The sequence below is a fragment of the Rhinichthys klamathensis genome, unplaced genomic scaffold (genome assembly GCF_029890125.1).
Source record: "Rhinichthys klamathensis goyatoka isolate OS25496 unplaced genomic scaffold, OSU_Roscu_1.1 h1tg000005l_1, whole genome shotgun sequence".
NCBI classification, from domain to species: Eukaryota; Metazoa; Chordata; class Actinopteri; order Cypriniformes; family Leuciscidae; genus Rhinichthys; species Rhinichthys klamathensis.
In genome coordinates, this window is record NW_026606558.1 from 5,480,571 (window position 1) to 5,552,659 (window position 72,089).

The following is a 72,089-nucleotide window of genomic DNA, read 5'->3' on the forward strand; positions in this document are numbered from 1 at the left end:
GTGTATAGAGTATGGAGTATGGAGTGTATAGAGTATAGAGTATGGAGTGTATAGGTATAGAGTATAGAGTATGCAGTATGGAGTGTATACAGTATGGAGTGTATAGAGTATGGAGTGTATAGGTATAGAGTATAGAGTATGCAGTATGGAGTGTATACAGTATGGAGTGTATAGAGTATAGAGTATGGAGTGTATAGGTATAGAGTATGGAGTATGGGGTGGACTATTAGGGAGGGGGTCTAGTTTCCTGTCGGTTTCTACATGTTGTGACCATGTTGGACATTGTTGGACATTCTGCTATAGCGTGCAGTTTTATGGGGTGGTGACAGATGGGATCTTTTAGCTGTGAATAATAATAAACAGAGTACAAAAAAGGCTTCTGCTCTCAGTTTGTTCAATTTTACTTTCTTTCTTCTAGCCTCCTGGGACCCAAGAATAGACTTTTGTCCACTGTAGTGGACATTATATTTTAGTGAATTTCTCTGACATCATACATGTCACATGACACAACCTGGGTGTCCTGTAAAGAGCACATTCAGGACTTTTCAGAGATACCAAATGTTTGGAGGTTTCACCATGAAAACAACTTCTCCTTGGTCTTTAAAAATGTTGGACATTAATTTAGTGATCAAATGTAGCATTCTTATGGAAATATGATAATATATTGTAATTATATTTAAATTGGACTACTTTTTCAAATTGTATTTCATAAAACAACATCTCAGGAAAATGTTAAGGGGTTTCAAATAAAAAAAATACTTTCTGTTACAGAACAGGGCATTGATTTCAAACGTGTCCACTGTAGAGGACATCAGGACTAAAACCATGTTTATCAGGCATTCTGGGAGACACAACAAGTGAATATGGAGATAAATTATACATCAATATTCCTATGAAATATTAGATGATATTATTAAAATGTTGCCAATAATTACTCCAATTGTTACACTTCTTTTTTCATTAAATGTTGCTCCAAGAACACATTAATGTGCAAATTAGATACAGTGTATAGATACATTGCATTGAATGGGAATATTAATTTATGGCCATTTTACCCACATATTGCAAAAAGTAAAATGGTGTATCAATTCATTCCATTATTTCTTTCATAACATAGTTGAGAATAATCTTTATACAAATTTTGGTTGAAAAAATCCTGAAACCCCAAAATTTATTGGTGATTGAAAAAAAATCCCATTGTTTTTGCCTATACATATAATTTCATGTCATTTTATTTTTTAAACAACTTAGTCCTGGCGTCCACTACAGAGGACATAGCATAACTTATGAATAAAATATTATTTTATATATGTGTTTTTTTACCATTTGTTTATTGTGCTCTAAACAGTGTGATGACATGGAAAAAAACTAAATTCAAAAAACTTTTTTTTTCTGGGTCTCAGGAGGCTAGGGAAAACAAAAGGAGACATTTTCAGAGCTTTCAAACACTTAAAATGATCAAGACCATGAGTGTGAATGAATCATTAGTTTGTGAACTGGATCAACTGATTCATTGAAAAAGAACTAACTCAAAGATTCTATTCATTCTTCTCTCATGAACTCTCAAGTACGTTCCGAGAGCTACTGCAAATATTAAGATTTCCAACTAATAATGATTTCATTTTCGTTTGTCTTCAGTCTTTCAGGATTGGAACCACAAGAAGATTCTGTCATAATTTACTCGTCTTCATGTTGAGGTGAATTATCCCTTTTCAGGGATGGCTGTGTGGTGGAATGTCTCATGTCCTTTCTTAAGAAAACACAGAGGACTGAAGTACCCTTACTGCCCCCCCCCCCCCCCCCCATACCCCACCCCCCACCAGCCATAGACCTCCTCCCTACTTGAGCAGCTCAAATCACCAGAGAGCTGACATTTCAATTACATGCAGACGACACATGCACACACACACACACACACACACACACACACAAACACACACACACACACACACACAAAGAGGCGTCTCCTCATGCTCAGAGATGTCTCAGAGATGGACTGTCACATGTCACAGGACCAATATAGTTAAACAACACAGACACCAAAGAGTGCCAAAGGCCAAGGTGCCAAAGGAAGATGCCAAAGAGGCACCATCACTTTGAAGAAATTGTGAGTGTGTACCACCTTACACACTATTCCAGTAATTGACAAATTATTCGCATTTCCCAAACCAGGTTTTTTTTCTCCAAGTCAATTTCTTAAAAATAAAACATCCAAATGGGGGTTTCCGCAGCGATGCCATTGAAGACCAATTTTGGGTTCCCCAAAGAACATTCACTTAACAGTTCTTAAAAAAAATAGTTCTAAAAAAGTCGGCATTGAATGGAAATTTATCACATCTTTTTTTTTTGTGATAGGTCTAATTGTGAAAAATTCCTCCATCCAACAGTTAATTTTGTTCCCTCTTAATGTAAATTTAATCAAAATGTAATCACTGGATCGTCCAGCGAAAAAGATCTGTTGCTACAGTAGTTTCATCGCGACTTTAAAATACTTTTTTTCTTAGAGTGAAGAACATGTCAATAATCTGAAGAACCTTTTTTCAATATAAAGAACCTTTTGTGCAAAGGAAACCTTTATTTTTAAGTAGCACAAGTTGATCTAAAAAGCATTGAACATTTCCACCATTATTGGCCCGGGAAAAAAAATCCAGGTAAATGCTGACCTTTTGTGACAACATGACCCAATAGTGGGGCAAGTTGGAACATGCCCTGAAAACATAGGCGATATATTTATATATAGCCTTCCATCGTGGCATACACTTTAGAGGGGGTTCTGTTATGACAGAGGTTGTGGTCTAGATGTGAATTGCGGTGGGATATCATGTATGCCACAGGGAATGTCAGAGTCACGACCTTTGAGGGCATGTAGACAAAGGGATCGTGATACTTTTCTTATCTGACTCGCCATCTGTGGTGGTGTTGAGGGGGGCCATGGAAGTGAAAACAATTTGACCATTAAATCTCCGCCCACGAGTAGAAAGAGCAAAGCGCTAAATTGGTGTTCTGGGAGGAGTTCGAGAGAATCCTTGAATGTACCAACGCAATGTATAATTTCTAATAGCATATCTATTGATTAACAGCAGCAGAACGCTAATAGAGTGAAATAAGTAAACTGGGCGTTGAAGTTGTAGTAGTAGAAAGAGTCCCTCCCTCCAGGCTGAACTGTATAGGCTCCTGCGCGCGAGAGGGACGCGAGATTAGGGCAGCAGCAGTTTGGGGGTCTCTGGAATTTATTAGCTGACGCTTGAAGCTCGTTGTTTTTTTCCTGGATTCGGAGCAGATCTACAGGTCCACCAGTTTTTCAGTCGGCATTCATTCACGCAGACTTACAACCATCATATTTGACCTCGTTTCTTCTCTGGAGAGCTCAGGACAGCGAAGAAGGACGCGTGTTGTTCCGGATTTTGAGGTGAGATTCTTGGTAAACTGAACTCCGCTGGTGTTTACATGACTGCAAACTTATAATGGCTGGTCACTGAGATACGAAGCCCTCTTTAGAGATTCATTTAATTCAAATCAACTAGAAAACATTCATGTTTCATTTATGTGCCATATATGGTGATCTCTTAAGCAGGGCAGATCCAAACAGATAAACACTAAAATGTTTCAATTTGATATTTAGATGCGAGGGTTCACTCTTTGTGCGCGGTGTAAATTTTAATTTTAGTGTGGCCCAACTACTGTTTTGACAGGCTTGAAGGGAGAAAACACTCAGAATTGAAAAAGAAAATGTATTTTTATGTATTCCACATAGCGCTTCTCTTACCCACAAACAAATAGTTTGCTCGCGTTGCTCACTCGTATTACACCGATGACGGCGCGTGTCACTATCCGGCGGTTTCTGTTAAATCTAACCGGGTGAGTAAAGCTCGGGGGAAGTCTGGGTGGGATGATGAGGCATCAGGCTGGCGGTTTTCCCACGGGGTGTGACAGCAGGCAGCGTGTGTTGTCCAGGAGGTCCCGTCATAACTGTAGTGTATCCCCCCAGATGGAGGTCAGCAGTCCTGCCGACGGGCATGAGTTCAGTGCCAGTCTAAATCAATCAAACCGAGAATCTTATCTTATGTCTTCAGTTTGTGAAAGAGAGATAACATGTTCATGTCTTCATTTTGTGAATGATTCTATCTATCTATCTATCTATCTATCTATCTATCTATCTATCTATCTATCTATCTATCTATCTATCTATCTATCTATCTATCTATCTGTCTGTCTGTCTCTCTCAGTTCAGCAGCTCAGATATAATAATTTAAAGGGTTAGTTCACCCAAAAATGTGCTAGGTGTATGTCTTTCTTCTTTCAGCCAAACACAATCTGAGTTAGGCTATATTCAAAAAATATCCTGGCTCTTCCAAGCTTTATAATGGGAGTGAATGGTACCATAGATTTTGAAGCACAAAACTGAACTACCCGTTTAACCATTGACATTCCTTTTAACAAAACTCCCTATGCTTTGAAACAATGCTTGTGTTAGACATGAATTATGGGGAGTTTCCTTTAAACTAAAAGATGTATGAGTGTTACCTTTGGCCATTTTCCAGAAGAAGAAAAAAAACATTGCCGGGTTAGGTTAATCTACAATATAGCTGAATTCTTTTAACCGTTAAATGCACTTTAACCACCAGTGTTAATTTTTGATGTACCTTCAGAAGATTGTTTTTTTTTTCAGCCCACATGCTCTTAAAAAGAAGAAGACAGGACTTCACAGCCTGTCAAACTACATCAAATATGGAGATATGCCATGCAATCAAATCTCATCTAATCACGAGTCATTGAGAAGAACTTGAAAATCTTTTGAATACATTCTTATTCTTGAAACAGAAATTCATGATCTCTTTGAGATAGAGGATATTCTTTCAAACAAAGTCCTGCCATATATTATCAAGTGGCTATTGAAAGATTTGCAAGTGCACAGGCCTTAAATCTTACATTCCAACTGTCTAACTTCATGTGCACTGTAACTTTATATCCATTAGAGGGTTTCTGTGAATTTGTCCACCTATTTCTGGACCCTATTTTTGTAGACTGACATAAGTGTTTGCACTTGTTCCTCAAAGCAAATCAGACCAGTTTTCAATTAGTCAAGCACTTGTGCGTGAAGATATTGGCTCTGAGGGATCCATTAATGCCGGCCTTAGTTGTGGGTTTGTAGTTTAGCTAAATGCTGATGTCAGAACTCAGACTTCACTCACACATACACACACACACACACACACAACTCAACACGGGCTCAGAGGTAAGAATAGAGCCTATTAACCTTTACATTCCTCTGAGCTATTGCGAGACATTTTAAAAAAAAAAGTTTAAAATGTGGACATTAGAGGCCTAGAAATGATAGATTGACAGATCAAACACCTAATTTGCCCACTATTTAAATACTATTTTTTACATATTCATGGTGTATTGATAAAGAAATGAATAACAATTATTCATTTTTGGACGAATAATTTATAGTCACTATTGTGGTGTTTGGTAATTAATTATCCAATGAAAATTAATTTTACAGACATAAAATGAACCTTTTTTATTGATTATTTGAATGTGTATCAAACTAACCTACACTGAAAAAATCTGGTGTAGTATTTACTTTGAAAACCATTTTCACTCAGAAATTGCTTGTACATTTCACAAACAATTAGTAATGGCAAGTTGCACATTGAATTAAATGTGAAATTTTGAAGTAGAAAGACTGAAAAAGTATTTTCTTGTAAAACATACTCCAATAAAATGGTGTAGTGAGTGAACTAAAGTGCTTGACTGATGCAGATATGGAAGAGGGCGACTGTTTTGTTCTGCTTGAGCAGACACAGAATCGTTCAGTCACTAAGGCATTAAGCTCCTGGAAATGAATATTTGGTTCTTCGTGGTGGGAAGTCCCCGTTGAGAGCAAGAGGCTCGTCTCCAGGCTGTTATATTAATATCAGTTGACATGGCGGCAAATGAACTGGTCGTCAGGGCTGGTTTGATCTCAACCGCAGTTGCTAGATCTCTAATCGGTGCAGGTGATTCATTCCACCCTGTGCTCTTATCCAGCCTCCAGTGAAATGCCCTTATTGACAGCAGAGCTAAGGCCCTGGGAGAAAAGGAGGTCAAGTCATCACTTTCTTCCAAGTTTCAGGCATCAGAGCTACACGAGCTGGCAGTTTGTAGTCTGCAGAGGATCTGGAATGAGATAGAGTATCTATTGCCTTGAAAAGAAAATTGCTTTTCCCCACCATTTGCTGGAGGACTCTCATCTAATGCGTGTGACATGGGGTGATTCACCCAGTAATGGGTTTTGGGGCCTTGTTGCCTCTGAGACATATGAAATTTGCAAAGGAGCTGTGTAGATTAATTACCATGAAGAATATGTGTTCTGTGCTCATAGATACTTAAAAAAATGAGAGGCTTGTCAAGTATGACCTGCAGAACTTTGAACAAGAACAATTATGAATGCATAGATCTTTTCCTTATGATTTCGTCCTGTAGACAGCTTTGAGAAACTTTAAAGGATGCAGCTGAGAGCTCCAAAGTTCATTCAAGACAGGGATGTCCAGTGACCCTGGTAAATAACAGGACCTCTTTATCTGGAGGAAACAGACCGCTTGTTTGTGCTTGGCATAAGTAGAACTAATTCTTATCTATTATTCAGGAAATTTCCTTCAATATTGGTGTGTCCGAGTGAAAGTATGCATATTACAAGCTGGGTCCTACAGATAGCGGAGGGTCTCACAGTCATTATTTAATCTTTATCCACAATAAAATGCAGATTTGAGATGTATACCTTGATTTCTTCTTGAAATGTAGGTTGTATATAGAAGAAGCCCATGTTGCTGGTGTCTATTTAAAATGTTTAATTTTAGTTACAGAAATAAAAAGGTACAATGATTAAGCAGAAAATTAAAAATAGGAATAGGGAAGTTTGGAATCGAAACCTCCTTAAGCTGCTTATTAAATTTAGAGATTAAGGTGGCTTACTTTTATTTGAAGAGTCTGTATAATGTAGTGAAAGCAGTAGATGTTGGTAGTGGGCTTAATTTTTGGTTCGAGTATTTGAGAGGATTGAGGAATTACATCTTTTTTCAACTCGCAAACAACTTGCATGCTTACTCGCTGTTAATTCTTGCTGATAATTCAGCAGAAATCCTGTTAAATTTGGCACCCCATTGCCAGAAACCCACATGGTGACAACGTATAGGACATTATGGGATGTCTTTTTGTGCCTTGGTCTATATATTGACCAGGCAATATTTATAGTGCTGCTGGATAGATTACTTGCAAATTGTAGTCAGTTACTGATTCCAAATTACATGACAAAAATTGTAGTTATTAATGCTTGTAATCCATTGTATATTTAAGGTAATGTAATCTGACTACTTTTTGATTACATTTAGAATCATGACAACTTATAAAAGAACTACAAAAGCACTGTACTGTATTGTTTTGTTGAGTACAAAACAGATTTTTACCATAAATGTTATGGTAATTCATACTTGCAAAACCAATTTTTACAATACGGTACAGTAAAATTACATGTATGGTTCTGTTAGATGTAATACTATTTTTCACTCAATAAGGTAAGGGAATTTACAGTTAACTGATTACTTTCCAGTTTTTACTGTAGCATAAAATGAATTACATTAAAATTATGAACATTTTTACTGTGATAATAACACTGCATTTTACTGATAATTAAGGTTTTGGTTCAATTTCTCAAAACCATAGCCTGTTTATAATAGCGGCACACACAGTTACCCTTGTGTATCCTGAACTACTGAGTTAAAGGGCTCTGTTTATTCGAGTTGCTCTTTTTACGGCATTTTTGTGGCTTAAACAGAGACAGTTGTTTCTCTCTGTATGGGCTCACATTGTCTGTGTAGCAAAGGCCTGATTTCAGTTTCTCCCTTTGACACAGTTAAACTCCTCACTCCTGACTCAGGCATATTTGGTGTGCTTCTGATCTCACTCTTTTTTTTCTCTCTCATTCCAGTAGAAGTTTATTCTCCAGATTTTCCCCCTGTACTCCCCACCTCTGTTTTCCCCATCCTCTGGGTTTTTGGTTTTGGTAACAGTTCTGCGGTCACTCCTGTGTATTCAAGTGCACATAGCAAACTCAGAAGCCATTACTCTGCAGACAGACATTCCTTGGTGGAAAGCGCTTGGTAGGTTTTAGTCTTTCTCTGTGTTCAGAGGTGTTCACTACAGTTTTTTGTTCTTTTGAAATGATCAAGAAACACGTTGTTTTGTCTTTGAATACCACCCACACATACAAGGACTTAAGCATGCATTCACACAAACACACACTCGCATCAGAGTGGAATGAGCACAGCTGGATCAAGTCCATTTGCTCAGTGTGTTTAAGGTATTTGCTCTCTGTTACAATTTTAATTTAGGATCTTGAATTTTGGATCTTCTGAAAGAAGCTTACAGGTTCAATGTTTCCATAAAGTGTGGCTGTATTTGGAGATGATGATTTAATAGAAGTTTTTTGTGCTAAAATCACACAAAAAAGTTGTTTTCCCCTCAATATGCTGAGATATGCTATATGCTTACAATACAAACATGATGATGAGCGCTACAGTATGAACCATTTAGACATAAATGGGTTATATACTGTTTTCCCCTAGATTCTATCACCATTATGCATTTTAATGCATTATGCATTAGTGCATCATAATATTATGCCTCTGCATAATCAAAATGTTTCTGCATTAGAATTTATTCATGTTTGTTGTAATCATGTTTTCCTCTAATTTCACAAAACATTAGGTTGATGCAAAAAACAGCTAACAATACAAGCCTAATAGAAAAGGTTAAACAGACTGCTGAGTGCATTTTATATACATGTACACATCACCAATCAAATGTCTGGACACTCAAACTTATTCTTTCTTATGTTTCGTTTAGTTTATTTATTTATATTGCATATTTAAAACAAAAGGAACTGCGACTGGATGAGGTCCGGTTCTGCTAAAATGACCTTCTCCATGTTGCCGTCAACACTCGCGTGCGCTCCACTTACTGACTTCACTCCTATTGGTTGTCGCCCCCGAAAGTCGCTCTTCATTTGCATAAAGTTAAATAACGTCACTGGACACGCCCACATCCTCTTGCCAACGGTCACTGTCGCCCCTGTCACCAGAAATCGGCAGCTGAAAAAAAATGTGTCCAAACTTATGACTATTAGTGTGTACAAATACATTCCTGTGAACTAGACAAAGAACCACAATGCTTTCAATTAAACTGACAAATTCACAATTTGTACATTTGTATGTCAGTGTTCATGTCAGTTACAAAATACATACCCGGCGATCCTCAAGAACATTTCCCCAGTCTCCTCATAATGTATTTGACAACTTCCTCCTACAAGTCTCAGTCTGCCACATCAGATGCCACTTTAGGCCTGGTGTTTAACAACAGATTAAGTTGACATGTTCTGTACTTTTTACAGTACTTTTCCTCATGATTTTTTTATGAGCTGCTATAAATTTTTCAGACAGGCTTCTTTACTCATATGTGGCTTTCAACAGATTTGGTGGGTCACTAACGTTAAAGTCATCTTGTGGCTTTTAGGGGCGTGTTGTGAAGCCCCAGGCATCATCCTTGCAAGACAGCAGTTGTCAGTCAGCTTCAGTTCAATGCGGGACCATGAAGAAAACTGTCCTCTTTAATCATGAGATAACGTGATCACAGGAAGGTGCTGCATTGTCACATTGTGTGGTCAATAAGAGGAAACTGCACGTTTCTACATTCAAGCTGCTGAGGAAATATTTAGGGCAATGATATCATTCCCCACTGATTAGGCTGGAGAATGGATGAAATAGACCATGAAGTCTAATCTCTTCCTTTCCTAATCTCTGCTCGTATTTGAAAACTGCCGGAGGAAAAGACTGAGCACTCTTCAAAGGTAGTAAATGCTTTGTGTGAGCATCATTTGCATGTTACTGATTATTTTAACATAAATTGAATGTGCCAGCTTGCGTTTTTGAGGATGGAGAGAACAGGATCGTTCGAGACTGAGGGTTACAAGGTGCTTGTCTTGAATTGGTGCTGAATTTTGGGCTATGATTGGCAACTTAAATCCTCATGCAGGTCAAAGACAGGGAGCTTCAGGAAATAATAAACCTGGGCTTATGTCCCAATAATTAGTCACATGTTCTTCTGCCAGCGAGTGGCCACATTGCACTGACTTAATTACAACCACCTGTGTGAGACGGCAAGACTGAAAACATCAGACCCTGCAGTTGAGGCAAGTCTCCAGCTGTTTGCGCTTTTGTGATAATCTTTTGATTGGCAAGTTGTGATGTTTTTCTTGGGTCCTGCGAGACCATGGCATCTGAGATGGTGTAAATCAACCGAAAAAGGATATTTTAGTGCTGTGCTTCTATAGACTTGCCAGCCAACATCTCTTTGAGTTGGAGATGTGCCCTCAGAAATACACAGGCCTCAAATAAGCTCCATTAAAATAGAACAATAGAAACGGAACTCAGTGGCTTCATTGTTTGTCTAACATTTGGAAAAATGAAGAGGAAATAAACAGTTGTAATTAATATTTGGGAAAGTAAACGATTTCTGTTTGCTGTTTGCTAAATGGTTGATTTTTTTTTTTTTTTTTTGGGAAAAATGCATCCATCATTATCTTGAAGAATGGTCTGATTGTTTAGCTGTGAAAACTTTTATTTATTTAACTGAAAAGCATTTAATAATGTTTTTCATTCAAATATTGTCTTTCTCTTTCAATGCATGTCAGGACGTGATGAGCCTAAACCTACAATATGGTTTCGTCCCCTACAACATTTTTATTCTCATACTGTCTGTCTTTCTTTATACAGTGTTTTCTTCTATTATTTAGTACATATCCTTGTATGACCCTAATGATCAAACACATTCATCAAAATTGTATTTAGAAATCATTTTAGTTTATTTATTTAATAATCATTCTAGTACTGAGAAGGTTATGCATAAAACAGCTCACTCATATCTTATTATTCACTCATATCTTTTTCACACCACGCTGATCAAAGCTCAATTTTATAGTTTGAAGATGCTGGAATGATAAAGACCCTTTTCAGTTCTGTTCCATAAGCCCTTAAATATTGTACCCGAATAACTTACCTGGCCTTTGAAGATTGAACAAATTCAGTGTCTTTTAAAATACCTTATGAAATGTGATTTGCAGCATTTAAAATTGCAATGAAAATCATCTTGCCTGCTCAACCTCATTGTGAAGAATATCCAGTAACACTTTCTTTTAATGATCCATTTTAAACATTCTACTAACTAAGTAACTTTGCAACTACATGCAATTAAATCTCATTAGAGTATTAGTCTGTCTGCTTAAAATCTGCTAACACTTAATTTTAAAGCTCCCAACAAACATTCTACTGACTATAAGGAACTTTGCAACTGATTCTACTAACCCGAACCCTAACACCTAACCCTAACCTAACAGTCTACTAATACTCTAATGAGAGTTAGTTGACATAGTTTCAAAGTTTCTTATAGTTAGTAGAATGTCTAAAATGGACCATCAAAATAAAGTGTAACCGAATATCCTGCTGAATATCCTATTTTCCTTAAATGGCATTGTCTTTCTTTCACATTCCAAAGCTTAATAAAACATGTAGATGAGTAAATTATGAGAGATCTTTAATTTTTTGGGTAACTACTAAACCTTTTAAAGATTTTATGTTTGAGCATTAATCCGTTTTTATACAACTATGCAAATTTGGAGAGTATGAAACATTAAAGATTTGTTCCTTTCTTTTTCCCACCATCCAGATCATTGAGCTCAATGAGAAGTGTCAGTCAGCAGAATGCAGTCCAAAAAGATATTTGGACTGAGTCAAAATGAGTCAGATAATCTGTGTGGCCCTATTAATGCTTTTGGAGAGCAGAAACTGAATTTCGAGAATTGGCTAGAGGCTTTCAGAGGCAATTGAAGACATATGGAACAAGCATCAGCCTACAAGATCAGTTGTAAACAGCATTTTCTTAATGAACAACTGCAGTAGCGTAACACCCACAATTACACTACAATAGAAAATCCATGTGATCCTTTGCATATTAAATGCAGACAAAAATAAGATTATAAATTAATGGACTGTGTAATGTCCTCTTGGTTTCAAGGTACAACTCTGGAATCCTGTTTAAATTTTTTTGACCTCTTTCATCTAGATAAAGTTTGATTAATTAATTTGATACCCGTCTAAATACAGAAACTGATATTTTGGAATTACGGATGCCATTATTTCCTTAAAAGCAAAGAGTAATGTGTGTTGTGAGACAGTATGTGTGAGTCTGACTCTGAGATGTGTTCTCTTAACTTTCTCAGCACATTCATTTGTTGTCCCGCTGCTGATCCATCATTTCTTGGGGTGAAAACCAATTGACTTGTGTTCCTATTGAGACCTCTTATTGGATGCCCTCCAAATGATCTCATGTTCCATAGTTTCTCTGGCTCTTCCTTATGTGCCATAAATCATTGTGATGTAATCTTTCTCACTGCCGTTCCCACAGCTGGTGAGCTGAAGTGCTTTTTCTCCAAGAGAGTGTTGCGTAGTGACCAGTTAACCTCGGGTTTTACATCCCAGAACAGAAATGACCTCTCATATGCCTCAGATGTGCACACACTGTCTTTATTTCTGAAATTTCCATTTATTCCGCCTGGGGTCTTTAAAGTTATGGACTGTTTTTGCAGTGTTTATCCAGGCGAATAAGACTGAACACATTTTGAGAATCGTAAAATCTCTCAGAGTGTTTATGTCTGGTATTTGCATTTTGGCCTGAAGATTCCATCTGATTTTTTGAGAGTATTTGTGTTTGTGTTGTTGAGTGTGATCCCTCCTGACGTCTCTGCGCTTGTGCTCCCATGGCCAGGGGGAGGAATGTTTCTAAAAGCCCTGAGAGATTTTTTTACGAGACCTTACTGTGGAAAAATGTCTGGTCGTTTTGCCACCTACTCCTCCCGGATAGCCTCCTCCTGAGATCCTGTAAAAAGCAGGATATCTGTACCCTAGGATGTCTTGTTCTTTGCATCCTGAGGGTAATGGGATTTTGGGAAATTGCAAAGCAGAAACATTTTATGAACATATTATAGGAAAAATACAGGTTTTATTGATGTTTAAAGAGCCCCAGTGAATCCCATTTAGCCCGTAGTTCATCATCTCGTATCAAAGGCTTTGCTTTGAACGGCTAAGTATGTCATTTCCTGTGAAATTAGATAAGTTAAATAGGTGGAAATAATGTCTTGAATTGCTTGATTTATTATAAAGATGGAAAAGCTACGTTTGTTCAGCTTTTGGATTCAGGCATAGCTTTAGAAAACCACACAGAGGTGTAGGGGTTAAACAAAATGTGCCTGTTTACGAGGAGGTCCCACTGTTGAGCTTCTGCCTGATGAGGCAAACGATCCTGTTCTAAGGGTTGATGTGCTTATATCCCAGCACGGCTTCTGCTCTCTTTGCTCCTCCGGTCGTGCCCGTGAAATCGGCGCAGTGCAGCATTACCATTCAAGCCTCCAGCTGTGTCAAATCTCAGTCTAGATCAATTATAACATCCAGCTTCTCTTCCAAATCTCTGTCTGACAGATGCTGCGGTTTTATTCGCATGTATCAAAATCTCATATTCATACACGTGAAATCCACTGATTAGGTGTCTTGAGAGGAGGATGTGGGCGGAGAGGGGATTGCGTTGCGGCCTGGTGTTTTTGTCATTTTTGGTGTATGTTGAGGTGGAAAAATAGATACTGTACATACTCTACCATTTAAACTTTTCAGGTCTGTACGTTTAAAAAAAAAAGAGATATTAATACTAATCAGAAAAAGATCCATTTAGTTGATCAAAAGTGACAGTAAAGACATTGTTTCAAAATAAATGCTCTTCTTTTGAACTTTCTATTCATCAAAGAATCCTTAAAAAATGGTCATGGTTTCTTCAAAAATATTAAGCAGCACAACTGTTTTCAACATTGATAATAATAAGAAATGTTTCTTGAGCACCAAACAAGCATATTAGAATGATTTCTGAAGGATTGTGTGATACGTTTCGAATAATGTAATTCTTACAACCATTGTTGTAAGATAAAGACACACCAAGTAACACTATATATGGTTCAAACGGGTGCCACCTTATCAGTGCAGTGAAAAACAGTAACACTGTTAAAAGTTTAACCATGTTTAATGTGATCTTTAGCAAATCTCAACATGAATATCCATTTTTCATTCTGTAGATTAGAATGTTTGATTCCTAAATTTACTTGTGCCTATTAAATTGATTGATTGAACTAAAATGTGTTGATTTTAAGTCAAGTTACAAAGGGAACCGTCAACCCATGATTTAAATTGGTATCTTGTTGACCCTTTTTGGTCATATCCCACACTCATTCTGTTGTCGTGAACTGCCGTGCTGTTTTCCCATGGTGAATGGGATTACACTGACAGCAGAGAATGTTTGGTGTTGACACAGCATGCATCTTGGTTAGTCCTCCAAATCCCCTGCTGTTCCTGAGACCAAACAGCAAAATCTGCTCATTTTTCAGACCAATTGCTCTGGGAATATGAACTGGCTAGAGGAAAGTCCTGTATTTGTGTAAGGAACTAATAGTTCTTCCTCTGGTTTTAATTAAGAAAGACTCGGGAACCAAGTGCTTCCTGTCCAACAGATTGTGCTTTGAATTTTTACGACAGGTTCTTTCAGCACAACAAAATAAACAATGTACACCCTGTAAGGATAAAACAAGAAAGGGGTTAACACTGGACTACATCTTCTCACCAAAGTCGCATACTGCTGCTTTTGACTATTAACATGTATTATTTTAATTTATAATTAAAGAAGGTGGAATAAAGGGACAGAAGTAGCAACATCCTCAATAATGTTGGCACTTCTTTTTAACAAAGACCTAAAATTGACAACAGATGTATGCACATATTTAAGAAGCTTGTCCGATGCAGAGCTGAATAGGGTGGACCGGGATTCAAATATTTGTTTGCTTATTAACAGGCTGCAGTTCAGGAGGATTAAATGAATAAATTAATTATATCGCTAACCAAAGGTGTTCTATATGAGGCAGGAGCTTATTTGATGATAAAAGGTCATAGGTAATCAATAAGTAATTGATATTGGATTGTTTCTTGGCTGTCCTGTGTTGTTGAGGACTAGTCTCGCATAACCAGAGTTTTCATTGGCCAAGGACCAACCAAGAGGCCATCTTACCGACGTAAAGCAACCAATCATGTTTAGGGGTGTGAAAATGTAATATCGATGTCCCTAAAATAACAGACCGGTGAACAATTCATTCAAGAATGTCATGCATGTTTACTGCAACAATGGTACTGTGAACTTCACATACTTCACATAAACTCATCGTAAAAAATAGGGGTGTAATAAAATATAGATACAGGTGAATATCGCGATATGTTTGGCAATACTGTATCGATTCTCAAAAACATTGCATCGATATTTATTTGTTAACATCCAAGATTTGTGCAGTGGTTTCGTGTTTCGATTTAAACCCTATATTTGATCATCTTTATCCAGAATTCCAGCTATGATATTAATTTTATTACAATTGATGCAGGAAATTGGTAGGAGTGTGAATCGTCACTGGTCTCACGATTCGATTCAATTCGATATCACTGTAACAAACTTGGCTTGCAACTTAAGTAAACCAGTTGTCACTTAAGAGTTCAGGGCACACACAAGGCATGGATGAATAAAGGGAAAAACTGTATCAATGCTTGAAATCAGACAAAGAAAGGCATAAACAGATTACCCAACAAAGTATATTGATAACACAGCAATCAAATCAAGAAAAATAACACTTATCCCAAAGTCCTTGATCATATTGTCCATGTGTGAGGAGTATTGTCCGGGTGTATGAATCCTTAGTCCTTGCGCCCCAGAAATGAACCACAAATATCCAGCAAAAAAGATAATAATCCTCCAAATGTGATGCACAGGCAAAAATACCAAAAACAACCCAAGTCTTCTCTTTAACCTTGATGGGTCATTAATCCATAAATGTCCCCCAAGGAGAAGGCTAAAAAAACACCCATATCTTTGGTTCAAAACATGTATATTCCCCTTCTCTCCCTAAATGGCTTGCCCTCTCTACCAAATGGCTTCCACTTACAAGGTGCCCTCCTATAAAAATAAAAGTCAATTTTGCCAACTACAGGATGTTTCTGCACCAAACATAAAAGTCCCACATACAAAAGACAGAACTTCAACTAGGGCCTGAAATCACTTAAATCATACCTTTACTTATTTTACAATGCTTTATCCACCTTCACATTTGAAAATAAAGTATTACTAAAATAGTGTATTTTTCTTAGCCCTAATATAGAAGTGTCACATCAAAATGCATCATGATGCGTTGCATCCTCAGGCCATCCTTAAAAATATTTTGGTTTGCAGTAACAGCAAAAAAAAAAAAAAAAAAGGGTCGGTAGGTAGGTCTATATATTTTTTTTTCAAGATTCAATGTAAAAAAAAAAGGATAATTTTGGTCATGGTGATTAGGTCGGTATGAATTTAAACAAATTTGCATATCGTGACGTCACTGACTGGGTCTTCAACCCCCATGCCTTCGGGCGCACCATTGCGAACCTCATTCTGATACAGGTTATAGACCACAAACAATTTGAAATCTTTGTAAAAAAAAAAACATATTTATTGCATTAATTCCAGCTGCATTCATTTGGAAAAAAATAGGCAGAATCAAAAGAAAAAAAGGAGCCACTAGATTTCAATGAAAGTGGATTTTCAGAGGGAAACAAATAAATTAAAATGACTAATCTCACCAGCGCCGCGCCGACCAATAAAACAGCGCGTTTGGCACCATTCGTTTACATTTGACCCATACTGTTACAAGCCCCCTTTCTGGTCTAGGGGCAGGAAAGGAGGGTAACAAAAAGTTGCAGGGAGAGAGTGAGAGATTTGACCCATAAACATCTGCTATTATTAACGGAAATCAGTGTGGTCAAATAGCTAGGCGCATTGTAGGAAACTATAGGCCGATTAAGTAGTCCTGACATATTATGGAATGGTCGATTTTCTTTTGTGCAATTTAGTACATTTCGGTATGGGATGTGCTGTTTTATTGGTCAGCGCGGCGCTGGTGAGATTAGTTCCCGCCGCTCTGACCATTGGCTGGCGCAAGCAAACACTTCTCCTGCGCTGTCGAGTCTGTCGCGCTCGCGCGTCTCGGTCCATTGAGCCACGCAGATTACAAGTCAGCGCAGCGCGAACTCTGTAAAGCCTTGTTTATACTCGACGCGTCCGCACGAGCGCGAGTCTCCGCTGACTGCGCGCGGACCTCTCCATATGGACGAGGCGTTTATACTTGACGCGCTCGCCGTTGTGCTATTCTGTGAAACGACAGGGGGCGACTCGGAGTAATTCTCCTCTAAACCACCAGGAATCAGCAGTGAAGAAGTAGTTTGCCATTTATTAGTAGTTTATTAATTTCTGATTCATATAAAAAGAGTAATAAATGCAGTAGGTTTATTGTACTTTCACTGCATGTAAACTAGTAAACAACTGAAGCCTTATTGAAGAGTGTTTAAACCTTAATTTCATCAGCAGGGCTTACTTCTGCTATTGTAGGCTTATTTTGTAAATATAAGCAGTTACTTTAGAGTGCAAACTGGGTGCTTAATGTAAATGTGTTCCTATTCAAAAAATGAGAGGCTTTTATGGTCGCCCATCAATGCAAATGTCTCTGTGTATAGAAGGATCATAAACATGCTGATACAGACGCACCAGTTCGGCCAGATTCGGCTCGAAGTCGTTCATCTTCGGATGCGGCGCCGCGCGCGATGTTACAAAAAGTGCCGTGCACACCGCCAGGCGAAATGGGGTCTTGCGCACCCAACGCGCACGACCGCCCACACCGCAATGACGTAATTTTTGCCGCGCGCACTTCGCGCTCTTGCGGACGCGTCGAGTATAAACAAGGCTTAACACACCGCGCCGTTTCGTCCCCCTTTCGGTGTGTTTGGCTTCCCACACTTATGTGTGTTTGTTTGTCAGAGCCTGCAGTTGCTGTGTGACGCGCGTTCGCGGTGGGCATGTCATGACGAGCTGGACGGGCTCCGAGAAAAGGCCGTTAACATCGATTCCCTATTTGACCATTAAGAATTTCGAATAATGAGCGACTAAATGTAGGCTCATACAGACGTATTTCACAAGCAGCCGCGCCGCAGCCATCATCACCGAGCGCGAACCATTGACAGTGAATGAAACGAAGCGAACGCACAGGCCATAGTGTGACATGCGTAAACCAATGGTGTAAACATAATCATAATAGATGACGCCACGGGTTTTTATTTAAAAGAAAGAACGTAGCCTACGCAATTTATATTCACAATACTTACTATAATAAATGTATATTATTTTATTGCATTTGTATTAGTTGTTTGAAGAGTAAAAAAAAAATCGGTCGGTCTTAATGCAAGTTTACAACCGGCAAGTCGGTCGGACTAAAAGGGGAAAAAAATAAATAATTGGGTCGGTCCTAATTTGACAGGGTCGGTCGGGTTACGGCAAACAAGAATATTTTTAAGCATGGCCTCACTTTTCAATATTACTGCACATGCCGGTAACACTTTACTTGAAGGGGTGTACACATCAAATATAACTTAAGTCTGAACACAGCAGATGACAGTACCATTTTGAACATTAGTAAAAACGCATGAAACTGTCAACTGTACTTAAGTTACAATAACGCACACACACACTCGCATGCACACACATGCAGCCTCACGCACACATATACTCGCATGCACAGCACACGCTCGTACGCACGCGCACACACGCGCATGCACACACTCGAGCTAGCCTAACATGCTGTACATTTTTAAATAGTGGGTGCATTATTGCTATTATCGATTACTGCATCAATTGCGAATTGTCCACGTCCACATTGCGATGCATCGATGCAACAATTCATTTCAACACCCCTAGAAATAGTCAAATTTGTAACAGTGCTGTGTCTTTATGGTTATTTTACACTGATTCAAAATCAAATTGACAAATTAAAAAAATGTCATCAATCATTAACTCTTTATTGACATGATTAGATCATTTATCCTGTTTGAATGCTGTTTGGATAACCCTTTCTGAGTGAAAACAGAGGTTCACGGACCTCTTAGCTTGCATGTTAACAACCTTTCTTGTGCCTAATTGGAGAACCCGACTCCCCCACACCTTTAAGCCCTTTTGGCCCATACCAACAGGTCTCCCCCCTTTTAGTCGCGCGGCTTCAAAGGCTTGTTTTGATGCCCTGAACCTCGTCTCTCCCCAGAGACTGAGGTCTGCTTGGCCTTGCTTGGGGCCTGGAAAGGGCGAGAGAAGTTTTAATGAAAGACAAGAACAGACTGCGTAGAGAAAACACTAAGAAAGTGTGTACAGAGCTGGTCATTATCACAGCACTGAGTGTTGTGCCAGGAGTTGTACCATATGACTCTCTCAACACTTTGACAGCCTCCTTTTTCTCAAGGGATCGTGCTTGCCCCTGTCAGACACCTGCCGCAAGGTCAGAGGACACCTGGATGAGGGAAATACTGCAACGTCTCAATCAAATGTATTGATCAGTTGTCTGAAGCAAAGAAGTGGGTTAAATCTGTGTTGAGTTGATACCTGATTGGTTTTTATCAGTATAATTCAGAGTATTTGGGGCTCAGTCCAGACATCTGTGAATGCCCATCGTTTGATGAAATATTGGAATATAAGTGTTGAAATATTATATCTGCTGTGTGTCATTGTTTTTGAAGTAAATCTCTCAATATTACTGGAGCTAAACCTAAAAAGACCCCACTAACCTTAGTCTCAGCCTCAGGCATTGGCAAAAATCAGGAATCGCATTTGTATTTGTCAAACTATGTTTTTTTGATATAGTCCGATACGCACTTTACACTCTTTTGTCTTTGACTCCCCAAGTGTTTTTAAGTTTGTTTAAATGTGCAATGAGTGCTTCTGAAAAACATTAGTCAAATTTACGGCAAATGTTTGACACTGTAACATTTAGATGGAGAGAACTGACCACAAAGTCAACAAACAGGTTTCATTTCTGTGGTGAATAAGATTTAGGATCAAAAAGTTTGGGATCAGAAAGTTTTTTGTTTTAAAGAAACTAATACTTTTATTCAGCAAGGGAAAAAAATTAAGCAGCACAACTGTTTTCAACATTGATAAGAATAATAAATGTTTCTTGAGCAGCAAATCAGCATATTAGAAAGATTTCTGAAGGATCATGTGACACTGAAGACTGGAGTAATGATGCTGAAAATTCATTGAATATAATTACAGTTCAAATTGAATGTAATAGCCAATTAATAGACCAATAATAACAGACATAACAACTCAGTGTTTATAAACAATGGTTTGATTATCATTTTTTTATTTTGATGAGCTGGACACACCTCTATTAGAGGAAGAACTTGGCATATGCCTCCAATGACTGGACCAGCCTGTTCTCACGTAAATGCGTCTCTATACCACACATTGTGTATTATCGTGCAATTTATACGCGAAAATGAATTTTTACGTGCATATGATACGCAGTTTTCGCTTGCATTTGATACGCAGTTGATTTGCGTGTAATACACACGCACCCCACACCACTAATTCTACCCAAACGTATAATACACACGCACCCCACACCACTACTAAACCTACCCTAACCAACCCATGCGTATATGCACGTAAAAACTCATTTTCGCGTATAAATTACACGATAAACAAACCCACTGCGTGCTATAGAGACGCATTTAGTGTGATCGGGTTGACTGGACAGTTGATGAGCCTGGACATCACATCCTTCCAGAAGGATGGATGTCCTGTAGGATGTGTCACTCATCGTGTATGTGAATAATGTAGCATGATCATAAACTGAGAGGAGAAGAGGTAGGGAGTGTATAATGACAAATAACATGCATATCCTTAATTGCCCACCCCTTTATGATTGTCTATTAGCATTGAACTTTACGTCATCCTGCATTGTTCAAATGTTCTTCAGACTGAGAAGGGACCTTTAGCTTGGAGGCACATAAGCATAATGCAGATGCCCTTTGAGATCTATTGTTTAAACCCCTTGTTGATTCTAGATGGAGGAAACAATGTTTGCAAGTGTAGAGAACACAATCAAAGAGCCAACGGTCCCTTCAGACTTTAAGGTCAGAAGAAACAAATGAATTTACCAGGGAATGGCCAATCAATGTATTCTGTGGTCGATATTAAATGCCATTGAATGCCATTGATTTGGGAGTAAAAGAGGTTTGTGTAAAGGAAGCCTCTAGAGTAGATGCAAATGACATGCATTGTTTTTGAAGTATTTTTTAAATGTTTTTTTTTTATAGATTAAAAACCAAGGCAACCAGCTTTGAGATTATTTCTCAGACGGTTGAAAAAAAGACAAAGGTGCAAAATATTTTAAAGAGGGAACACTAACTCGTCTCATGAAGCATTGAGAATGACGTAATCGAAGAAGCAACAACAAGAGAATATAGAAATATGAAGTATAATTCATTGTATAGAAGTATAGAAGATGATATATTAGAAGTGTATTGCAGAATATTCAAATGTATACCAATATAAAAGTTGTATGAGAGTGATGAGCTACTGATTCATTCAAAAGACTGGGGTCGGTAAGATTTTTTAATGTTTTTAAAGGAAGTCTCTTATGCTCACAAAGGCTACATTCATTTGGTATAGTAAAACAGTAATATTGTTAAATATTGTTTCAATTTAAATTGAAAATTATTTCAACTTTTATTTTTAATTCACCCTAACTAAATTTTATTTTTATTTTTTAAATATCACTGACCCCAGAACTTTGAAAGGTAGTGAGTGCACTTTTATTTGCTGTGCAATCTTTGTAAGTGCAATCTCGTTTCAGGATTGTGAGTATTTTATAGTTAAATTCATTTATCTGGTGCACTTTGAGAGTTCAAATTGAAGAGCTCCACCCCATGTTTAGTGTGCAAATCGATCAAAGAAAAAAGTTGCTGAATTGACTTGGACTTGAACTTTGAAAAAGGGTAAACCTCTTTTTAGTTGTTATATATACTATAGACTCAGTCTACATTACATTTACACTGGTGTTTTAAAAAGCCACATAAATAGTATATAATAATAATAATAATAAATTTTTATATTATTATTATCCATATGACAGTAACTACCGTTTCTGTGAAAACAGGTTTACAAACGTCTTTATTATGCAAAAGTTGAAAATAATGCGTAACTGGTGCCCACTACGTTTTCCAAATGCACGCTAGTAATGGAGTTCACTGCATTCATTCACTGTAAACTGAGCCTTTCTGAGATGCAAACAGACTAAAAAGAAATCTTATGTCGAAATGTTTTCTACCTTTCACATGAGGGTGTCCTCCTGTCGAGCTGTGGCCACAGTCTTGGTAATTAATGGGAAACACTGTGGCGGTTGCATTGTTTTATGGCTTTACTTTCTCCTTCTGTGTGTCTAGAAACTGAACAGTAATGGATGTTCTTACCGCAACAATGTTTGTATGAACTAAATATATTCTAAAACATTTTTTTAAGGGAGGCTGTTAGTGGTGGTTGGAGAACAAGGGAATTCTGGTCATAGTGGAACCACACAGAATTTGTCTACAAAACACTTGCCTTCTTAAAATTAGATAAAACATGACCATCCTGGATTTTATTATGTCTCTTTTATGTCATCTTTAGTTTCTCCCTACATTCATCTATCCTTATTTAGGAGAAATCTGCTTGAGTTTTTGCAAAGCTTTCAGTGGTACTATGTATAATGCTTTTGTGGCTATGCCAGGAACATCACTGTTTTAATTGGCTAGAAGCTTATTGCAGTTGGGAGACACTTGTGGCAAAACAAAATGAATAGCAGGAAGTTAAAGCATTTAGGCCTGTTAGCTGCACACGGTTGGTGATCGTCTCCAACAGTGAGAATCAGCTACAGGTAATTAGCCAGGAATGCTGTTTCTAATAAATTATTCATGACCTCAGACACTAATCAAGATTAGTAGCACCGAGCATAAGAGGCAAAATGCAATCAGTTTGGCGTCGAACAATAAAGAGCAATTTACCAAGCAACAAATCTGATAAGTTACAACAGCCATTAATATTTCACCTGCTTCAGTAGTGGGTTTAGTTTGATTAAAGCTAGTGTGATGCTCATTCTGTCCCAGTTCATTTCTTTACTGAAGCTGCAAAGTGAAAAATTCACGCACATGCTGTTTCAGAGTAGTGCACCACAGGGAATGCCATCAATAATGAATCCTCAATCTCGTCGCACTCCAAGATTCGTACTTACAACTTGCCCTGTGCCAAGCTCTCCTCTGAGTCTTCAGTGTGGAGGAGTGCTGCTTTTTCTCTGTCTTACATGTTTTATTATGCTTTTGTGGATATGGATTTGCTTAGCTGTTTGTTTGGTGCCTTTAAATATGTGCCATGACCTCTGGTTGTGTTTCTTTTCACAGCTAATAATAACAGACGGAAAGAGAGAGCATAGACGCAATATCGTTTGACCTGAATCCTGAACTACATCAAAGAACTCATGGTAGGTGCTTTTGCTTATTAACATAGACAGTCTGTGTGTTCTTAAAGGGATAGTTCAACAAAATGAAAATCCTGTCATTATTTACTCACCCTCATCCGGTTCTAAACTCATAAACCATGTTTACGTCGTGATACATTATACACATTTGTGTCCTCATAAACCCTATGTACAAGTGCACACACACACACACACACACACAAAGTACCATAAATGCTGTCCATAGAGATGTGGAATGATTTCAGAAGACGTGTCATTTAGTGCACAAGTTCTGTGTAAAGGAAAGACTGAAATTTAGCTTATAATTCACTGAAAATATTTCCAGTTTTCTACAACTCTTAGATTTCACTCTCTGTATATTCAAACACAATGGTATTTGGTGTCAAAGAAATTTTTTAAGTGAATGACAACTTGTTCTTCACACACATGTGACATATGACTTCAAAAGACTCTTACGAACTATATTTATGGTTCTTTTATGTTGTTTTTTTAATCATTTTTTGAGTTTGACAGATATTGCCAAATTGTTAGGAAAATGTGAATAATGATTCTTCAGAATTTCTTGTTCCTTTTAACTATTTCTTTTAACCTTGCCTCCAAATGCAAATTTAGTTTGTGTATTCTGCATTATGTACATACTTTCTTTGTGCTTAGGAATGTCTTTCTCTTCACCACTATGATAATCATAATCGATACCTCTGGCGTTTTACCTGTATAGATGAGATTTGGCCATGCATATTAATTGCTTTGTAAATTCATCAGTCAATACAACATGAATCCAGTCCATGCACATGCAAGTCATTTTGCAGCCTTATCCACACAGTACAGTTTTCGTACAGCATATCCAGCAGATAGCTTCATTAAAAAAAAAATGCTTCGCAAAAATGGAGTGGAAATGCAGTGAAATCATCTTGTTGACAGGGTTGTTTGGCTGGCGGATGGCTGTTGGTGCACAAAGCCATTGTGACACTGTCAGCAGCAGGGAGGTGATTGTCTTCTACTGAAGCAGAATCTATTATTTCTCTCTGTCATGGCTGGGAGCCGGTCTTTGTGGGGAACTGATTTGCATAAAAATTCAGTGCATTAAGATTCCACACACATACCAGCAACACACATACGCGGTGCTCAAAGTTAAAGGTCCCGCTGACAGAGATGCATCAACCGCTCCGTTCACCCCATGAAAGCCCACCCTCAAATGCCAAATAAGCAAAATGTTGATGAAGATTTGTGGTTTGACTTTTATTTATGCAGTTTAAGTTGCTTTGGTAAAGAAAGCATCTGCAAAGATGGAAATGAATATCGGCTATCTTGTGCTACTGCAATTTGCAGATGCTACAAACACAGTTTCTCAAGTTAAACTGATGGTGCTTTACCAGATGTTTTTTTTACTCTCCATAATAATCATCTGCACACCATCCATCTATAACAATGCTTTCTGGAGATTGGATCTCTCAAGTGGCCACTTCAAGCACAGAGTCTGATGCTGTGTAATGGCGCCTGTAATTTATGAATTTGCGCATCAATATTTTCACTTTAATCATGTGTTCACTTTATACATTAGACTGGAGGAGCTCAATATACATTTAATTCTGTTCATTTATGATTCTCTGAGATGTGTCAGGGGAAAAGCAAGGGGAAGTTATGCTGTATATTATAGGCACTGCGTGGTATGACTCGGCATGGCTCGACTCGCTTTACTTTGGCTCGGTTTGCTTTTCCACTGCAGTTTTAGTACCGCTTCAAAGTGGGTGGGATTTAGGGATGGAACGATTACCGGTTTCACGATAAACCACGATAAAATATACTGACGGTTAGTATTATCGTTTAAAATGTAATTATCATTAAAACCGTGTTTGATTATCGCGATTTTATTAACTCACTGTAAATCCTGTCAAGCTAGCAACAGTCTGACGCAGGCGCAGCGCGCAATGTTTTTTTTTATTATTCGAGAAGGAATGGCGGAAGGCAGTGAGATTTTTCGTGTTCGGGAGATTTTTCAGCCTTTTAAGAGGACGAAATCTGAGGTATGGTCATATTTTGGCTTTTACAAAAGTCCTGAGGGAAACTTGATCGAGGATGGTCACCCTGTCTGCCGAACAAAAAGTCGCTGCAATAGAAACACTTCAAATCTGCTGAGTCGTCTTGTGTGATCATCACCCAGTGTTGTATAGCGAACGCAAGGCAAGTTAACTTTGACCTCAATACCAAAACTACGTCTGGGAAATAATTGGGCACGAAATGTTGTTTTGAGTTGAAGTATTTTATGTCACCCACTTAAAATAGACGTGAAGCTTCTGCGAAGAAAAGTTCGCAGCAAGTGGCTTTGAGCCAAAGACGAACGAACAACTTCAAGCAAGACTATTATTAAGAGTGACATTTTAAGGGATAGTAATGTATAGTTTCATTGTACACTTGTTACACCGATTTTATTTTTACCACATAATTACGGGGACATATTGAATTGAGATTAATGTTTTAAATCTTACTCGTTTATAAATCCATTTTGTACAGCGTACAAAACAATCGTCCAGACAAGATGATCACAACAATATTTTCAAACTCTGTAAACAATAAATCAACTCCGATAAAACGGGAGACGCAAGACGGCAAGTTGTATTTGAATGAAACAAGAGCGCGCGTACGTTGTGATACATGGATGTGCGCCGTGTAATAATGCGTTGCTATTGACGACGGTCATTATAAAGAAGGAAATGCCACAGAATAGAATCTTGCTTAAAAAACTGCATAGAGCTGCTTGTTTTATTTGTTGTTTGTTGATTTTCAAATATAAAACTTGTTGAAATGTTTTCAGTGTGAGCATCAGTTCTTTTTGAACACTTTCATCTAATTTTAACAAAACCGTGATAATATTGATAATCACGATAATTTTGGACACTATAATCGTGATATGAAATTTTCATACCGTCCCATCCCTAGTGGGATTATAGACTGATCATTACAGTTGCGCCCCCACCTCCTCTACTGACCACGATACAGCCATTTCTTTTTTCAAGTTGTGCGAACAAATGATGATACTGCCGTGGCTGTTGCTGACTATTTATATCTAGCAGGTTTGGTGTCTCGTGTCGCAATGGCGCTGGTAGTGATGATTCTCTCTGACCAATCAGTGATCTGCAGCGTTTACACGTCACATTTTAGTATCCGTACGGCTCGCTTGGAACCTCAACCGAGGTGGTACTTAAAAAAGTAGCAGGTACTAGGTACTGGACACAGTGGAAAACCCCCCAAAAGTGAGCCGTACTGAACCGTACCATGCAGTGGAAAAGCAGCATATGTATGTTCAAGAGGAAAATTAGCTTTAATGATGTCAGTGGATTAAAAACCGAATAAGACATTTTATCCTTTATATTGTGTAATGGGTGTACACTGGAGATTCTGGGAGCTTTTTCCTATTTAGAACATCATACAGTAAGTCTGTATGATGAAAAGTCTTTTCTGTGAGCTCTTTGTCTCTTGAGAAGCACATGATTTGAGTTAATATGTTTATTGTGGCACAAATGCTTCAAAAATGTAATGTTTCTTAAAGGAATGCTTCCTCCTAATAGAGTAATTGTGCATTACCATACCATAATGCATACCAAGACTAAATTCCCCTGTAATTTCTAATAACTATATCACTGTCATCTTCTGTCTGCAATTATGTTTATGGCTGTCATCACCAAACATATGCACTAAGGGACTGATTCAACACGGAGCGTCAACAAACTCCATATTTCACGGCAGACCAGAGGTCCTCCTCCAGATGGCATGTTTGACAGGCCTGTGAGTGATCACTCATTAGACAAACGCTAGTCCAAGCTGTGCTCCATCTGCAGAAGGCTGCTGCTTTCTGAGTTTGCTCTGACAGGAACTGGTGTTAAGTGAACACCAGACACCCGTCTAGAAACAAAGAGCAGTCCACCTATCCCAACCCCCACCATTTGAGCTTAGATTGGGGAATCTATCATAAAAATATGATGAAATCCCTCCGTGTTTGAAGTCATATTTATTCATATTTATGTCCCAGCTAACAGGGAATGTTCTCAGGACTTTGGCTAACATTCTGGCAAGGTTCTTTCAAAGTTATGAACAAACATTCTTCCAGTGACATTAAATCGAATGTTCATTCACATATATCTGGTCTTTAACTCTCAAAACATTAGCACAAAAACATTATTTATCTTTCAGGGAACGTTTTTTTTTTTTTTTTTTAATGTTTTAGTTGGATGTTCATCTAACATTTTTAAATGTTACGACTTGTTTTAGAATGTTTCGAAAACATTTTTTTTTTTAAATCCCGGAATATTTGTAAAATGATCAAATGGAATATTCAATTAACATAAAAAAAAAAAAAAAGGATGTTTTGACCATTCAGGGAATATTCACAAATAACGTTTTCATAACTTAACGGGAATGTTGACGAAATGTTCTTAGAACATATTTTTTGTTAATTGTGGTATTTCTCTCTCTTTTGCTTTTTTCCTGCTTCCAAAATCAGCCGAGCTGTAAGACATGAACTTCAGAGCTTAAGTGTGGGGGAGTGTACTGTTTGAACTGTACGTTCTTGAGTTTGTGTGACGGTTGAAAAGACGTGAGAAGGAGGGGAGAAGATATTTGCCCTGTAGGAAATCTTGTGGACTTTTGATTATTTTGTGTTGACATGCGGAACACGGTGTTTGTGGTCAATCTGTCCATATGTGTTTCTCCCTTCACATAACAATTCATCACTAATACCAACCTTACTCTATAGGTCAGGTCAGCTTGACCGTCAATATTTGTAGTAAACAAACTGACCTATACTAAATCACGGGTAACTGTTCTCACTGACAGCGATTCAAAGCTGGAAGTCGCCTTGTCTGTACTGTTGGTTTCTGGTAGCCATTTATAAATGGTCGTGGTATAATGTGGCGAATCACTATCTGCATTCCCACACGTTGTTATCATTTGCATACCGTTAAAATCAACTTTTTTTGCATCACCAACAATTGCTTTTGTTCATGTCACCAAAGTTGTCAGTCGCAAACAGACAGTGAAATGCCTCTATTCCTGTGCTAGTTAACGTGCTCTATCTTTAGCCAGTTGATGAAGACAGAGAGCCATTGTTGTGTAAAATGTTTTCTTCCATTTTATTTGAGGTTTTGAGGTTCAAAGTTCCTGGGAACATTCCCTAAATGGAAATTCGTTCACTTTTGGACATTTATTGCTCAGCTTATATCGGATTCTTATGCACTGTGGGATGTTTTTGATTTACCAATATTGTGCAACTTCTCTTTCAAGACCAGAAATATGACGTTCTACTTAAAGGATGAGAACACAAAATAAACGTTTTAAAAGTTTGCAACTTGGTAGATTTATTAATAATAATAATAATAATAAATGGTAAGAAAGAATAAGAGTGTTAGCTAAATAACCACTTACTCTGCACTAGTGACTTAAGGTTTAATTTAATAAAAAGGGAAAGTCCAGTGCCATGGGAAATCCCTAAACTAGTGTTGATATGATCACACTCACTGTGTGATGAGGAATCCACACTGTTGAAAGACAGAAAGAGGCTCTGAAGACAAAGAAGAAGGACTTCAACCGATCAATGTCTTATCGATCTTGCTGAGATAATGATCTTCTCCATCTGGGATTGATAACTTCTCCAGAGAAGCAGATACAAGTATATGGATTGGATTGCAGAAGCATTTAAACAGTGTTATTATATTTAACAACAAAGATCTTTTCTCGCTTAGTATGTATGTGAAATTAAGTTTTGTATCGATCTCATTCAGCATTTGAGTAGTAAATTTATTATATTGAATTGCTTGGCATTCATAACACATAGAAGAAGTTGCTGGTTGGCAATTTTCTATAGTTTTCCTGTTTGATTTTCTTTACTTGGCCGGCACTGACCATTTCCCAATTCCACTGGGTTTCTCTCCTCAGTGAATGCAGCATTCACTGACCTACTGACAAAGATGAAGTGGCTGTATTCATCTGAAACCTGCACCTGCATCTGAGCAATGATCTCTGTAATGAACATTTCAGAAAGCTTATTACACACAATCTCATATGAGATGCTCAATAACCAGTATCATTGTAAATGTAGTTCACTTGAATAATAATTATTGTTATACAACAGTCTGTAGGTGACAACTGACTATCTTTTGAGTGAGTCAGTGAGTTAATCATTCAACCAGTTTTTTAAAAAAAATCCTGATTCATTTAGGAATGAAATAAGTCTTTATGAGTGAGTAATTGCATCGTTCATTCAACCAACCAATTTGTAAAAAAAAAAAAAAAAAAAAAAAAAAAAACACTGGACTGTCTTAATATATGATTCATTTTAGGGCTGTCACAATATCAGATTTTTCACTACACTATTATCGTGGCCAAAAGAATTCAGGATAACGATATATCACAGTTTCTATAGAAATCTTTAAAAAAAAATGCTATCAGTCATATTCATCTTTCTTTTCTTTCTTTTTTTCTGAAGAATCACACCATTGCATACAAAAGGAACCTATTTGAAATACACTTCATTCTGTGAACTGATGTGGCTTCTTATCACAGAATGTGGCAGAAATTATATTATTTTATAGTATTCTACACTGTGATAAAAGCTATGTTGATTGCCATTGCATTATTATTACATTACCCTTACGAAAATACCCGAGATGGCTTGAAGAACACAGTTACTGTCGCAATGGTGTAATTACCTTCATGTTTAATTTGTCAAAATATCTGGATCTGCATGTGGTATCATCATATGTGAACTATTCATTTTTAATATTGGTTATCATCAAAACCGATAAATCGCAACACCCCTAATTCATTCTTTCAACAAAAAGGCCTAGTTCAAAAAAAGCAGAGTAGTTCAGGAATTAAACAGGTGTCCGGCTGCATTAAAAATTCACATACTATAGAATATGTGAAAAGAGTATTATGTCCAAATTCATAGTGTTCATAAAACAGTAGGTATGCGGATGACCCACTACTTCTGGCGAGATTCTGAAGTGTGCATCGAATGGACAGTTTACTATCCCATGAGTCCATGGGAGCAGAGTTGGGAATGGCAGTGAAGGTACGTCCCCCGACAAGGACGAGGTACGTACTTTTTAAAAAAAAAGTACCTACTCAGAGAGTATGTGATATCAGAGAGTATAGCGGCCCCTAAGTTAATAACTTATGATCTTCGCAACGGAAGTGAATCAATCAAAACTAACTTTAGCTGGACAATAACTTTATCCTAATGCTGTTGTAAAGCCTAAACAGTCTGTTACGGTAATTTATATTATAACTGTAAAGCTGCTTTGAAACAATCCATACTGTTAAAAGCGCTTTATAAATGAAGGTGACTTGACTTGATATGCTCTTTATGATCATTCATAAATGCCAATTCATTCAGGAACTGTGTGTTACTTGGTGGTGCTTTGTTCTGATTTGCGTTGGCTGTGCAAACACAAAGTAACTGGTGACATTATGCTTAAAATTTAAGTTACAAAATATGAACTACTTCTTGTTTATGGAATTTTTGCATAAAAGTAACATTACACTGGCGACTATGCTGTTTTTCTAAATCTCATCAAGAAGTAATTTTTCTGTTTCACTGGAGGCTTTCTCTAAATCTAAATCAGGTCATTGTTTTGTGAGTCAGCTGGTCTGGTGAATGAGCTTTGGCACTGCAGGCCCTTTGTGCCCAATTCAACAGTTTAAATTTTTCTTCAAAGGACAAGTAATCCATTGGTTCTTATCACTTGTCCTATCCAAATGATCACTGATGAACCACTAAAAGCTTTAGGCTCATTATAGACTACAGTTTTCATTAATTATACAGCCAAATATGGCAATTAGTCATTACTATGTTCCCTTATAAATGGGGTAACTGTCTTCATGAACATATTGTAGCTACATCAGCTTTTGCAGACTCTAAAGCTGAGAAGCATGTGACTTATTCTGCCCAAATTGGAGGTTTATTAAGGTACTATATATGCCTGCTGGGTTGACCGTGCTGTCATGCCCCTTCCCCGGCACTGTATTCAGTCTCAGCTAGCGTGTTATCCAGTTCCACATGTATTATAGAAATGCCTACATGGAAAATTAGATTTGCTAAATTCCCTTAAATGGTGCACTATTGATGTACGCAGCTACGCACACACACACTCACATAGACATAGTGTAGTTGTGACTAGCTATTCAAGCTGTGCATTGAATAGAACAATTAGGAGTCATCTTATTCATTGAGGGTGAAGAAGTTCAGTGTTCTTGTGAATCCTGTGTTTCATGCTTTATTGCTCTTTATGTATGCAAGCTCATGGCTGATGGGGGAAGGCTGACCAGCACACAGTGTCCTTGTCCTTGTGGTAATGATCTTGTCCCAGTTAGCAGAGTAAGAATGACTAAAGTGGACAGTGGATTAATCAAGTTAAAAGTGTCAACCCCAAGGAGAGTCTCTTCAACCTATGTGTTAAAGTGTGGTTTTCAAAAAGAAACCTCAGAGAGAATAAGTGACTTAATTTCTTGTTTTAATTTTCTGATAGATATGGGAGTGGTAATTTCCTTTGAACTCTTAGCAGCAATGCAAAGATGTTGTGGGTGTTTGCTGTGCAGTTGCTAAGGTGTTCTTGGTGGTCTCTAGTTTTGTGTGTGGGTGAGTGGCGTTATATGAACGTATCTCTGAAGACAACTAACTGTCTCCATGGCATTTTCTTTTTACCTTACCTCTGTATAATATAATGCATAACAATGTGGTGTTAATAAGCCAGTGATGCTTTGTGTACAGGGGGTAACCACAGTAACAGGCTTTTCTGTAAGCGCCACCTACTGTCAAAGAGTGAATTTGCATTTTCAATCAGCCTGTCTGGCATTTTTGTTGAGACGTATTATAGGGCCAGTTCACACTGCACCAACGGACGGCGACAGGCGGCAACAGACACTTTGTCAGGTTTTATCAGATCAGTGTGTCACCCCCGTCGGAATCTGTTGTTTTCACCGATTGAACATGATGAATCTGCATTTGTTGGTCTTGGAAGGTGGAATGTCTGAGAAGTGCTTGTTCTGGTGACTTTCGCTGTTGGTCCGCGTCTCTGTCGTTTCAGTGTGAATTGGTCTTTATAAGAAATAAATAATTATTTATAATTGTAACTTTTCCCTTTTCTTTAAAACTGTTTTAAAGGCTGAAATGTAAGGTTTACATTTTGTCAAAACTGAATTATTTAAACTGTAAAGTTGTTAAAATCAGTCCACCAAAAAAGACTGTACTTGATCACGTAAAGTAATGGCACACCTCTTCCGACTCAATACTAGAAAAGCATGTATATTATTTAAATACAAAACCTTCAAATTATTATAATGCACCATTGTCTTATTTAAAAAAAATATTCTTAGCAGAAATAGAACTGGTTTGCATAAGTATTCTCTGTATATCTCTGAATTGCAGAAATGCAAAGTTTGCACAGAATAAAAACAAAAATGTTCTTAATGCAACAAAAAAAACTGATTTGCATAAGCATTCCATCTCTGTACTGCAGAAATGAAAAGTTTACACGGATGAAAAACAATAGCGCTAATGAGCGCCGTACAATTGACCTCTACTTGTGAATCATTATAGTTAATACCAACATTTCCTGGATAGAAACCCTACAGTGAAGGGATCATTATTGAGGTTGTGAATCTAAAACACATTTATGAAAATATATTCCCTTCCACATGTAAGCTTCTTATCTACATTTTTTCCTGTTAATTTGAGATGGTATGTGTGCGGTTTTTCCCAGTCTGAAAAAGTCAAACAGGAAATATTAGCAACTGGAATTATTTTCGCTCTAGATTGTTGGTCAGTAAAGCAAAAATAGAAGATTTTGTGATGTTAGCTATTGTATAGCAGTGAGTGTATCACATGAAAAGAGTTGTATGGGTTTAGTCTCATGCGGTAGTGGGGGTAGGGAATGTGGATGCTGACTGTGTACGTGTCAACTAATGTATGAGAGAACAAGCAACTGTCTCTTTTCATATACTAGGGGTGGAACGGTACATGTATTCGTATTGAACCGAAACGGTACGGGCGTCACGGTTCGGTGCACGAATTTGCACGCAGAATACACGGTACAAATAAAAAAAACCTCTTAAATAGCGATGAATTTCGCTCTATTCGCTTTTGGTGTGACTGTGAACGCAGCAATGAACAGGCTGCGATCAAGATTGCAATGCAGGAGTGTGTGTGTGTGTCTGTGTGCGCGAGAGAGAGAGAGAGAGAGAGGCGCGATGAACAGTGTGTGTGTGTGCGAGAGAGAGAGAGGCGCGATCGAACAGTGTGTGTGTGTGTGTGTGCGCGCGTGCGAGAGAGAGAGGCGCGGTGTGTGTGTGTGTGTGTTCGCGCGCGCGAGAGAGAGAGGCGCGGGCGCGAATCGCGCGATGAACAGTGTGTGTGTGTGTGTGTGTGTGCGCGCGCGTGCGAGAGAGAGAGAGAGGCGCGGGCGCGAATCGCGCGATGAACAGTGTGTGTGTGTGTGTGTGTGTGTGTGTGTGTGTGTGTGTGTGTGTGTGTGTGTGTGTGAGTGTGAGTGTGTGTGAGAGAGGCACGGGCGATCGAACAGTGGAAACGTAAAAACATACTCCGTCATTTTTTTCATACAGGACATCATTAAAACTGCAAATTGTTTACTTATATTTGTGTACACTCGCAATAAAACACAACATTGTGCTTTTGTCACACTCTAAACTCTTGTCAAACTGTAACCTACACCTGTTAACAAAAGTTTTTATGGTAGTATTATTTTATACGGAAATCAATTATTTATAATTCAGATGAGAATAAAGTTAGTTAATTAAAATGAAGGAAAACAAATATCTTGATCTGAAATAGCAAATTAATTTTAAATTCATTCAGGTACAATTACCAAACATATCTCAAGGTCTTTTCGTCTTTTTAATAATTTAATTAATAAACTAATTATATAAAACTACTGTCAGTGCACTACAAATAAACTGGTTCTATGCCTTTATTAATAAAACTTATTTAAAAAAAATACAAGGCTTAAGACATTTATAAAAATGCCTTCTGCATTTTTGCTTTGCTTTTCACTCCCTTGTACCGAAATCGTACCGAACCGTGATGTCTGAACCGAGGTATGAACCGAACCGTGACTTCTGTGTACCGTTCCACCCCTATCATATACACACATGCTGTTGATCTGCCCTCATGCACTTTTGCTTTGCTTTAGATATTTGATGGATGTGTTTCTGTTTTCGTTGTATTTGAGACTACAAAGACGAGTCTTGGAACCTAAACAACCAAACTGTGCTTTTAGTCTCATTATCAGAGACCCCATGCTTTGGAATAATGAGCTGACCTCAAATCAGTCTTGATCATGTTGTTGGTTTTGTGTGTATCACCACTGAAGCTCTTTGGACTGCATAAATGTGCTGCGACGAGCATGTACTGTAGTTTCACTGCAGACCTTTCTGTTAAATGTAGCTATGTATGTTTGATTGATGATGACTGCAGTGCTGTGGGAGTCTTGGGAAAATTCCCTGTTTATTCTGCACTTTCTCCACAGCCAGCCCCGATCCCAAGGCAGTTTGATTTATACTGGCATCCAAGATGCTTTACACCAGTGCGCTCCAACTGGGAGTGTGTTGGTCTTTTGCACTCAGCAAGCTAGTTTTTACACATAACCAGAGAACCCGCTTCTCAGATGTGGATCCAAATTTTGCAGGCCCACATTTTTAAAGCTTTTACGCAGTCCTCTGCCCGCGCTCCCACGTCCAGCTGCTAATGGTTGTGCCGACCTGCAAAGAACATATCGAATTACGCAATAGGGGTCATCAGATGCTACTAATGAACGCTTTAATCTATGCAAACCCTAATTAAAACCCTGTGGTTTGGCCTTTGTTAAGAATTAGGGTAATTAAAACACTAATTGCCCTCAGGGTGCTATAAGCACTTTTCTGACACGTTTGAAATTAGGGACCTCAGTTTAATTGAAAGGATTTATTAAACACAGGCTGCATCTTTTTATATTTCTTTGGGAAGTGAAGGATTATAAATATTAAGTGATATAATCAGTGATGGGAATAACGGCGTTATAAATAACGGCGTTACTAACGGCATTACTTTTTCCAGTAACGAGTAGGCTAATCTAATTGATTACTCTTCTCATCTTAATAACGCCGTTCCCGTTACTGCCAAAAAATGCGGCGCGTTACTATAACTGATGAAGCTGGGTTTTTTTTTTCATCAGACCAACTAGATCTCTGAGCGAGAGGCAAATACTTTTTTTACTGTTCTTCCTTGGTTAGTGGGCAGAGCACGAGACAAGCGCATAAATGCTGACGACTGAGGTAGAGTAAAATGTCATTGTAAGCCAATCAGAGGTAGAGTTGGGCGGGTGTTCGAAAGCACGCATAGTAGTAGGCATTTGGCACTTTTGACTCAGCTCACTGAAAAGAGCCGGCTCTTTTGGCTCACAAACGGCTCTTTAAATGACTGACTATAATATTTATTTATTTTTTTACATAATTATTTAATTTCTATAGGCTAAATTTGTAAAATTAGAGTCGGCTCTTCAGATATGCGAGCCAGCTCCCGACGTTCACCTAAAAGAGCCGGCTCTTAGAGTCGCCTCATTCGCGAATCGCGAACGACCCATCAAAAGCTCATTCACGAACGAGTCGATCCATCATCACTAATGGCTAACGCTCATGAATTGCGAACGACCCATCATAACGCATAGTCGGACAGGACAGGACAGGACAGGACAGGACACACAATGAACAACACAAGCAAGCCAGTCAGTCAACGAGAGACAGGTATGGTGACGAGCTTAACAAGCTTAATTTAATTTTGCCCAGTTGTGGCCTGTTGAGGGGCAATAAATATCAAAAGTTCCAAAACATCTATTGTGTTATTTGCATTGATCCACTATATAAACATAATATCTACATGGCATTTGATTGGAGGCTAGTATCACTTTGTCCCACAGCAAAAAAATTTTTTTTAGATGTGTGTACAATGTTTCATGTTTCTGTTAATAATGTATTGTATTAAGTGTCCATTTCATTATAATATTCAGATTTATCATAAATAATTGAACATGTATTGTAAGTTCCGTTAAAGAGGGGTAGAGGTGGGGTCACATTTGAGCATTTAAAATTTAATTTTACTTGAAAGTAACGCAATAGTTACTTTCTTAAGTAACTAGTTACTTTTAAAATTTGTAACTGAGTAACTAATTTAGTTACTTTTTGGAAGTAGTAACTAGTAACTGTAACTAATTACTTTTTAAAAGTAACTTGCCCAACACTGGTCATATTACAAAGAAAGACATTATTTATTTCCTTTATAAACTTTACTAAATACCTTTAATATAAATATTTATTTGTATGTGTGTGTGTGTGTGTTGTCAGGTAGTGTCCAACATGCACAAATTAAAAATACTTTCTAAATAGTCTTTAATAAACAAACCAAAATACCCTGGTCTCATAGCAGGAGAGATACAGGAACACAAAGTCACGCTAAGCTAAGACAATAAGCGAAAAAGACAACTATACAAACACAAGCAATTAAACAAGACACAGATGTAAATCATAGGTAACCATAGTAACAAACAAGGATCTAAGGCCTTGTCCACACGGACACGGGTATTTTTATAACTGGAGTTTTTCCTACAGCGTTTAAAAAAAAAAATCCCGTCCACACTCCGTCTACATGAAAACGCAAAAACACGCTATCAAGCGCAGTCAAGAGCATGCCACGCCAGCAGGCGGCGATATAAACCTTAACCGTAAAGCCACATTGGCCAATCAGAAGCGCAAATCTGGCGTCAAACACAGCGGATAACGGCGCACTCTCTGACGTCGCAAGGCAAAAACCCCCGGTTTCACTGTCTACACGACAACACTGTAACCGCCGTTTCTGAAAATCCTCACCCTGGCAGGGGTTTTCCAATACGTTCGGTTTCAGTGCGTTTTCGTGTGAACGAACGGCCGAACCGCGTAAAAAAAGAAAGACAACTAAACCAAACATAACCCTGACAAGCAGTATGTGTATTTGTATACATTTATCTATATATTCCTCTCAATATTTTCTCTGTTCCCTTTCTAGTCACTAATTTGAAACCTGCTCTAGGTTACCTTTTTTTTTGGTTGCCAGCCACAGAACTAACTCCTCCATAAAGATCTATAGAGCTCTAAGAAACCACATTGGGTGAGACCAGGTGAGCCAAAAAACAAGACAGGGTGAGCCAAAAAAAATCTTTTGAGAAAGTTCTGCCAGAGCATATTAGGATTGCTTCTGACAAGATAGGAAAATACAAAGAAAACAAGATGGAAGTGGGGAAAACAAAAAGAAAGGTCATGGTTAGTGTACTTGTCATCAAGCCACATTCTATTCTGGCTCCAAGTCAACACAAGTGATTTTTCCCAGCCTTTCTCCTCCAGAGATTTCTCACTGCTAGGATTACTATATCTGTTAATAACACTTGTGATCCATCACAAGTGTTGTTGGTTGCAACAAGACTTGTGGTATTAGCACTGCACAGCGAGATACGGTTGCTCTCAAACATATATTTAAGGATGACACCCTCATGTAATACACCCTCTTCGTGTTGTCTGAGTAATGGTAGGGTATTTTTGCTAGTGCTGGCTGTTAGCACTCTCCTAGAACTAATGAAAAAGGCCCCATTTCATTTAAGGAAAGTGGCGCCGTAATAGGCCTTCATCCTAGAGAGTGCTTTTTCAGGTAGAGGGATGGTCTGCTGAAACACAAGAGCCTCTCGTCATTAATTACACTAAAAGGGAGGCTGTGCCTTTAAAAAAGAAAAGTATGGCCATTTTAGTATGCACACGGGAACCCTGAATTTATTTTGTTTGAATGCACTTAAAATACAGGATTTTGCTGAAAAGCTCTTTTTGATGCTTTGTTCAGTGCTGTAAACGCTGTGTGAGCCTTTTAAGTTTGAAGAGATCGCTTTAGTGTGCCGAGTGTCAATATGTGCAGATGAAAGGCTGGATTGTGAATGTTTCAGATTAAGTTCAGAGATGACGCTATGTTTGTTTCTCTTCCAAGGGGCTCGGGGAGGCTTCAGCGAGGGGGACGAGCATGGAAGGAGACTGCCTCAGCTGCATCAAGTACCTCATGTTTGTCTTCAACTTCCTCATCTTTGTGAGTATTTTTCTGTCTGACTTTGATATGCACTTTTCATTTGATCTACCAGAGAAGTATAAAGTCGTATAAAGTCTTGCCTTTCAGTTAAACAGCCCATCACCTTTTTGATAGTGTTTGTTGTCTCTAGAATGCACATTAGCATAGCTTGACCACTAACTGCTTGTGAGTGTTACCAAGATGGCCGCCAAATGAATTCAGTTAGTTTAAAGGAACACGCCGACTTTTTGGGACTTTAGCTTATTCACCGTATCCCCCAGAGTTAGATAAGTCCATACATTCCCTTTTCATCTCCGTGCGTGCTGTAACTCTGTCCGATGCACCCACCGCTAGCCTAGCTTAGCACAAAGACTGGACTAGCATACTGCTCCCAATAAGTGACAAAATAACGCCAACATTTTCCTATTTATATGTTGTATAGTCACAGTGTGTACAAATAACAAGGTCATATGAGACACAGCCATCTTTTAAACGTATACATACTGCGAACTAGACTAAAAAATTGGGGTGATCGCGCTTTTGCAGCCATTGGACCTAAGCTATGGAATAGCCTACCGGCTTACATCAGATCTGGCCAAACTTTGTCAATTTTTAAATCTACTTTGAAAACGCATTTTTTCTCAATAGCTTTTAATATATCTTGATGTGTGTGTTTTATGCTTATATTTGTATTTGTATTGTTTGTCTTTTTGGCCTTGTTAAGCACTTTGGTCAACGCCAGTTGTTTTTAAATGTGCTATACAAATAAAATTGTATTGTATTGTATTGTAACTTGGGCGGAGTGATTAGTGCAACACTCTGAGCGAACTCTCTGCTCCTCACCACGGTGCGTCTCAGGTGCTGCGAGCAAATCACTCCACCCAAGTAGCAGTGCTTCGCCTTCTGAGAATATAGTTCCCAGTATGTATACCGTTAAAAGATGGCCGTGTCTCAAATGACCTTGTTATTTGTACACTCTGTGACTATACAAATCACAACGTATAAATAGGAAAATGTTTGCGTTATTTTGTCACTTATTGGGATTAGTGTGCAGAGGTGGAAAGTAACGAATTACATTTACTCGCGTTACGTAATTAAGTAGTTTTTTTGTGTACTTCTACTTTTTTAAGTAGTTTTTCAAATCTGTACTTTTACTTTTACTTAAGTACGTTTTGTTTGAAGTATTGTACTTCGCTACATTTGAAATCATATCCGTTACTGAGTAAATAATAATAATACAACGGAGAAAAAATAATAATAATCACACTCCGGAAACTACTGCATTGATTGAAGGGCGGGAGAACAAACGCGCAAGAAAGGTGACGCAGACTCAGCTGAAGCTGAAAACGAAGCGCCCTCGAATTCTTATGAAACGAATTATGGCCAGTATGAAAATACTTTGTAGGAAAAAAGCGTGGTTGTCCTCGAGGATAGATATCCAATTTGCAAAAAATTTGGACGCAAAGTGGCTGCAAAAGGAGGATACATAGGACACCATCCCTCCTGCAGATAAAGGTATGTCCCGATTATAACTTAAGGCCGAATGACTTACGTGATGCAGAGGGAATCCCGGAATCCAGTCATGAAAATGGAATTTTTCACATAACGCAGATGTCACGTAAAACACGCAAAATAATGGATGGATGAATACATGGAAAGTAGAACTGTGCAATAAATCCAATGCGACATGGTCTGTGAATATTAAGGCACAAAAATACTGCATGTAAATATACAACCCTATTTGTTCTGCTGAGCTGCGCCGCTTTGTCTACTAAGTTACATACTCAAGTACGCGTGACGGTCATGGTGTTTTCAGCGTCTCACAAACAATTTGAGGATATGAATACATGAACATTTCCAGAGCTGCTCTGAGAGAACGCCTTATGAGCATTTTCATAATTTTATTTGAGAAAAACAAAACCATTGTCAAATACACTTTGAAACACTTTTTTTACACTTTTGGTCTTCACTACAACCCGTCAAAATAAAAGTTCGGTTTTACTTGGAGAAATTATGACATAAATATATTACTATTGTAGGCATACAATAGAACGTAGCCTACTTCTCAAAATAATAATAATAACAACAATAATAATACATTTTATTTAAACATTTAAAGGAATATAATTTTTGTCCATGGTTTAATTGAGTAAATCTGTTTTTGCAGCGCTTCCTCAAAAAATAAAAGGACACAAGTTTAAATTTACATTTGATTACCACCGTTTTTGATAATATATTTGGATTAAATCATAAAAAGAAACATTCATTTTCTGAATAAAATACATTTCATAGGACAATATTGTTCTTGAACATTTTAATAATTAATTAATTAATGTTAAAAATAATTTGTTATTCTAATTCATTATCAATTATCGAATTTGATTAGACATGTTTTATTGAAATTTTAATAGTCAAAACAAACAAATGGTTTCAAGTTTGTTATGATTAAAAGCATTTGTTCAACCAAAAAAAAACGTTTAATTAATTTAACTGTCATTTTAACTGATGATAATAATAATAATAATAACCATCATTTAATAATACAGTTTATTTAATAATTGATTAATTCTGTAAACCGTGATATTTTCTGAGACGTTATCATACTGTGGAAATCTCATAACATTACAACCCTACATGGGAGAGTCCCCCACCCCCACTGTTAAAAAAGTAACTCAGTAACTTTTACTCTGAGTAAATTTTAAATGAGCTACTTTTTACTTTTACTTGAGTAGATTTTTAGCCCGGTAATTTTACTTGTACTTAAGTAAAATTTCATGGAAGTAGTAGTACTTTTACTTGAGTAGAATATTTTATTACTCTTTCCACCTCTGTTAGTATGCTAGCTGGAGCCATTTACTTCCAGTCTTTGTGCTAAGCTAGGCTAACGGTGGGTGCGTCAGATAGAGTTACGGCACGCACCGAGATGAAAAGGGTATTTATGGACTTATCTAACTCTAGGGGATACGGTGAATAAGCTAAAGTCCCAAAAATTTGGCGTGTTTCTTTAAGCTTGAAAAGTTTGACAGAATATCGTTTTTTATGTTTGAGCTCTCATATACTGTACATACAGGACCGTTCAAAAGTTTAGGGTCAATTTTATTTTTAAAGACATACTTTTATTCAGCAAGGATGCATTAATTTGATTTTGACGTCACTAAATATGTCTATTTCAAATAAATGCTGTTTTGAACATTCTATCAGATTCCTGAAAAAAATGTTCACAGTTTCCACACAAAAAATCATAAGCACAACTGTTTTCAAGAGCAGCATATTAGAATGATTTCTGAAGGATCATGTGACACTAAAGACTATGTTATGAGTTATGATGTTATGAGTTATGATGCTGAAAATTCAGCTTGTGGCTTGATATTTTAAAGTTTATTATTCATAATAAGCACTCCTTTTAAAAGTATGCTTCTTTTTCACAAGTGTGTAATTTGAAATTTATATTCATATTTCCTCCAACATTCATCCTGTAGACTGTTATGATTCACAGATTTATAGCAGAACAACTACTTGTTTACGCATTTCAAAGCAGCGTAGGGAAGAGACAGAGAGAGAGAAAGGGGAAGAGACAGAAAGTGCTTCTTTGATCATCTATCTAGGTTGACGACGTAAATGCCCACTGTGGGATTGGCATAGACAGAGGAAGATTTGGACTCATTTCGTTTGACTGAATTCATTATTTCCCCAACAGCGAGAATAATGTGATGTACACACGTAAGTGCAACGCTAACAATAAAATATTTTGTTTTTGTTCAAATAAATGCTAATATAATTCTCTGAAATCCATTTAATATGCTAAAAACAGCTGCTCATATTTATTCAACCCTAAAAACTATTACAAAAGCAATTTAGTGATACTGTCAAGCTGTTTATTGGATCTGTTTATGACAAAAATAGCTGCTGTGACAGGACTCCGCTTGACAGACACATTGCTAATGCCATCCATGAAAAGAATTCCAGGTTTGACTCACAGGAGAGAGAGAGAGACTGAGGAACATGTTTTTGTGTGAGGCTCTTATCTCAAAACACACACACACACACACACACATCTTGAGATGCTTAATCACCAGTCTGGTGTCTGCTCAAACCTTCATCTGTGTGTGTTTGTGAACGACGGGATGGTGGAAGGGTATCACTTTGACAGGTAGAGGATTGTAAAAGAAGCTGCAAAAGGAACAGCAGTGTTTCCCAGCCCCCACTCGGCTGTCTTTGACTCGCCTGTTAAAACTCCTTATGCTCCTCTATCCGCTCACCTTCCCCCTCCTCCCGGGAAGCGTTCACTTTCACTAGCCGTTTACTCAAAAATGATTTATTTTCAGCAGTAGAAGCCATTAGTTCTCTCTCTCTGCTCGGTGGTACGTTAACCTTTGTGTTCACTTTAGCTAGTAATGTGCGAACATCTCAGCAATTTGTGGTGCACAATAATTTTTCATATTTATCACGATCATTAATCCTGCACTGCAAAATAATCCGTTTTCCTTTTTTTTTTTTTTAAAGGTTGTGGTTTTTTATTAGAGGATATTAAGTGGATATTATTGGACATTGGTTTCAGAGAATCTGTCTTGAATGTAAGAGTGCATTTTGTTTTGTGCCCTTGGTAGAATTTTTTTGCTGTTTTTGAGCATTTACTGAGAAACAAAATGCCAAAGACGTGTTTTTCTGGATCCATACCATTGTAATACCATGCTTTTTGGGTATTTATGGTGAAAATACCATGGTATTTGTTGTGTATCAAAGTATCAGGTATAAGTATCATGTAAATACTAGTATGGGACATGAATATGATTAGGCATAAAAAAAAAAAAGTGGGTCGGTAGTGGCAGCAATGGATAGGTAGGGAATTATTCAGGGCTCGACCTTAAAGGTTGTATCAGCGATTTCAGGCCCAAAAATAAATGATCACATTCATCTAATCTTTCCTAACGATCCGCTAGCTGCCCGCCCCATAAGCAGGCTGTCAAAAAAAACGTGTCTCTGTAGGCAGCCTAGGCTCTGAGATCTGCACACAAAAACAAATGGGTACAACCACCACTCAAAACCAAAATAAACAGGTTTCAACCAATCACCGACAGGGGCGGGTGTTGTGAGGTTTTGCGCTCGTGCACGGCTGGACGCGAAGTCTGAGCAAAACCCGCCCCTGTCGGTGATTGGTCGTCAGAGAAGGAAGCCCATTCTAGAGGGGAAGTACGATTTCAGATTTTGATCAAAGATTACAAAGACAAAAATAATAATAATAATAATAATTGAATCAACTTGCACGGATGAATTGCTCACCACATCACATAAATAAGTAAATAGGGTCAATATTGATTTCGTGTCGACTTTAAGGCCAGTCTTGCTTAAGATTTTTAAAGTTTTTCATTTACTGTCGATTAAGTAAAAAGATATTTGAAATCATACTAGTTTGGGTTAAAAAAAAGTCCTGTTTTGAAAAAAGGCTTCACCCCCATGGCTGGCAAGTGGGGAAGATGCAGAATGTCTGAGTTGTAATAAATTGTTTTCTGTAATTGGTAAGGAGTTGATTGCAGTGTGAAGGGTGTGTGAAGTGGCCCCATGTTAACTGCTCCAATTACAATGAAGATTAATTTAAGATTCATATGCCTGGACCAACAATAGTTATTGAACTAGTGTTTATCTATAGATAAATGAATACTTCACCCAAAACTTAAATTTCAGTCAACATTTACTCATTCCAAACCTGTATGACTTTCTTTCTTCCATGGAACACAAAAGAAGGTACTTTTGAAGAATGTTGGTAACCAAACAGTTTTGGTTCCATTGTATGGACCAAAAAAAGCATTTCGAGACATTTTTCAAAATATCTTTTAATGTTCCACAGAAGAAAAGGTCATACAGGTTTAGAACTACATGAGGGCGAGTAAATTATGACAGATTTTTTTTGCCTGAACTTTAAAATTTACTCACAAAATGTTTGTTTTTTTGCATATGGTGACAAATGTTGCCATATTACTGGTCCTAGGTAATCCTAGGTAAACCTCACTTATTTTACTGTATATACTCAATACGTTTATTCAAAATGGAATATTGCTTATGCAAATGAGAAGTTTGTGTGTATATGTGTATGTATTGTATGTATGTGTGTGTGAGTGGCAAAGTGAAAAGTGGCTCAAACTTGACTGTAGTAATCTCAAGTGTCTTCTCCATCTCCTCAGCTGGGCGGCTCCTTCCTCCTTGGTGTCGGGGTGTGGGTGGTGGTGGACCCCACAGGTTTTCGGGAGATAGTGGCAGCCAACCCCCTTCTCTTCACAGGCGTCTACATCATCCTGGCCATGGGGGGCATGCTCTTCCTGCTGGGGTTCCTGGGCTGCTGCGGAGCCATACGAGAAAACAAGTGTCTGCTGCTTTTTGTAAGTCACAGTATATTTGAGAGGACAATATATTTCAATAACACTGAACCAATAAAGTTGGTGCCACTTACTGCAGGTTGAAATACAGTAGCAGAATCCAGTTGCCATCCTGTTTTATAGTGCTAAACACAGTTATCTTCAGTTAGGCTATGTTTACACTGTCAATTTTTGGGATTGATAACCACACGTACTTACATTTTCGAAATGTCCCGTCCAAACAGCAACTCGAATACTGTCTGTATGGACGTGTAACAGGAGTCAAGCCCGTATTCTCGTACCGGCAATCATAGCGACATTGACCAAAGTATTATCAAAGATGGCGACATCCATAAAACTGAAAAGTCATCACTTTTGATAGAGTCCAATCGAGCAGCGTATTCATCCGTCAAATCTTCATTAACCGACATGAGCGTTTATATCTGGGTGAAGACCCAAACACTGACTGTGTGACACAATCTTCTTCTCTCTGCAGTTCTTCATGCTGATCCTCATTATATTCCTGGCAGAGCTGGCGGCAGCCATTCTCGCCTTCGTCTTCCGGGAACATGTGAGTGGCCATGTCCGTCATGTTGAGACAGATTTATGTTTTCTGTGATGATAAACTCCTAATATCTCTGATATTGTTTACAGCTGACCAGAGAACACTTTACTAAGGAACTAAAGAGGCACTACCAAGGCTACAACAACACTGATGTCTTCACATCAACGTGGAACGCCATTATGACCACAGTATGTCTTGTTTGTTTCTTAAACATCAACTGCTGTAGATCAGCGTTTACCAAACTCGTTCATAATTTTCAGGAACCCCACCAAGCTACAAATGCGCATATTTGAACTGGTATTTGCGCATCTGTGCTTCCCTCTAGTTTGACTGCTGTGGAGTGAACAGTCCAGAAGACTTCGAGGACAGCATTTTTAGGTTCATAAACCCCGGGGAAGTGGTGCCCGAGGCCTGCTGCCGTAGGAATAGTCATCTTGGAGAAGTAGGCTTCAGTAACAGGGAGGAATGCCTGTCAGGCAGCATGCTGTACCGGAACAACAAGGTGAGCTCTCGTACCACTGTATACGTCACGTCCCTTCTGCCTGGTCTGAAGCTCATAGCTCAGATTTAACTAGAGCAGAAAAACAGGAAGAGGGGGAAGAGTGTTACCACTCTCACTGCTGACTAGTGCTTTTCCATGTTCTCAGTGTCTGGGGAATGCGAGCGTGTGCGAGAGTTTCTGTGAAAGCGTGCAGGGAAAGTAAAACTTAAGTAATAGTCATTTAGATCAGTATTAAAAAGTTACAAGTGGACTTTCAGCTGAAGGTTATTTTTTATGTTCTGATTATTGTGTTGTAATCAAAAAAGGACAATTCGGTCATTTACTCACCTAGTTCCAAACCCACATGAGCAGTATCTATGAAATGCATCTTTCGATATTTTGAAGGCTCTCAGACGGTTCATAGTGACCACAGCTATTTAGCTTTAAAAATGAAGAAAAATACTCCATTTGACTTGTGTGCTATATTCCAAGTCTTCTAGAGTCATCATCATTATCAGTAGCCTGGGAAAACCCAGACAACTTCCGGCAAATTTAGATTTGCTCTGAAAGTTAGTCTGGCAAAGAGCTCATTCAAGCCCATTTCCAATCCGTCGAAATCGCGGCACCAATCAGAAACGTTGGGGCGGGCTTTACACGATGACGACAGCGCTGGGATTTTGAAGCAGATTTTGTAGCCTACATTACAAAGATGGATGCCGCCGTCGAACATCACTCGTTCGAATCAGCTATCGCGTCTGTTTTAAGCAATTTGAACGTTTCCTTTTAGTTAAAAACCAAGCAAAGATCAACACTCGGAGATGTTTCTCCGCCGCTCTGCATACGTCATCTCCTTCATCGCTCTGATTGGGTTTAGGTCTATCCGTGACGTCCTTTGGTGACGCCCTCTGGAAATGATTTGTCTATGACGCTTTGCCAGACCATAACTCCGTTACAACTGAGAATGCTCTGGTTTTAACCTTTATCAGTGAACATTGATTCAAATTTTAGCCTGTTCTTCACACAATCTTCTCATTCAGTGAGCTGTTAATTCCAGAAAACACAACTGACCTGCAGCCAGTTGCAGAAACAGCCACACTAGACTGTAGATAATGGCATAATTTGACAAAATTGTATAAACTATGATTTTTTGTGTGTATGTTTGGATCGGCAGGGCTGCTATTCAGCGGTTGTAGACTACTTTGAGATGTACATCTATGTCGCTGGTGCCCTGGCTATTGTTGTACTCACAATTGAGGTACAGTATTACATTATGTCCGTTTCATTGATATTATCTCAGAGAATTAGTGTGAAACTGTTGCAGATGGGACAGATCTTGAAGTTTGAGTTGAACAGAAGAGAGACAGTCCTTTAGATTGAATGGCTGCTGCCCTCATGTGGTAATGTGCTGGAGGTAGACAGCTTGAAATCATCATTCTGTGTACAATACAAATGTAAAACAACCATATTCATTTAGCAGAAAAGCCAAATGTTTTTTAACGTGAGGGGCCCCAAAGTAATTTCTGTCCCTTAAGATTTAATATGTCAAGCAAAACTGTTTCATAATTGTTTGTTTACTTTCCTATGAATGTACATATGAGGCTTGTGTTTTTTTTCTCGACAGCTTTTTGCCATGGTGTTTGCCATGTGTCTGTTCAGGGGAATCCAATAGATCAAGTTCACCGAAAGACTTTTTCAAAAAGGAAAACACCTCAAAAGAAAAACGAACCACTTTTCAAAGAATGTTTTACTCCATTTTATGTCTCTAAAATTAAGAAGAAAAAAGAAAAAAAATGAATCATTGACCTGTACTTCACAGCTGGACCTTTGAGGTACAAGGTAACAAAAATAAAACATTGACAAAAAAAAGAACATTCTTTGAATACTGAGAAGATTTAATGGGCTTTTTGTCAGAAAGCCCATGCGTAATTTTGACCAGGTGTTAAATAGACCAGATAAAGCCTGAGAAACAGATGAAGAAGGTGCTGCACTGATTTTGGATGAAGAATATTTATACTGAGTAATGCTGGCTTGTTTGTATAGGCATTTGTGCTTTTAGTAAAAAACAAAACAAAACAAAAAACACTTTCCTCTCACCAAAACATTACCACAGTCATTGAATGCAAGCTTTCACAAGCACATTATATTAGTGTTGTATAGTTATGTGAATTTCCATTTTTATCTATTCCTGTTTGAGTGCTGGAGATCTCTCTTTCTCTCTCTGTGTGTGTGTGTGTGTGTGTGTGTGTGTGTGTGTGTGTGTGTGTGTGTGTGTGTGTGTGTGTGTGTGTGTGTGTGTGTGTGTGTGTGTGTGTGTGTGTGTGTGTGTGTGTGTGTGTGTGTGTGTGTGTGTGTGTGTGTACCTCTTCCCTGCTTGAAGACCAGCATTTTTTTCTCTCCGTATTGTGATGTTTATTGAAATAGTAATTTTATGTGATTTTAGCTGAAATTGATGTGTATGCATTTGTATTGAAGACTAACATTAAAGGAATCTCTGATGAACCTTCTGTTCAGATTCTTTTCTTAACTAAAACTAAAACTTGATTTATTTAATGGTTTCCACAACCAAAGAAAAAAGAAAAGAAATGTGTTATTACTGTAGCAATTACATACATCATGAAACATTAAAAACAAGAGATCTTTTGACTTTTTTGACCAACAAGATGACATGAATTCTTTGTTTCTCTCTACTTCACGTATTTGCCTCATTTTTTGAGTATGTATTTGTTTTAAACTTAATTGCAGTCTAAGAAGAAATGCGGTAACATGGCACATAATACAGTGGCTGAGGGTGAGACCAACAAACAATCTCAGAAGCCAATAAAAATAGCACACAGCAATGGATATAAGTCACTTAAAATGTATGAATGTCATTACATTATATACAAAATATCGAACCTAGTAGCATTTTGAAAACTAGGTGTTAGATTTTTTTTTTCTCAAAACTATTTGTCTTACATAAGTTCTACAACTTTTAACAAGTGTCTACATTATGAACATGTTTAACGTTTGACAATCAGAATGTGTCCAAACACATTTTCTTCATTTGGAGCAGTAGGTTATCATTTGAAACATAAAAAGTGTTTGTTGTTGTTGTTAAATGTTTTGCTTGACAAGTGTGTTTGTGGTATATTCTTTTTACGCCATTGGTGTTTATTTCGTAAAGACATTCATACACTTTTAAGTGTGGTTAACACTTCAATGGAATTGTAATAAAATTCGGTGTAGTAGATACTACAGCACAGGTTTGTTGGTTTAGTAAACTTTGTTTTTAATATTAAATTTGCTGAGGAGAAGTCTGCTGCCCTCATGTGGCTGTGAGGGGAAACAATTATTTCACACCACCATTAAACAGGATCAGGTCAATTAAATTGACGGTTAGCAAAGTCTTCAAAATAAATGATAAAGGATTTAGAACCTGTAATATGATCATACTTGTTATAAATTGAATAATATAGATCTTTTTGAATTTCTATTGAGAGATCATAGATCATGAAGAAAATTCGGCATTATTTTTCCTTGAAAGCAAATGTTTCTATTTGTCTGGGGATTCATTGTTATATTTCGTCATCATCACATAAACATCAGATGCTCCTGGTGGGCGTATCATAGTGAGATATCTTCAGCCAGTCATCTAAACAAATAGAAACTTTAAGGGATAGTTCACCCAAAAATGAAAATATATCTCATTGCATCCTTAAAGGGTTAGTTTACCCAAAAAAAAAAAATTCTGTCAGTAATTACTCACCCTCATGTTGTTCCAACCCCGTAAGACGTTCGTTCATCTTCGGAACACAAATTAAGATATTTTTGATGAAATCTGAGAGCTGGATCACTCCTCCATAGGCTTCTTAAGGGATCGAAACTGACCGGCCCAAAAGTTATGAAAGACATCGTTAAAATAGTCCGAGTGACTACAGTGGCTCAATCTTAAAGGAGAACTCCGGCGCAAAATGAACCTTTGGTCTAATTACACATTGTTACCTAGTCAACCGTTCTCTGAGATTTGTTTTCATGATTATCGAATGTAAAGAGTTTTATCTCTAAAAAATGTTTAGCCTTTAACGCTAGTATAACGCTAGTATATTGGGCATAGAATAATGGCAAAAAAATCGCTAGTTAATACCACTATCAAGGCTCAAAATAGCCCCACACTAACACAGTAGCGTAATGAGGGTCCCCTACATGCAAACCGAAGCATTGAGAACTTTGTAAGTGTACAGGCAGTTTGATAAGAAGATACTTTATAAAGATAGTAGCCTACACTTCGCGTATACAGGCAGGAGCCATCTTTGAAAAACAGTCTCGACCAGTAGAACTACGAACGCCGATCCAAGTGAGCTGAACTGTGTCTTGGAATCGCATATGGTCCGTTGTTTCCGGAAGAAAGCACTGAGTGCATACGAGAAGCACTGAACGCAACACAGAAAATAAATAAATAAAAATAATTTTAAAAAGAGAGACTTAGATCGGGACTTGGATCGGCGTTCATAGTTTGACTTGTCGAGACTGTTTTTCAAAGATGGCTCCTGCCTGTATTCGCGAAGTGGACTGTCTTTATAAAGTATCTTCTTATTAAACTGTCTGGACTCTGACAAAGTTCTCAATGCTTCGGTTTGCATGTAGGGACCCTCATTATGCTACCGTGTTAGTGTGGGGCTATTTTGAGCCTAGTTAGTGGTATTAACTAGCGATTTTTATTTGCCATTACTCTATGCCCAATATACTAGCGTTATAGGCTAAACAGTTTTTAGAGATAAAACTCTTTACATTCGATAATCATGAAAACAAATCTCAGAGAACGGTTGACTAGGTAACAATGTGTAATTAGACCAAAGGTTCATTTTGCGCCGGAGTTCTCCTTTAAGATTGAGCCACTGTAGTCACTCGGACTATTTTAACGATGTCTTTCATAACTTTTGGGCCGGCCAGTTTCGATCCCTTAAGAAGCCTATGGAGCTCTCAGATTTCCAGCTCTCAGATTTCATCAAAAATATCTTAATTTGTGTTCCGAAGATGAACGAAAGTCTTACGGGGTTGGAACAACATGAGGGAGAGTAATTGCTGACAGAATTTTCATTTTTGGGTGAACTAACCCTTTAAGTCACCAAGTCGTGATCATTCACACTGACCACTGGAAGTCATACAGGTTTGCAATGACGTGAGGGTAAGTAAATACAATTCACACACACACACACACACACACACACACACACACACACACACACACACACACACACACACACACACACACACACACACACACACACACACACACACACACACACACACACACACACACACACACACACGTGTTTTCATGTTTTATTGGGACTTTCCATAGACATAATGATTTGTATACTGTACAAACTGTATATTCTAACCCTACCCCTAAACCTATCTGTCACAGAAAACTGTCTGCATATTGCATTTTGTAAAAAACAAACAAACATCACTTTATAAGATGATGATAAGATAAGATTTATGAGCGGTTTTCCTCATGGGGACCAACAATGCCAGATGGTAATATAAGATGGACATTTTGTCCCTATAATGTAGGGTTTACCAGGACCACACACACACAACAACAACAATAAACAAACAAACAAAGGCAGGTCATAGAAATGTTAATAGTTAATAGTATTTCTGTAAAAAAAAAAAAAAAAAGATTTGCAACATCTTGAAAAAATTTTGAAAGTAAGAAATATGCAGTTTCACGGCCTGTTTCTTTGATTATGAAATGAACAGAGTGTGTATGTGCAAGGAAGATTTACATGTGATCTGGTGGATTAAACAGCCATTAATGTGTGTTTTCCAGGTATAGAACCTGCCTGACATATTTTACAGAGTTCAATGCAGTGCTTTTCTCCTATTTTCTCCATTCTATCACCTACACTGTTTCTTAAGTCGTAAACTCCTTTATCTTTGTCTGCGTTTGCTTTCTGTTTTGTGCGTGTGAGATGGAGAGAGTTTAGCAAAGCCCAAGGGACTGACATTCTGCCAGAAATGTAAGAAGAGCGAAGGGATCGGACCGTTCAGCGAGTGAGAAAGTAAAATGGGTTGTGCGAGTGCCAGACATCTTCCCTGATGGATTTATTTGGGAGGGATCCAGGCTCATCTGGAAGGCTGTCAGGTCCCAGTGGAGGTTTTATTGGGTGACAAGCTTTGTGTTGGCTGTCTCCTTACAGCTCTGGATGCAGACCAAAACTGTTGCTCAACGCAGAAGACGACAAAGTTTGCTCCTTATTCCTGTGAAATATGCTGAACTCTGGCACTCAGCGTGAAATGCTCATTTTAGTGCATTCATTTTATCCATGTCCACTGGCCTTTTCATGCTTTCAACACGACAAATAAACTAAATTATTACAATCCATCACATTTTTGGCTGTCTATTTAATTTCAATAGGCATCCTTTAGCCAATAGATGACCTACCTGACATGCAGGCACACATTTCCATGTGCAATGTCTTGAATTCCTCTAGATGGCTATAAATATAATGGATTAAAATAGGATTGGAAAGCAGTTGCAACTGTCTCTTCTGTCTAATCCACTGGTGTTGGGAACTGTTTATTTGCTGAATGTAAATCATTCTTCCTCTTTTCACACCCTTTCCCTGATTCAGCTTTTTCTTTCTTTCTTTCTTCTTTTTTTTTTTTTAACCATGTGAAACGTTTATTAAAATCCATACATTCCAATGATTAACTAGACTGTATTTTTAGGGTTTAGCCTATATTATACAGAAACAATTGGTCATAAGCTCACACTGCTCGAAAAGGGATGATTTGAAATAACAATAGTATTCAATTTGGTCTACAACACTTTTTGAGTTTAAAATACAAACTATCTTCTCAAAGAATAAAATAAAGTAGGTGTGTTTGTAACAGCTTTAAATGTGTTTAGTTGGTTGCAAGTGATCCCATAATCACTTTAATTCAGATACAGACACTATTATACAGAAATATGCTTTGTATTTTACAACAGCTTGTTATTGCCTGAATTTCATGAGACACATACAGTATAAACGTGTGCAGTATTCTCAGCACAGAATTTAATTTTTTTTTTTTTTACAAAAGAAAATTAGTTATGTTATCAAGAATAACAATCAAACCAGCAAAACTACATCACTCATTTAATCCAAACACACATAGTAAGCATAAGCAAATCACCATATTATTAAAAGTGCATGCTGTACAAACGCAAAGACCGGATGATAATATATATTTAACTGCATGTCTCAGTAGTATTTAAACTGAGGAAGAGGAGCAAGAAGAAAAGAGTTATGCCCTCTCTGAATATACACACAATGACCTCCCTCCGTTACATTCTGTCTCCAACATTTAGAAGTGAAAGACCCATTGTGTTTTGAACGACGCTCTAGCTAATCTCAATCAGGAAAGTGCCTTTTTACAGAATGAGATTTTACTGATTTACAGAATGAGATTTCTTCAAAATCGATTTAATATACTCTGCTATCTTCATTTAGATGTTTAAACATGGTGTGAATGGGCCTTTAGTCCCATTTTACGAGACCAAGAATGATAACTGTAACGATATAGCGTTCTGCTTTTGTTTTGTCGCCTGCCACTTTAAATGCTCGAGCTCTTAAAAGCAGGATGGATTCTGATTGGCTGTCATGTTTTTACCGTTCATCAGCTGGGGGGGGGAAATTGTTCTGACAGTGATTCTAACGTTATCGGGTCTCTGTGCCGTTATCGTAGTTGTGGTCATTATAGTTGGGGTCTAAACTCTGCAATTCTTTTATGTTTAGTTTTAGAACAATATATTTCGTTGTCGTTAAAGTTATCGTCCTTGAGGCGAACGGGCCTTAAAGTGATAGTTCACCCCCCAAAAATTGAATTCTGTCATTAATTACTCACCCTCATGCCGCTCCAGACCTGTAAGATGTCATCATATTCAGAACACAAATAATGATATTTCCAAAGAAATCTGAGAGTTTTCTGTCTCTCCATTGACAGCTATGCATCAAAAAGTTCATAAAGAGATCTTAAAGCTAATCCATATGAATTGAGGTGTTTAATCCAATTTTTTTGAAGGGACACAATCGCTTTATATGATGAACAGAATCATTTTCAGATTTTATTCACATTAGTTTTACGGTCAACATGGGGGTGAGTAATTAATGACAGAATGTAAATTTTTTGGTGAACTATCAAAGTACCTTTCTTAAAAAACAAAAAATAATTGAGTTTGCAGCACATTACTGGCTAAGAACCCGAATGGCACCAGACCTAGAGTCTCTTCTTCATATTTCATGATACGCAGAGTTCCGTGTTGAAAAGAAGCAGAGGTTTTGGGCGATGACCCTCCCTGCAGCGGGAGAAACTAGATCTGTCGCTGGTGCAAAGGAACTGATGGAGCCAGGAAATTAATGAAGTTAGGCTTATGTTCCAACCGATAGAGCTGCGTCCTGTTAACCCAAAACAAACACAACATTCCCCCATTTATCTGGAAACAATGTCCTATTACCTCTGGTTTAGAGAATGTGGCTGTGATAAAAAGGGAGTATTTCTGGAGCTTCAGCTGGACAGAATGGGCCTGTTTGGCATAGCAAAGACGAAGAGGACCAAACCTGGTACTTCATCGGCTAATATATAAAGGCTCTCACACCTTATGGATCTATTGGATGGGAAGCACTTGTTCTGTATTCTGCTCAATCCTGACTGAATGGTTTGAGCCTATAGTGCATAAGAACTGATGCTTTCTTCTTTCATTTAAATTTAATTTAATTTTGTTTTAAAATAGTGCATACTGATTTTTTTTTTCAATTGTGAGACATGGGAAGTCATTATATATTTAGTATATACTTATATATTTTTCAGTACAGTCTCTATTTTGAAACTGGCCCATCGGTTTCCACACATTCAAACTCCCACTGCACATCCACTTCCTCCAAAAATTCAAAATGAAATCTCCAAGTGTTTTAAAGCTTCGAGCCTCCATTTCTCATGTTCATATTGGCTCCAGATGGCATTACTTTCACCTCATTAGTGCTGACAGCTTAGGGCTGAGGTTGTCTGGTCTTCTGTGTCCCAGATGAAGGCATCATGTGGCCCATGTGATCGCGGCACTGTGCTCTTTCGCCTTCATGCGCAAGCTGGCGATGCTGGAGGATTTGCGATCTGGTTCGACGCTGAGATCAAAACCATTCATGGTTACGCCCATTCCAGAGTTGCCAAAAAGACTGCCCATGTGTGTCTGTCCCATGTTCCCACCAGGGCTTGGCATACCGAGGAAATCAGTCACGCCACTAGCGGAGTGAGGGTGAGGGCTCATGCAGGAAGATACAGAATCACAAGGAACCACACAGCCAGGCACTGGGGAGGCGGCACTGCTGCCACTTAGCCAAGATGGGTTCTGAATCTAAAGGAAAATACAAAAGAAAAACACGCATGTAAACCCGGTCCTACATCACATTTAGGGCCCTATCTTGGACCCAGCGCAATTTACTTTGTACACTGACGCATGTATCATTCGTATTTTGCACCCGTGCAAAGCAGACTTTTCCCTCCACAGACGCCTGCGGTAAACTAGGGAATGAACTTGCGCTCCCTGGGCGGTTCAGCACAAAAAAGGAGGCGTGTTCCGGCGCAAACAATCCCTGGTGCTATTTTGCAGTTCCAGAAAACAATTGCGCCACTGACCAGAAAAAACCTAGTCTAAAGTCAGTGGCGCGTTGCGCGTACATTCAGATGCTATTTTAAGCGCGCATGCTTGGCCATAATACAGAGTGTGAACAACGCGAATACACTGTAGATGATTCTCTCATCTACACAGATGCATTTTACTTTACATTATGATAAGGAAAAGTATTAAAACACGAGGGAAATCATTGTTGTGTCCGTGACAATGGGAAAAATAGGTATAAAGCTTACACATTTACCAAAATTATTATATGCATGTTTAACCGAAGCTAATTTGGGTGGGTTTGTCCCATCCCCAATGTCACCTCTCTTTCTTTTACAGCCCTGACGAGAACATCGATCTCCTCGGCTGTGAACCGATTCTGAAGCGCGCCTGGTAAATGCGCCGTTATAATAGTATTGCGCCATGGAACAAGCGCACCTCGTTCATCATGCTCTTAAAGGGAATGTGAGATGACGCTCTGATTGGTTTATTTCCCGTTACGCCCAAACCACACCTATGAATAATGAAGCTACTTCAGACCAACCCCTTTTAGATTTGCGTCGAGCGCAAGAGTCATTTTTCCCACCGGTAAAATAGCAACAGCGCCGAGATCCGCCCACAAAGTTACTTGCGCTTTGCGCTTGATACTTGCGTTTTAGATCGTCAAAATAGGGGCCTAAGTGTCTACTATGTACTAACATTCAAAAACATCATTTTATACAATGCACTTGTTGTGTAGGCTACATACATGTTTTACACTGTACTAATATACACTCACCGGCCACTTTATTAGGTACACCTGTCCAACTGCTCGTTAACACTTAATTTCTAAGCAGCCAATCACATGGCGGCAACTCAGTGCATTTAGGCATGTAGACATGGTCAAGACAATCTCCTGCAGTTCAAACCGAGCATCAGTATGGGGAAGAAAGTTGATTTGAGTGACTTTGAACGTGGCATGATTGTTGGTGCCAGAAGGGCTGGTCTGAGTATTTCAGAAACTGCTAATCTACTGGGATTTTCACGCACAACCATCTCTAGGGTTTACAGAGAATGGTCCGAAAAAGAAAAAACATCCAGTGAGCGGCAGTTCTGTGGGCGGAAATGCCTTGTTGATGCCAGAGGTCAGAGGAGAATGGCCAGACTGGTTCGAGCTGATAGAAGGGCAACAGTGACTGAAATAACCACTCGTTACAACCGAGGTATGCAGCAAAGCATTTGTGAAGCCACAACACGCACAACCTTGAGGCGGATGGGCTACAACAGCAGAAGACTCCACCGGGTACCACTCATCTCCACTACAAATCGGAAAAAGAGGCTACAATTTGCAAGAGCTCACCAAAATTGAACAGTTGAAGACTGGAAAAATGTTGCCTGGTCTGATGAGTCTCGATTTCTGTTGAGACATTCAGATGTTAGAGTCAGAATTTGGCGTAAACAGAATGAGAACATGGAACCGTCATGCCTTGTTACCACTGTGCAGGCTGGTGGTGGTGGTGTAATGGTGTGGGGGATGTTTTCCTGGCACACTTTAGGCCCCTTAGTGCCAATTGGGCATCGTTTAAATGCCACGGCCTACCTGAGCATTGTTTCTGACCATGTCCATCCCTTTATGGCCACCATGTACCCATCCTCTGATGGCTACTTCCACCATGTCACAAAGCTCTAATCATTTCAAATTGGTTTCTTGAACATGACAATGAGTTCATTGTACTAAAATGGCCTCCACAGTCACCAGATCTCAACCCAATAGAGCATCTTTGGGATGTGGTGGAACGGGAGATTCGCATCATGGATGTGCAGCCGACAAATCTGCGGCAACTGTGTGATGCCATCATGTCAATATGGACCAAACTCCCTGAGGAATGCTTCCAGCACCTTGTTGAATCTATGCCACGAAGAATTGAGGCAGTTCTGAAGGCAAAAGGGGGTCCAACCCGTTACTAGCATGGGGTACCTAATAAAGTGGCCGGTGAGTGTATATATATATCAAAAAACAGATCACAAAGTAATTACTCAATAGAAGTTCCTCCTCAAAGAGAATGCCTTTTCAGATGCAGCCTCCATCTTTACGTGTGAGTCACTGAATTGTTCACTCAACCATTTCTTTCAAAAACTCTTAAGATTCAGGAATGAAACAACTGTCTTTATGAGTGACTCACTGAATCATTCACTCCACCGATATTTTAAAAACATTGATTACTCGTGTTGGATAATGCTTTTCTTTGTTTGGATTTTCTTCGGTGCAAAAACAAAGTAACTGTAAATATTGTGTCTATAATGTAAGAAGCAAATTTAAAATTATTTTTCATTAAACTGCTGTGTAAAAGCAATCGCAAACATGTTGTTGGTGTCAAATCTACTGTATGATTGGTAGTACAGATTTTCCTTTTACCTGTGCATAATTTTCTGGTCGTGTAAGAAGAGGAAGCTCATATGCCGTTGAGAAGTGCGTCCGAACCTGCTGCATCTGACCAAAGCGTTCTCTCTTTCTCCATTTGGCCCGGCGATTCTGAAACCACACCTGTAGGAAATGAACCAAAAATCGGATTATTTGAAATATCTATCTGCAAAATCCCAAGATTTGGAGTGAATACAGGTACAGGTTTTCTTCATGCTACTTCTAAATTGGTACTAAATGCAAATTCTCAAAGCCGTTTATACACAGACCATTATTACTAAAGATCTACAGAGAGCTGGCTTTCTCCCTGTGACTGAACTGAGCCCATGCCAAAGCATCAATCGTGAGGCACATGAAAGCACTGCACGGTTCCTCAGCTGATGTCTTTAATGTACGGATCTGAACTCTCGCCTGCCAGCACAGGTTGCAGCTCTGCACTTCTCAGCCTCGCTCATGTCTGGAGCAGGTCCACCTCATCAATCACAATGAGGCCAGTTCTGATCTTCTGTTAGTGCACCACCACACAAACCAACAGCCCCAAACCACAGCTGCCTGCGTGCTGGCAGACCTCAACACGTGTTTTGAACTTTTGATATTTTATGATTTGTAAATACACGTAATTGGTTTAGAATCCAGTTTGTTGCTTGATTATTGTTTCAAATTTGACCGGATACAATGTTTTATTCTGTTGTTGCAGAAGACATTTTTTGACATTTACCTCATCTCATTCATTACTGACTTGTAATCTGCAAAGTAAAGTCTGCAACAGACGTGCACGTGTTCAAATGAGACATTCCTAGTATTTATATTATAGATGTTTGTTTTTCAATATGATCCTGTCAAGTTTCACCCTCAGACATTGCCATCCCTTCACAGTATATGACAGAGAATGTTTCTACACAAGTGACAAAAAACACACATTTTTTTAAATGTCAGTTAAAATAGGTTAACTAACCTGTCAGTTAAACTAACAACATCTGAGATGTTCACAATCACCACTGGACCAAACGAATAGGCTACTTGTCTCGGGTGTGTAATTTAGGAAGGAAGATGACTCCCATGTTTAAACAGTTGACTATTTCAAAGGGCAGTTGCCAATTTCAAAATGTATTGTTAAGAGGAAAACCCCTTGAGATGTGACATCTCGTTTTCGAGGGGAGCTTTTTTTCAATCTGTCCCTAGCACTGAGATAAACTTGGATTGTGAGGTGTATCCCTGTCCAATCACATTACAGTTTCCATAAGCCCCAAGAGCCCCAGACATATTATGGAAGGGTAACAGAATATGGAGCACTGAGTTCACATGAATGGGGAACCTTAAAAAGGTACAAAAGATACAATGCATTTCAACTTATCTTTATTTGAGTTACAAAATATATTGCTTGAATCAGTTTAAGTTGTCCTATAGAGGCCAATTGTATACAAAGTAATTTGATCGTCCAGGCCGATGTCACGTCCTGCTCCTGACCTCCAAGTGCCATTATGATCATGTCATCTGTTTTGAGAATCTTTGTAATTTAATCCCCGTCTCTTTGGACGTTTATATTGTTTTTCCTTGGTCTACGAAGAGTAATCAGAGATAATGACCAATGATCAATGAGCCGAGCAGCATCTGTATTCTTAGTTTATGTTGTTCCTCTTTCCTCTACAAGGGTGGAAATGTTTTGAAGATAAATTGAAGGACAATCTACACGTAAATGCTATTTTACGATAACTTTTTCGCCGCCAGCGTTTTTTTTAAGTTTCCAGCCTTTTTTTTATCATTTTCACAAAACTTTCATGTTTCCCAGAATGTTTTGTTGTATGAATATCTGAACATGCAATATATCAAAAGAAAGAACAGAAGCTCTTCTTTTAAACAAAAACATACAAAAAACAAAAATGTTTTATTCTAGCTTCATGATGTCTTTTTTTTTTTTTTTAAACAGAAGTTTGAAAATCCATTTTTTTCCCCCAAAGACTATCATGTGCGAAAGTAAAGCTTTGTTTCTGCTTTTTTTTCCGCATGCGTTTTGATCAGGAGATTCTGCACTCTTTCAGAAGATGCGTAATATCGCCCCCTACCGTATAACAGTGAAAACACTGAAAGCCGGAACATTCTGTCAATATACTAGAAAAGGAAACGTTTTTTCTTTGCATTTTACACATGCAGACAACATTGTCAAAACAATCTCCGTTCACACGGATCTGCAAAAAAACACTAAAAACACTGCATCATTCATGCCAGGCCAGTAGTTGGCGATGTCACTTTGTAAACTAGACGCCAACAGACTGAACGTGTACGCATGTGCATGACGTCGCAGTTTTCACAAATCCACGTTTTTGTGGTTTACACAGAGATGATAACCGTATTGGTTTCAAAAACTTGCACTTGAAACCCATTTTCAAAAGTTTGCTTTTTCAGGCCCCCAAAATGCTGTTGTCCTGTAAAATTAATGACCAAAACGCACAATTTTGTCCAAAATCTTTCCAAAAACGCACACTTTTTTCCCCGTTTTTAGTTGAAAAGAGTATTGTGTAAACGGCCCCTAAGTTTAATAACTATTCTAAACCATCTGAGCAGACTGCAAGGCATTCAATTATAGACAAAAAAAGTATTCGTAACTATTTTACATTTTGGCGAAGTGGTGGCCAATTCATATAAATTTAACGATCTTATTCATACGTTGAATCTGCACAAGGTAACCTACGTAATTGCGACATTTAATCTCACAATTTAGACTTTATTTTTAAAGGGTTAGTTCACCCAAAAATGAAAACTCTGTCAGTATTTACTCACCCTCATGTTGTTCCAACCCCGTAAGACTTTCGTTCATCTCCGGAACACAAATTAAGATATTTTTGATTAAATCTGAGAGCTGGATCACTCCTCCATAGGCTTCTTAAGGGATCGAAACTGACCGGCCCAAAAGTTATGAAAGACATCGTTGAAATAGTCCGAGTGACTACAGTGGCTCAATCTTAAGTTTATCAAGCGACGAGAATACTTTTTGTGCGCAACAAACAAACAAAAATAACGACTTTATTCAACTAATCATTTCCTTCCCTGTGGACCTCGAGTGAGTTCACGTAGTGAAACTGCGCAAAGCTTCTAGGTTGTACATCACACGCATCACACACATGACCAGCGTCGGCCAATAGTGAGCCTGCGTGTGACGTGCAACCTACAAGCTTTACACAATATCACTATGTGAAATATCACGGCCGTACAGAAAAGGAAATGATTAGTTGAATAAAGTCGTTATTTTTGTTTGTTTGTTGCGCACAATAAGTATTCTCGTCGCTTGATAAACTTAAGATTGAGCCACTGTAGTCACTCGGACTAGTTTAACGATGTCTTTCATAACTTTTGGGCCGGTCAGTTTCGATCCCTTAAGAAGCCTATGGAGGAGTGATCCACCTCTCAGATTTAATAAAAAATATCTTAATTTGTGTTCCGAAGATGAACGAAAGTATTACGGGCTTGAACAACATGAGGGAGAGTAATTACTGACAGAATTTTCATTTTGGGGTGAACTAACCCTTTAACAATTCCGAGTTTATATCTCACAACTTGGACTTTTTTTTAGAATTGCCCATTTATTTCCCGCAAATGTGGGTTTATATTTAGCACTTTTGATTTAATATCTTAAATTCTGACTTTTTTCTGAGTTTACGTCTTCGTGTTTTTTTTTTCATCATTCTCACATACAAACTTTCTCCTTTGCTCTTTCTTTTCTTCAAACTCAAATTCTAAAGGGAGGATGTTAGAAAGTGAAAGAGGAGAATTGTTCAGGCTGGAGTTTGTTTACATTTCATGTTTAATTTCCTGACGCCTAAGCCCCCGGCTCTCCAGAGCTGCCCCCGCTGACCTCTCAAGAGACCCACAGATGAGAGCAGGGGACCCTTGTGCAGATCCACAGACACACACATACTCTAAGGACACTCATAATGCATAAGTGCGTCACTACACATATGCGCTCGCATAAGGTTTTGAGCATGAAAAGATACCAAAACATATATCCAAAATGTATGTTGCAAGCAAGTATGTCCCGACCCGAGGACTAAAACTATATATGATGTCATCCAAAACATCCTCTATTACAGTGTGTTGAGGGAAAAAGTCCTGTTTGATAGAGAGAGCAGAGCAACAGCGCTGGGGAGGAAAGCGATCATCACAATTGCGTATGTCTGTAGGTATGTTTTTGAAAAACGGGTCGAACCCTGTAGTCACTCAACAGAGTCTGCACTGTGTTGTCAGCCTACAGGGGTAATTAGACTCATGTGTGTGTGTGTGTGTGTGTGACTCAGAACGCATGCAGTTACTCCACTGTACCTTCAAAACATGGCCAGGTTCCTGACGATGCCTCATTCTCTGCATGGAAATTCTCAATGGCATCTCAAACTGTTTTCTTCAACTGCCAGAGAACGTGTGTGTGTTTTTTTCTCCCTAACTCTTCTTAACATCCTTAAACACTGTGGTGTAGAGAGGTACATTAAACATGACTAGAAGTGGTGTGGGTCCAGCTTCTCTGTCATGATGTGAGAATAGAGATCTGTGTTATGCACAGCAGAGACTATTGTTCTCTTTAGCAGAGCAGGATCTATAGACTTCGGGGGAAACCTGTGGACTTCTGAGGAATAGATTTAAAAATGGGCAAATTTATTAAAGGGATAGTTCACCCAAAAATAAAAAATTCTGTCATTAATTTCTCACCCTCATGTCAAACACATAAGACTATCGTTCATCTTCAGAACACAAATGAAGATCGTTTTGATGATATCTGAGAGTTTTCCTCCATTGACAGCAACACAACTACCACTTTGACGCTTCAAAAAGTTCATAAAGAGATTGTAAAAACTAATCCATATGAATTGAGCAGTCTAGTTCAAATTATCATGTGTGTATAAAAACCTAAATTCAATCTGTTCATCATAATTATTAAGAGAATATTACCAAATAATATTAATAATAATAATAATAATCATTTTACTACCACCAATACTACTACTACTACTAATAAAAAATAATTAATATAAAACTATAAAGTATTATCCATCCAACCATTCTCCAAACCTTTTGTCCTTTGTAGGGTCATAGGGAGCCTATAAAATATGAATAAAAGTGTAAAATATAATTTCAATATATCATTGTAGGATTTTATATAATGTCATAGGCTAAATTAATCATTGTGGTAATATTTGAAAATAATAATATTACAACAATTCAAATATTATATTATTAAACATATGAACTAATTTTAAATATAATATTGTATAATTTTATATAATATATTAATAAATATATGAATCATATATTAATAAAACTAAAACTGATCATGTTTTATTATTCATAGTAGTAGTTTTACAAACTGAAGAATGGAGTACTTTTACACAACAACAATGTACTAAAAACGATAACCTTTTTCCTTTGCGTTTTTCATGTACAGGAAACACCGACCGTTGTCAAAACAATCCCGTTCACACGGATCCGCAAAAATGACTAAACACTGTATTCTGCTGCCAGGCCAGTAGTTGGCGATGTCACTTTGTACAGAAACATAATACACGTAGCCTATTATGTTTACGTATTACACATATTATTATTATTACACGTATAGGCCTACATGACACATTTTCACAAATTCACGTTTTTGTCGTTTACAATGAGACAATATCAGTATCTTTTTTTTTTAAGTGCACTTTGAAACCCGCTTTCAAAAGTTATCGTTGTGGTGTAAATGAATGGCCAAAACACAAAAGATTAGCCATTTTTAGTTGAAACCGGCGACAAACAGCTCCTGAATCATTATTTTTGTAGTAACTCACAACCAGCTGCAAATGTTGTAAATCGAAAATTTATATTCTAGGTTATTTAATTTAAACTACCACAGCTCTTCTGAAGCGCATATGAATCTCAAATATATTCTAACCCATTTTACGCAAACCCATTTTAACGGCGTTCATTTTTTTTATCGCGCGATTAACGGTCTTTTTGGCCTAGCAATCTTTGTAGTTTTTTTCACATGCTTTTGCAACAGGACGCGGCATGCGCGGCGCTGCGCTATGAAACCCATTCATTTCAATGGCTTGCGCCGCGCGAGGACGTTTTGTTGCTTCGTCGACCAAAGCGCAAGCGGATCTAGCTAGACCGGAAACAAAACAACAGGCACGCCACACACACTTGTTTGGGCTCGCGAGCCGGCCAAATAGTAGGTTAACGTTACGTTTTGAGTGGATGAAGAGCGCGAGACGCAGAAATGGATGCCAATAAGATTCTGAATGGAAAGTTTACTTTTAAAAAGTTGCCAAATGGTTCCATTGACGAGACCAAAGCGATCTGTGTGTTTTGTCGTTGTGAACTGAGCTATCATCGCAACGCGTCCAGTCTGAAATACCACTTGATGATGGCCAAACACACACACACACACAGCTGATGCGAATTCTCCGCCCCCTCGTCAATCTCAGGACCTCGTCAGGATTTCTTTCACCCTTTTATTGATGGACAGTGTTACATTGTGTGAGGGATTATTTGCTCCAAGTGAGAATGTTAGTGTGAAATTGAGCACTGTATATGCCAATGTTGTTTTCAATAAAAAACATTTGCACAAAGCGAGCCGATCCACTTCTCCATGTTGATAAGAGCATTAAAATGAATAAAAATAATGGGACAAAAAAAAAATCAAGAGACATTTAGAATAGATAAAAATGTGCGATTAATCGCATGTTAACAATGACATTAATGCGATTAATCGCGATTAGAATTAGTGCTGTTAAACGATTAAAATATTTAATGTAATTAACAAAGCTTTGAAAGGCGGGACGAGCAGGCTCACCTGCACCCGTGCCTCAGTGAGGTCCGTCCTGAGGGCCAGCTGTTCGCGGGCGTACACATCGGGGTAGTGTGTCTTCTGGAAAACCTTCTCCAGCTCCTCCAGCTGATAGCTCGTGAAGGTGGTGCGGTTCCGTCTCTTCTTGCCTTTATTGCTCTCAACCTCACACTTGTCTAGAGGACTGCCGAGCTCAGGGCGTTCTGCTTGACCTTTGACCCCGGTGTCTTTCAGATTGATGTAACTACCATCCATTCCTGTAGGATCATCAGATTGAGGCATCTCTGTGTCTGTCAGTCCAGTGCCATCTTTACCTGGAAACAAACATATTTCAATGGATTAACTGTGGCTTTAGTGTTTGTGTGAAATATTGAGGAGAAAGAGGGTTTACGTTAACCTGTTTCCCAACCCATTACAGACAAGTATTGATCTGAACATGAGAACACAACTTTCACAAAAACTCTCTTTGTCACAGTTGACCAAGGAAAATGTAGCAAGGATGATTGATTTCAACAGTCTTTATTTTACTGAACATAACAACAACACACTGGAAATCTACAGTAGAACCGCTAAACAAACCAACTTTTTAACACAGACGAGGACTGGCAAAACTGAGCTGAAAAACACAGGCTTAAATAGACAGGTGAAATCAGATCATTAACAGGACACAGGTGAATAACTAATAACAAAAACCATGGCAACAAATGATGAAACACAACATATGAGTCCCAAAGAGAACATAACCGTTACACTAATCTACTCCTATATACAAATATTCTATATTTCAACATAAAGAGGGTTCTGTTGTCACCTTACATTTCAAAGCCCTCTAATGTGCAACAAGCCTTTCTTTATCTGATGAAAATATGTTTTCTGGTTGGATGCCTGAATCAGTATCTTGGTGAAAGTACAAACATGCCCAGATTGTAAGTAAATAATGCGCACACTGCACTGAGGTTCTCAGTTACACCATCTTTCCAACTGTCAAAGTTATACTGGTGATATAGTCTCGGTTTAGAAACCTTTTTCTGCTTATGTTTGAGCCCATCAACCACACAAGCAGTGTGCTGTCCGTTCATTTTATATCTTGATCAGGATGCATTCATAAGTCTAATGTTTAATAGTATTAGGCCTACGTACACACTGACATTCTAAAAAAACATATAAAATGGCAGACTCCTTTGTATTACTCCAATTTCATAGATATCATTTTATGTATTACAAATTAACCCAATTAGTAAGTTTTCACGCAGAATTTGATTAAATTACAGCTTTATTGGAAATGATGTACAATAAAACTATTAAAATTACATTAATTGTCTTTAACTACTACACTAAAAAAAAACCTACATTTAAATTTTATGCATTTGAATTGCAAAATAAAATAAAACTTAAACTTGATGTGATGTGATGCATATATGTCAGTCATAAAAAAATTTAACGGGTAATATTTCTGCACTCAAAAAATGGCAGAGTTTATAATTAAATGCATTTGATTTCATTTAAATAATCATATTTTCAAAATGCATATTTTTTATTGCTTAGAATCACCTGGTTACTGTGAAAATTTTACAATCTATTCAGTTAAGTATGAGATAAAAAAAATTGGATTTACTATGATAAATATATAAACCTGGTTATTCTGTATTTAAAACACATTAGTTTATTAGTACTATTACAGAAATCTCCGTTTAATGTACGACTGACAAATTTGCATCATTAAGTTTATTAGTTTAAGTTAAAATTGTATAATCTCTAAAAAAAAATGGAAATCTTATATTTTTTATTCAAATACATAAATCTTAAATTTAGGCCTATTTTTTCCCCTATGTTTAATTTAAATCAACAGTTTCATACAATGCACTTATTTTGTCCATACATATTTTTAAATTGTACATGCATTTAAAAAATACCTGCATGTAATTAATTTATGAAATGACATCTATAATTACAGTATTGACCCTTTTTCTACCCTTTAACCTCCTTTAAACCCTTACATATCCCATCTTAAACGTGTTTTTCAATACATCATGAACAAAATATATATATATATTTTAAATAAGTGCATAAAGACACCCGATACAATCTGAGATCAAATATTCTGTTCACAAGTGATATTAACCTTGATGTTTCTTTGTGTTTTTCTTTGTTTCATCTCATGCTCCTCACTCACACCATATTGTTACGGTCTCTAAACTAAAACTTAGACAACAAAACTAAGTAATCATTTGTATAACTACATATATAAATAATTTTCACTCTGAAACTTTTCCAATGGTTTGTTTATTCCATATTGTTTAGAGTATTCCATTAAAGTATTAAAATGTAATAATATTTAGCGATAGCTGTTGCTCCGTCTCTGAGTTTGGCAGAGAAGTCATCGTAATAGCTGTGGTGAGCGCTTTCAGTCCCACCCTGCTGTCTTTCCTTGGCTGTGTAGGCCATGTTATGCTGAATCTGCGTACCACCACGTTTTTAAACAGTGCCATTGCATGTTTAGCATTTTAAAGCCAAAGCTCCTTGGTTTTGGCTGCAATTTTCGCATTGACAGCAATAGTCTGGGTTGATCACTGTCCAAATGTTTGGGGATTTTAGCAATGCTCCGTGTTTTTTCTGCTTGCCATATAGAACGCAGAATCTAACCAATTGCATGGAGATATACATTTGATCAGATACAGTTCTTAAAAAAGAAAGTGCTGTTAATTTACTGAAATCCACTTGATATATAACAGCACTTTTTGCCGCAATTTTCCCAGCCTCTTGACTTAGCTTCATTGCACAATAGTTACTCGTCATTTATGCCATAGCCACAGTCACTTACAGCACATAAGTCAGAGACAGTCCTCTTGTAGTAGATGAAATATTTTGCTCACGGGCTCACTAAAGTTCCTGATCAGCCCCTATGAAGATCTAATCACGCCCAGATCCACTTAACATTACATGCATTTAGCAGATGCTTTATCCAAAGCAACTTATAATGCATTTAAAGTGTAACTTCACCGATTTTCAACCGGCTTTGTATTGTTACAATGTCAGTGGTATATGTAAATGAACAAAGTTTACTTGTTTCCCCCTCCGTTTGGCCTAAAACACAGCTCGTGGTCATCTAGTTTGAAATGTTAACTACAAATTAACAAATTAAGATTTATTTTACTCCATGTTCACGATTATGTGCAGCACTGCCTACAAAACGCTGGATCCTTCACTGGAAACTGAAAGTAACTCACGCTTTCTCTTTGAATTCTTGCACCTGGGAACAATACAAGTCAACAGCATTATGATTTAAAGTTTGCTAAGAAGTATTTCCTACTAAAGCAAGGCAGTATTTGACTCTGGTAAGCGCATCAGTAGACTGGTGGGAGTGGCCTTGGACAGCAACATGCCCAGTGCATTATGGGTGTTGAAGTTTTCCTATCTGGCAAAAGGAAAGACAGCAGCCTTTTTTCTCTGTTTTCTCTAGCCTTTCTACTGTACAGGCAGACAAGTTTTATTGAAAGCCCATTTGCCAGTGGTGAAGTACCCCTTTAAGATATACAATTCATCAAGTTCATGCATTCCCTGGGAATCAAACCCTTGATCTTTGCATGGCTTTGTTGGCACCATGCTCTACTATTTCAGCTACAGGAAGAACTACTATCAAATACACGCTCACATCCAAACTATACATTCAAAATAAAGGTTCCAAATGGGGTTTTCATAGCAATGCAATAGAAGAGCTTTCTAACATTTGGGGTTCCTCAAAGAACTTTTCTTTCAACAGTTCTTAAAATAACCTTTTTTTTTCTTAGTGTAAAAAATTCCCATCAAGAATATTGATGGTTAACAAAAAATGGTTATTCTTGTAGAGCCTTTTGTGCAATGGAAAGGTTCCATGGTTGTTAAAGGTTCTTTTGTTAAAGTGAAAAGTTTTTAAAATAAACTTCTTAGAGTGACATTTTAAAAATCAAAAGAACCCTTTTCCACTATAAAATGGAATGGAAAGGTTCCATGAATGGTAAAAGTTCTTCATGCAACCCAATATATGCAATAAAGACCATTTAATTTTTAAAGGACCTTATTTTCCAAATTGCCCCTCTGGAAACATATCTAATAATGTAAAAATCACATATTTTACACAACTGATATTGGCATTGCAAAAGCCCTGCAGCCTAGAAACATATACCGGAATTCTCCTTTCTGTAAACCGGTGTTTACAGTAATACCTCTTTTGAAAATGAATTCACACCAAGGCAAAACACTCCCCTGAGAACACTGACTCCATCCTGAAGGAGCCGCCTGTGTCTTTGAATTAGCAGAGGTCAGATTCTTACTAGGAGCGGCAATTTAATCACTGAAAGAAACAAGGAGAGAAACATCAAAGTGTAATTGAACTAGCTGTAAAGCAGCAGGACACCCATAGCTTTTATAGAATCTGATGGCTTTGGTCAGCTCCAGATAAATCACACTGTAAATCACCAAAATCAGTGTCATCCAGTGACATTTTAATAATGAAAAATGCCATTCAATTCAAGATTATCATGTGCAAATGAGCAAAAGAGCAAATCTGGTGTTAAACTCTGATGCAAAACCAACAAGTTACACTTAAAAATAAAGGGTTCCAAAAGGGGGGTTTTGCAGCGATCCCATGGAAGAACCGTTCTGGATTCCCCAATGAACCTTTCAGTGAACAATGCTTAAAATAAACTTTTTTTTCTTAATGTGAAGAACATGTTAAGAATCTAAAGAACCTTTTTCCACAATAAAAAGTGTTTTGTGGAGTGGAAATGTTCCATGGATATTAAAGGTTCTTTGTGGAACCATATAGATGCCAATAATGAACCGTTATTTTTAATAGTGAAATATTCTAATCTACGCTCTAGCATTTGGCCTCCAATTGAAAAATGTTAAGCAATTCATTGAGCATTTAAACTTTCAATTCTGAGGAAAATGTCCACCCTATACTGTACGTTAAAGATACAGGAATCTGTGCAGAAGTAAAACTTCCAGATGTTCCTGTGAGAAGATCAATGCCTGAAAGCCGGCACAGGAATGTGGATTCTGTGGGAAACCAGGACAGTGTTTCCGTTAAATCTGAGCTCCTGAAAAATGACCTCACACTTGACTTCCATACTGCAGAACTGCGACTGTTTTCTGCCTCCAGGATTTCACTCCCATAAGCTCACTATAATTTAAAATTGCTCATGGCGAGGATGCAAACATTCTCTTCATGGCATGCATTGAAGAGTAGCTATTTTATGCACGGCTGAATTTTTATATCAACATGTACCGTCTTTAAAAAAAATATATATATATATATATGGTTTTAATAGGTTTTTGTACATGTTGATATGTTCAGTGTTGATTCAGTTGCGTTCAATAATGTGTAAAGATCATGAATTATGAGTTCAAATCATCTATAAAGCAGCTCTAGAGAAAAAAGTGGTCATCATCCATTCAGTTCTCATCCAATATAGTGTCAGTGCAGTCATATCAATAATATTGCTAATTATTAAGTGTCCACAACTATAAGCAAGCCAAAAGGCGACAGTGGCAAGGTTATAGAAATGGATAAAACGAGAAACCAGGCTCAGTCAGAGGACCAGTTTTCCTTTGGCCAAAAGAAGCAACATGGTGTGGTTTAATTCCAGACTGCATCACAAATCAGATTGTTGATAGATATTTCATCCAGTTCTGCTTGAATATCGAGTATTATGGCCTTTGGTGCCAAGGACAAGCAGTACACACTTTATTCTATCACATTAAATATTTTGTCCATGATGCCACACCTCTGAAATCTGTTATCCACACAATTAACTACCAAACCATGTGTATTCAAATGTGTAAACCTTCAAGTCTCGCTACCTAATAACCGACTATCCCATCAATTGTTGAATGCTGGTTTATTTGCACATGTCATTTTGTAAGGAAAGGTTATGCAAACCAGTCAGGGCTGGTCATTTTAGGCCTCCCAGTGGCACTGATGGTGCTGAGCATAAACGCATGAATGATATCTCTGGGAATCCATATAGCACACATCTGCCTCTGAATGATGCCCTACTCTCCCTACTGGTCAGGAATTACCGTACTCAGGTCTTTTGGTTTCATGCTTTCCTGTGGTTTCCAATAATGTATCCAAATTAAAACAGATTTTAAATGCACTGTGAGATTACAGCATTTGTTAAGGATTTAACTGGTTTAAATAACTATACTCAAGTCATGTGCAAGGTTTAATTAGAAATGTTGCGCTCTTATTGTTTTGAACAACCCACTTTGTTACTGACTCTGTAGTTTTACTGGGTTCTGATTGGCTGGAAAGAGCAAACCACCCTCTTATATTTTGGATCTAATCGCATAACAAGTTTACAATCCACACTTGAAAAAGTGTTAACTTGAGTCAGTGCACATACTTCTCTCTGTGTTGAATAGTGGATGAAAAGCGGTTTTCGGCTTCCCGATGTTCTCCGACTGGTCAGTCAGGCTCGATCTTACCCTTCACATCTACAGCACACAGACCATGGTGTGGGAACCAGTGTTCATTCTCCTCAAACCACAGAAACGCTGTCTGTGTCTGTGCATCATAATATGCCCATGAAAGGAATTATTGGTGATTATCTCATACTGTATCTTCAGGCCTGATGACTATTTGACAACCTATTTTTTGTCGTTGAAAATATTTAAGAATTATGTCCAGTTGGACTGCAATGATCTTTTTACAAATAGCCCTAATTATCACCTGCTTTAGAGCATTAATTATTAATTTATTTTCATTTTTAATGAATCCATTTATTCAAACACCCATAGCAATGGTAGCAAAATACAGTGAACTATGCTGTGCTTAAGAAATTGTAAAGATCTGATAATTGTTTTAGCCTGTCCTATGTATATTATTGTTTTTTCAAATCTGATTATTATTACAGAAGACAATAAACATTTTATATATGCAAAAAGAGCTCTGGAACAATAATAAGAGTGAAAGCTTGGCTGTATAATATAGCCTTTTTTGTTTGTTTCTTTTAAAGGGGATTCCTAATAATAATCTGGGTGCATGATAATTTCCCAATGACTTTCCATAGAATTAATCACAGTGTAATTATTTTTAAAGCATTTGTAAATCAAATATAAGCTACGTTTTAAAGGTGCTGGTAGACAACGGGTAAGGTTAGATACATCATTTTATAAGGCTAATGCTATATTTATTTATTAAATCA

The 72,089-nt window shown here is 37.9% G+C and overlaps 2 protein-coding genes across 2 annotated transcripts in view; one reads left to right on the plus strand and one right to left on the minus strand.

The window, feature by feature from the left end:
* The first annotated feature begins 3,157 nt into the window (after nt 1–3,157).
* On the plus strand, nt 3,158–48,549 carry tspan18b (tetraspanin 18b). The gene is made up of 9 exons (XM_056256125.1): nt 3,158–3,409; nt 23,457–23,536; nt 38,580–38,675; nt 44,834–45,028; nt 45,501–45,575; nt 45,659–45,757; nt 45,895–46,071; nt 47,222–47,305; nt 47,672–48,549. Exons 2-9 carry the CDS (start codon nt 23,534–23,536, stop codon nt 47,717–47,719), a joined length of 777 nt encoding a protein of 258 aa, XP_056112100.1. The 5' UTR covers nt 3,158–3,409; nt 23,457–23,533; the 3' UTR covers nt 47,720–48,549.
* A 6,367-nt stretch (nt 48,550–54,916) lies between these two features.
* alx4b (ALX homeobox 4b) overlaps nt 54,917–72,089 on the minus strand; it is a 19,170-nt gene continuing 1,997 nt past the window's right edge. Inside the window, exons 2-4 of the mRNA XM_056256101.1 lie at nt 64,909–65,216; nt 58,089–58,217; nt 54,917–55,429 (exon numbers count right to left, since the gene is read on the minus strand). Coding sequence (XP_056112076.1) covers nt 55,112–55,429; nt 58,089–58,217; nt 64,909–65,216 — 755 coding nt within the window. The 3' untranslated portion in view covers nt 54,917–55,111. The remainder of the gene's footprint in view (nt 55,430–58,088; nt 58,218–64,908; nt 65,217–72,089) is intronic.

Bases quoted from the DNA above. Each gene is read 5' to 3' on its own strand.
- tspan18b (XM_056256125.1), top strand. The intron at 45,029-45,500 runs GTAAGTCACAGT...TTCTCTCTGCAG, and splicing joins ACAAGTGTCTGCTGCTTTTT to TTCTTCATGCTGATCCTCAT. The intron at 45,576-45,658 runs GTGAGTGGCCAT...TATTGTTTACAG, and splicing joins CCTTCGTCTTCCGGGAACAT to CTGACCAGAGAACACTTTAC.